The sequence below is a fragment of the Papaver somniferum genome, chromosome 3 (assembly GCF_003573695.1).
Source record: "Papaver somniferum cultivar HN1 chromosome 3, ASM357369v1, whole genome shotgun sequence".
Taxonomy (NCBI): domain Eukaryota; kingdom Viridiplantae; phylum Streptophyta; class Magnoliopsida; order Ranunculales; family Papaveraceae; genus Papaver; species Papaver somniferum.
The window spans coordinates 84,879,252-84,951,340 of NC_039360.1; the positions used below are offsets into that span (position 1 = coordinate 84,879,252).

The 72,089-nt window shown below is 37.3% G+C and overlaps 1 protein-coding gene across 1 annotated transcript; it reads right to left on the reverse strand.

The window, feature by feature from the left end:
• Window positions 1-38,600: 38,600 nt before the first annotated feature.
• On the reverse strand, window positions 38,601-49,208 carry LOC113356711 (pre-mRNA-processing protein 40A-like). The gene is made up of 30 exons (XM_026599924.1): window positions 49,042-49,208; window positions 47,894-47,949; window positions 47,733-47,801; window positions 47,325-47,645; window positions 47,057-47,236; window positions 46,806-46,882; window positions 46,521-46,590; window positions 45,227-45,279; window positions 45,017-45,074; window positions 44,596-44,924; window positions 44,454-44,511; window positions 44,082-44,180; window positions 43,930-43,998; window positions 43,776-43,853; window positions 43,588-43,674; window positions 43,472-43,506; window positions 43,286-43,391; window positions 42,803-42,883; window positions 42,612-42,704; window positions 42,486-42,539; window positions 42,281-42,397; window positions 42,058-42,156; window positions 41,485-41,532; window positions 41,317-41,403; window positions 40,974-41,081; window positions 40,817-40,881; window positions 40,628-40,730; window positions 39,925-40,221; window positions 39,690-39,823; window positions 38,601-38,960 (listed from the first exon to the last, which is right to left on the reverse strand). The coding sequence occupies exons 2-30, from the start codon at window positions 47,924-47,926 to the stop codon at window positions 38,939-38,941; spliced, it is 3,030 nt and encodes a 1,009-aa protein (XP_026455709.1). The 5' UTR covers window positions 47,927-47,949; window positions 49,042-49,208; the 3' UTR covers window positions 38,601-38,938.
• Between the last annotated feature and the right edge of the window lie 22,881 nt (window positions 49,209-72,089).

The following is a 72,089-nucleotide window of genomic DNA, read 5'->3' on the forward strand; positions in this document are numbered from 1 at the left end:
CGGAGTCTTACAGATTGGTCTCTCGAGCTCAAAATAGTCCCGTTCAGTGCATCTGTTTGAGGTTAGGCAGTTTGCTCGGTTGAGGAGTCTCTGTTAGAGCATTGCTCGGTCGAACTCGCATGCGTTGCTATCTCAAGCATGTTTGTCAATGTTAGTGATCAAAACTATAAGTCTTGATTTCTAGTCTAGTATAGATAAGTCTCGGACTAGGATAAAAAGTGTAGTTGAGTTCAAGGACTTCATGGAGATTCATCATACAAGTAGAAGAACTACTCAAGGAACCGGTGGAACTTCTCGACAAAAAGGTATGTGAAGACTTGAACTTATCTGTCACTCAAAAGTCTATCTACTCTATCTCCTACTTCTTGAGACAAAAAGTCGTATGTTATATATATAGACTTAGATTATACACATTTGGTATTTCGAACCGAGTATACCTCACCTATCTATATCTCGAAATATGTGTTGGTAAGCTTTTCGCTTAGACCAAGTTTATCTTTACCTAGTGACGAAAGTCATGATATGTTTCAATCATCTTGAAAATTGCTTTGACGAGAAATGGTGTAACAACTATATAACGTCCTCTAAGAATGTTTCAATGATTGGAATAAGAGTTTAGATTACATAACCAATGATGGACATAAGCATTGTTGTGGAAACAAATTTATGTATAAGTCATATTCCTTGAACCAAAGTTTACGAACTTTGTTGATCAAGAGAAACCGGAAGAATGGCTTGTTGCCAAGTCCGCGAACTCAGTCCGCGAACTGCCGAAGTTCTCAAACCCGAGAATTTCTGCCGGAGTTGACAAACTACTTGCGTGAGCTAAGACCGCGAACCCAGTCCGCGAACCGGCGGAAGGTCTCTTGCTGAGATTTTCTGCTGGAGTTTGTAAACTCTGCCGGTTGCTTAAGTCCGCGAACCTAGTGTGCGAACTTAAGAAGGTTATAAATCTGAAGATGATTTCTGAACTTAAACTTTAAAAAGACTAAGGAATACAGTTTGCAAACCGTGGCTATAAAAGTTCATGAACCGATTCAAGTGAATCAAATCATCTTTTCTTCAATTGTGTCTTGTGTAGTTACATAAGATTTCCTTGCAATTGAACAACTCTCTAACTAGTTCATTTGAGTCATTTGAACTAGTTATGGTGAAGAAGAACATGGTTGATATGAAATGTTCATATGGCTAACTTTTTGGTTAACTATTGTTGAACCAACAATGTACACGTTTGGGTACGGTTAATAAACCTAGAAGCGTGCAGTTCATTTGTGTATAACAAGCTACGTTTTCGATCTAACGGTTGAGAAATATTAGCTTGAATCTAAATCAGGTTTTCATCTAACGGTGAATATTGATTGCTTTGTTACCAAGGAAAAACCCTGATTTGAAAGACTATATAAAGGAGACATCTAGTATTGTGCAAAACTAATCCCCACACCTTATGTGTGATACTAGTTTGCGTACTAGAGTCGGTTCTCCTTTTAACCTTTGGTTTTCTTCTTCTAAAACCAGGTTAACGACTTAAAGACTTCATTGGGATTGTGAATCCAGACCGATACTACTTTTATCATAGTTGTGTGATCTGATATTGCATCTTCTATCATACGAGTACAAGCAGATTGATTGGCTTGATATTTGATATCTCCGATAGGCAAGATATAAAAAGTAATCACAAACATCTTCGTCTCATTGTTTGTGATTCCACAACATCTTGTTTCGCTACCATACGATTAAGATTGTTGTGAGGTGATTGATTAATCTAGGCCGTTCTTCGGGAATATAAGACTGGATTATCAATTGGTTCATGTTCACCTTGATTATTATCAAAATATGGAACAAAAACTTTAAGGTTTTTCTGTGGGAGAAAGATTGATCCTTTTATAGACTTGTCTGTGTGAGACATATTTGTTTATTGTCAAAGCCTACGATTTTGGGTTGTAGCAACTCTTAGTTGTGGGTGAGAACAGCTAAGGGAATCAAGTGCGCAGTATCCTGCTGGGATCAGAGGCGTAGGGAGTACAACTGTACCTTGGATCGGTGGGAGACTGATTGGGGTTCAACTACAGTCATATCCGAAGTTAGCTTGGAGTAGGCTAGTGTCTGCAGCGGCTTAATACAGTGTGTGTTCAATCTGGACTAGGTCCCGGAGTTTTTCTGCATTTGCGGTTTCCTCGTTAACAAAATTTCTGGTGTCAGTGTTATTTCAATTTCCGCATTATATTGTTTTATCTTTATAATTGAAATAATACAGGTTGTGCGTTAGATCAATCAATTGGAGAATCCGACCTAACGGTTGTTGATTGATATTGATTGACACTTGGATATTGGTCTTTGGTACCATCCAAGTTATTCCTTGTATTTGATTAGTACACGCAGTTTCTGTTTGAGGAAATCAAATCAAGAGAGACATATAAACTCGTTGATATGCTTTTAATTAATTGAGTCTTGTTGATTATCTTAAAAGTATATTCGAGTTTGTCCATACAGATTGTTAAGCGAAATATTGGGTGGTGTTGTTAGACCCCCGCTTTTTCAATTGGTGTCAGAGCAGGCAAACATGTTTAAGACCTTAAAAGTCTGTGTTTGTAGCGATCTGACTCTATGGACAGAGGTGCTATCTCTATTAACATACCACCAGTCTTCGATGGATCTAATTACTTATGGTGAAAAATTTATATGCGATCTTTTCTTCAAGCACGTGATTTTCAATCATGGGTATATGTTGTTAATGGCTATGATGCTCCCGTTGTGGGAGTTGGAGATGTAAATGTTCCCAAACCTATTGGTGAATACACCCCTGCTGAGATAAATGTTGCAAAGCAAAACTCCGACGGTTTGAATGCTATCATACATGCCAGTACCCCAAATCTTCAGCACCATGTATCTAATTGCACTCGGTCTAAATATACGTGGGATATCTTAGAAACCGTATTCAAAGGTAACTTCAGTGAAAAGGAAGTTAGGCTTCAAAACCTTAATTCTGATTGGGAGAACCTTCGTATGGCAGATGAGAATACAATTGATGAGTTCAATCACAGAGTGTCTGAAATTGTTAATGCATCTTTTGCATTGGGTAAGACTATTCCTGAAAAGGACATTGTGATGAAAATTCTCAGGTCGCTGCCATCTACATACGAGTCTAAGAAGCATGCCATCGTTGAGGGAAATAACCCTGATACACTTTCCAGGACGACACTTATTGGAAAGTTAAGAATTCTTGATCAAGAGATAGGGAGAACGTTCGCATTCAACGCTTTGAACAAAACTGAGATGTCTTCCTCTCACCTATCCTGGGCTGATGAATGTGATCATTCACTAATAGTCAATAAGGTCAAGAGTTTAATAAAAAAGGAAGAATAGATTTGAAGGTTCTTCATCTTCTCTGGTTGCTGATTCAACAGAAGACAATACTTCTCAATATAACTCAGTTGAGTCTAAGTGGGGCAATGGATTTACTGCCCTTACTTCAAATTCTCTTTCAACTTCAAATTCTGATTCAGAACTTGAATTTGACACTGAGCTGGTTGATCTCCTGAATAAAGAGATTCTTCAAGAGAACCTTCGTCTTAAAGCCTCCTTGAGGAATGTTAAATCATCACTCCAAACGAAAAATATTGAGATAGAGCATCTTAATATTAAATTCGTCAAAACCATGTCTCTAAAGGAAGAAGAGATTAATTCTCTCAGAGATGACCTGCAAAGGCTGTCTGGAAGCTCTGACAAAGTTGCAGCAATGTTGTTTGGTCAAAGATCCTTTGGAAACTATCATGGTTTAGGGTTCAATAGCAAAACAGCAAAAGTGATGGGTTCTGCAAATCAGGAAACAATGGTTGAGCGTTGTGTTAAAGAGGAGAAGTTACATGTAGACGAAAAATCCACATTGATCTGCTACTTCTGTGGACACTCAAGACATGTTAAAGATACCTGTTGGAGATTCAAGAAAAGCGACAATAGAGTCACCAAACTTCAAAAGAACATGCAAAGAGTGAGTCTGGATAAAGACAAACAGAGTAAATATTCCAGAAGAAGTAAGAAATTTGTTAGCTCAGCCACCAGTGACAAGCCACGGAAAAACAAGGGAAGTGGGCATTCGGCCCGTCCGATCACCAACTGAATGGTGACTTTTACCTTCTTATCCTTAACTTGGGAAAGATGAGAAGTGTCTAGAAGTGGCTCAAGTCAATGTTCGTAAGTTTCCATTTTTATTTGTGTATTTCTTTCTGTTTGGAAGACCGTGTCAAGAATATCTAGGGTTGGACACTTATAAATCTCCTGGTGTTGTTTTCCTTCTCCTTCCTTCTTTCACGTTCTCATGGCTCCTGTAACTAAAGGTACGTCCAAAAGAGATGCAGTAAAAGCATTCAATGTACATCTGAGCAAAGGAATCACTTCCTCGAGGATGATAAAGAAGAAGTCAACAACCATTGGATAAGGTTCTTCCTCTAAGCGTCTCTTTTCTGTGTGTCATAGTAATCATTTTAGAGACATGATGAAAGCTTTCATCAACAAGCGAAATGATTTAAAATCTCAAATCATTTCATATTTGGAAGAAATAACTCACTATGAACAAAGGTTGTCTCTAACCAAGAATACTCTGCGTGATCTAAAAAGAGAACTTAGTGAGTTAACTGATATTTCTGAAGATCTAGAGGAATTGAACGATCCCATAATCAATGGGTTTTTCGATAATGAGAAGGAGTTTTATGTAGATGCTTTGAGAAAGATCTACAATGCCTAGTAAGTCTTCGAATGAGAATCCTGTTTCTTGTTTTTATTAGGAGAATAACTAGTGCTTGAATAACAATGATTGTGACTACACATAGCTATTATTTTTCATCTTCTTGTATTATTTTTTAGGTTTTTGGTTTAAAAATTCTAAAAATATTTGGAGGATGATGTTTTTGCAGTATTAATCTTTATGATTTGTGATATTGCAACTTGTTATGGGATATGTATGTTTGCGTCCGTGAACTTGAAGGTCCCATACTTTGTCAAAAGTAAAGTCGTTCGTGTTCGGTATTCACGTACTGGAAAAAGGATGAATGGACTTTTGATAAATAAAAAAGTTAAGCATATATTGTCAATTATATTGACGGAAGATAGGTTAAAATATTTTGTTTTCAAGGATTATGTCTATTATTGTTGTTATGCAAATAATGATTGAAGATAGAATGAATCCTTGTGTATTCCGCAGTATTGATCATCCCTGATCCATATTCGTACGTATTACTGTGAGGCTCTGTAATGTGTCTTATGTTGAGCACGATACAACCAAGTTGATTATTTTTTATTAGCTTTGTTCGTTGTTCTGTAAGGTACTTTATGTTGAGCATTTTGAACTAAATTAATCATCATGTTTGGTTATTTAGTTATTGCTCCGTAAGTTCTCTTATGTCGAGAAAAACAATTGACAATTGACGTAATTTTTAAGTGGTAGTAAAGTTCGTTCAACTCGGATTGTGTAGACTCGATTTTAGACTCAAATTAAAATAGAAAACTTAAAAAGAAATTGTTATCAAGATTATAAAAAGCACTGAGACTCAGGATTCCACCAATCTCCAATTTTTATGTGATGTAATCTATTCAATAATTATGCAACTCTTTACGTTTGAAGTGATTCTAATATTCGCCTAGACAAGTAGATTCTCAAAACAATAGCTGTAAATCGAAAGCATGGACCATCAAAAGACTTAACCTAAGCATGACCCATAAATTGAGAACACAACCACTTAATCAGAATCATAAATTCAATTTCAGTTCAGTGCAAATAATCATAAAAGAATTACAAAAATTAAATTAAATAGAATTTACCACATAATATTTGGAAAAATGGCTTCCTCCGTCGCCTCAGCAATGGGGTTTAGCTCCTCATATTAATCACTTGCTCAAAATATTTGTTCTTAGCCCAAAAGTTGATTAAAAGAATGGAAAACTATAAAACTGATTGTTTGCAACGGTGTAATGGCGTTGCAAAACAAAGGACTGACTGTTACAAAGAAGTTACTGTAGCAGCGTTACAAATTTGAGATGTTGTTCTTATTTGCAACGTTTGTTCTTCAGAAGCAGCAGCAGAAACTCGGGTTTTCATGCAACTTGATCAATTCAGCTCTGTAGTGCTACAAACTCCTCTGCGACTGCTCCAATAACTTCGTAACCTTCCCTGGGACTCGAACACACCTTTTTATACTGCTCAGAAATTTAAAATAACGATTAATTCTCTCTTTTTCTTTTCGTGCAAGCCACGGCAATAATCTTCTCTGCCAACTTCCTTACGCGTTTCTAAGACTTCCAAATCATCCGGAACTCTTCCTTAGATAGAATCTCACCTTAGGAAACAATATCACGCCTTTAGTCTCCCTGAAATTCCTAAAATAATTCCACAAAGTTTCCGTACAAAACTCAAACTCTGTTTCCTTTTTCTGGATTATCCAGCCCAATTTGATCGATTCCAGCGCACATTTCAGCAATTGAATCTCTCCAGCGATTGAATCTCTCTAAAACACCTTCGAAATCCAACCCATTGGTTCTTTGCTGGATATTTTTCCCGCCAAAATTTCATTCGAATTTGAGAAGAAAGTGACCTCCCCCTATCCTGTGCTGGTCTCCCTTTAGCAGATGCCTGGAAATGGGTCACCCCTTAGTAATTAGGTTACCCCTTATACAAAGCGAGAGTCCGTATGGTAATTTTCTCCCACGAGCGCAAAAACCACTTTTTTAGCCAATTTCGCCGCAAAAGCTTATTTCTCCAAAAATACCTACAGGGACATAAAAAGCCATAATAAATATAAAATCGAGCACTAATAATATATATAATTGATATTGTATAAGACACAAAAATGTGCCTATCAAATACCCCCAAACTTATTATTTGTTAGTCCTCGAGCAAATCAAATAGAAAATAAAATCCTAACTCATTGTAGCAGGCATCGTCGATTGCATTTAGCGTATGCAATAAGCCTTTAAACCCCTAGGTGGCCCTAGTGGCGGAGTGTTGTCTCCGGAGGGCTTACAGGAGGTATACCCACAAAACCTTTACTCCATACCTTAGCTATCTACTGATGAGTGCTAAAAAGTGCATATTTCTATATCTTTTTCTTGGCAATTAACTCATCTTTTGTGCTCTAATTCTCCATTTTAACCCATGTTCTGTATTTTCATTGTTTTCAAGAATAAATACTTTTCTTAATTAATTTTGCATTTTTAGGTTCTAAATAAAGCTTGGATGGAATTGCGGAGCGAAAAGAGCAGAAAAGTGGTGGAAAGTCGATAGGGATCCCGCAAGAAGGCCGCGAAGAATGTTGTGCACAAGACTCAAAGGCTAGAAATGGGCTTGGAAGGAAGAATTTGTTCTTAAAGAAGAAGTGGGCTCAGAATTGTCTAAGCCCAAACTCTAACCTAAGTCCAAGACCAAGCCCAAAGCCTTCCTAAGCTCGTCGCCGTCAGATTGGATCCACAGATGCATCCAATGGTCGCTTTATCACAGTGCATCAAACTCTGAAGCTCCTGTCAAACATCATAACACCTAACTCTCATCTGGATCGTCAGAATTGTTGTATCAAGAATCTAACGGTCGCTCAAGATCTGCCTCCGTCTCGCCGTTAGATCGATCCATCATCTTCGCATCCAACGTCTCATCCTTGTTGTTCATCAACATTTTCTACACCCGCTCAACACTCGAGTACCAAACACCTATACCCCGCACCAAACAACCCCTTCTCCTATTCTCCATCGAACCCATCTTCTTCTCCGTATGCAACTCCACTGCCTCTTCTCAACCACCACCACAACCACCATCTCTTCGTCGCCAACCACCACCAAAAGCCATCATGGCTATCACCTACTAATGCCTACCTATTTCCCCCTTCTTTCTAGACAGCTATCATACCAATTTCTCTCCTAGGATTTCAGAGACAGGAAAGAAGAGAAATTGATAAAATAGATCGAGCTAGAGGAGCAGTTGGAACAGGAGATGGAGAAGGAAGAGCAGAGGAAGTATGGGTCGAAGACATGGGAACGAATCATCCCATCAAATTAGGTAAATCAGTAACCCTAATTTCTGCTGATTTGGGGATTTGGGGAAAAACATTGTATGAACCCTAATTGGGATTTTGGGTATAAATAGAATGTGGGTGTGATGTTGTGGGTATGCCTGGGCTAGCCAGTGATTCACCCAAGAGGACTGGAATAGCCAGTGCCTCAAGGGTTAGTTCTTAGTTTAAATTGTTTTGTAAATTTCAGTTCATTTTAGAATTTAATTTCAGTTCGTGTTCTAAATTAATCTGCTAGGGTTTAGATGAAACCCTTAATCACATGTTAAGATAATTCAAGTTCATATTATTGTTCTTATAATGCTTCATAGATTTAGGGATGCTAGTTAGCTACATTGATCAAATGAACCTGTGATAAGTTGTACTGTAAGAAGACAGTTTATGCTAGGGGGGAATTAGTGAAGTTGGTTGATAAGTTATCCATTTGAGATCCCACCATAGAATAAGAACTGTGCTTAATTGACAAAGGAATGAGAGTTAGCTAATTGAACCAGCTGTAAGAAGACAGCCTATGCTAGGGGTGAGTTAGGAAGATTAACTGATAAATCATTCTTTGTAGTTTTCTCTGGAAAGGAACAAGAACATAATTTGAATAAATATTGCCTTAGCATAGGATTAAGAAGGTGGATTCAAGACCCTAGTAGTGTTACCACAACTGTTTACTTTGATCTTCTTTGCTTCTTTTATTCAATGCACTCTTTCCATCACTGCCACTGTTTTACTTTGTTTCTTTGGTTCTTTACTTCACTGCCTTGCACTTAGAGAGTAGCTTAGGAGAATTTCAATACACACCCTAGTCCCTGTGGATTCGACCCGTATTTGCACACTCACTACAACAGACCATGTGCACTTGCAGGTATCATTTCTGTGACTCTTTTAGAGAGCCACCAAGTTTTTGGCGCCGCTGCCGGGGACTGGCGCTGTGTAGTTGAAAAAAAAATTGCTCTTGCTTTTCTGTTTTCAACCTGCTGTAACTTAGTGTAGATTAGTATAGCTGTAGTTTTGTATCTTAGTACCACCTGTAGTGTAACTTAGTGTAGCTTTAATGTTGTTGTTTTAGTGTAGCTGTAATTTTGTATCTTTAGCTGTAACTTAGTTTGCATCTTCATCTTCATATTTGCATCATCTTGCATTGCATTTGCATCTTGCACTGCATATTCATTATTGCATTCTTCCTTTGCTTCTGCCTCACTTTTCTTCAAAGAGACTGATCATCTCTGTTGAGTGCAGGTACCATTGGGCTTGCCACCCTGCTGCTGGCCTGTTGCTGCCTGACTTGCTGCTTGTGCTCTCTGCTAGTGCTGCTGCTGTTTGTCTTCTGTTGCTGTGGAGTTGCTGCTGCTGGTGCTGAGCCTCTGGTGCTCTTGCTGTTGTTACTGCAGCTGTGCTGCTACTCTTTCTTCTTCTTTCTGTTGCTGCTGCACTGAACTACTTGCTGCTGGTGCTACTTGCTGTTTGCTGTGGCTGAACTGATGCTGCTGCTGCTGTCAACTCCTGCTTTTGCTACATCCAGCCTCTGGTGCTGCTGCTGTTTGCCTCTTGATGCTGCTGGTGCTGCTATGCTGCTGCTGCTCTGTGCTGCTGGAAAAGAACCAAGCCCAACTGGGCTGTGCAACTGCAATTACTGAGCAGCTGGGCTGTGCTAACTAGTAAGCCTAAACCCATCAGTAAACCCAATTTTTGGGCTTGTAATTTTAAGACTGAATGCTGGGCTTGTAGTTTAACTAAACTGTGGGCCTGTATTTAAGCTGAACTGTGGGCTTATTTTGTTTCTGAACTGTGGGTTTCAACCCTGAAATTTGAATTTCTGAATTCTGGGCTTGACCCAATTGGAAAAACAATTTTTAAGCCCAACTGGGCCTCGAATTTTGGCTATTCTGTTAGCCCAAAACCCAACTGAAACTTAACTTCTGGGCTTGGTTTACTGAACAGCTGGGCCTCGTACTCAAACTATAAGTTGTCAGCTGGGCCTTTTTCCCTAAAAACCAAAATTTTCTTTTTCCCTAAGAATCAAAATTTTCTCTTTCCCATCAAAAACCAAATTTTCATGTATAGAATCTAGTAGATAGTTTCTTAGTTAAATCTTTTGTTTCTTTTGTACATATTTTGTTAATCCAATGTGACTCTTAACTAAAAAATGTTGGATTTTTGCCTTGAATAACAGAGTTCTAATCTTGCTTTCGCCGTCAAATTGGGTAATCTCTTTCCTTTTTCTCTACTCAGCATGATCCTCTTCGTATGTTGTATTACAATTCTTTTCATCTTTTGAAACATTGAGGACAATGTTTAGTTTAGGTTTGGGGGTATGGAGTAGATACCACGATCACATGTTATAATTGAAAACAAGAACTCCTTCTTTTTGAAAAAAATTAAAAAATTGAAAAAAAAAAAAAAAAACATAAAAATGGAGCTCATTTACCTTGAAATGTTGACTCTTGTGCATGTATGTAAACATAAGGATTCTTAGTCTAGATATTTAGGCACCCTGATTCTAGCACAATTCACATAGTGATAAGAAACTTGCATGCGCACGATCTACCAATACATGTATAGCCTCGATCTTCAAGGTGTTTGATAGGAAGTTAGATTGCCAATCACTTTAGAATACTGAATGAGACTTGACTAGCTTGTTCTTTGGTTGGCTGGGATAGAAGTTGGAGGATACGTTAAGAAAAGCAACCATAGAATTTGACCGATGCATTCGATAAGGGCCACCTCTTGCTAAGAGTCATGTAATTATGTTTTTCTTTTTGTTCATGTATCAAAAGTGTCACTATGTTGTAAAGATCAAAGTTATTTCTTAAAAAAAAAAAAAAAAAAATTCAGAAAAATCAAAAAAAAAAAAAAATCAAAAAAAGTTCAAAAAAAAAAATCAAGTATTTATTTATTCCATGTTTTGTCATGTTAAAGACAATAGTTCTCTCTTGTTCCAAAAATAAAAGAGAGTAATCAATGTAAATAAGAGTCATGTAAAGAGTCATCTTTTATTGTTTTATTGAGCAAGGAGGGTGCAGCCATCGATGTATAACGCGGGTAAACTGAAATATCACCAACTCATTGGGTGAACATTCACAATTCTCGTAAAGCCGGACAGCTAGCTTGGCTTAGAATTCGGTTCTTAGCCTAAAAACTATCTCTTGGTGATTAGTAGTCATAACTTCAGGTCATTCTAGACAGATGTGTAGATACACTTAACACTCTTATCACATGTCTTTATTTGTTATCAGTGCTAGGATTGTGCCTTTGATAGCTAGATTGACATCTCCATTTTGCTGTGAGCTTCTACTGTCTTGCACATGTCACATTTCATGGAATATGAGCTTATATTTTGTCCTAGAACTTTGTAGGTACGTTCTAAGCAAACCTTCACGAGACTTCACTCGTCCACTAGGGATACTTAGTGGTTTAAAAGGCTTAGTGCATACGCTAAATGCATTCGAGAGACCAGCGACAGTGGTATAGGTAGGATTTCCTTAGTTTTGTTTTACTTGAGGACAAGTAAAATTCAGGTTTGGGGGTATTTGATGAGTGCTAAAAAGTGCATATTTCTATATCTTTTTCTTGGCAATTAACTCATCTTTTGTGCTCTAATTCTCCATTTTAACCCATATTCTGTATTTTCATTGTTTTCAAGAATAAATACTTTTCTTAATTAATTTTGCATTTTTAGGTTCTAAATAAAGCTTGGATGGAATTGCGGAGCGAAAAGAGCAGAAAAGTGGTGGAAAGTCGATAGGAATCCCGCAAGAAGGCCGCGAAGAATGTTGTGCACAAGACTCAAAGGCTAGAAATGGGCTTGGAAGGAAGAATTTGTTCTTAAAGAAGAAGTGGGCTCAGAATTGTCTAAGCCCAAACTCTAACCTAAGTCCAAGACCAAGCCCAAATCCTTCTTAAGCTCGTAGCCGTCAGATTGGATCCACAGATGCATCCAACGGTCGCTTTATCACAGTGCATCAAACTCTGAAGCTCCTGTCAAACATCATAGCACCTAACTCTCATATGGATCGTCAGAATTGTTGTATCAAGAATCTAACGGTCGCTCAAGATCTGCCTCCGTCTCGCCGTTAGATCGATCCATCATCTTCGCATCCAACGTCTCATCCTTGCTGTTCATCAACATTTTCTACACCCGCTCAACACTCGAGTACCAAACACCTATACCCCGCACCAAACAACCCCTTCTCCTATTCTCCATCGAACCCATCTTCTTCTCCGTCTGCAACTCCACTGCCTCTTCTCAACCACCACCACAACCACCATCTCTTCGTCGCCAACCACCACCAAAAGCCATCATGGCTATCACCTACTAATGCCTACCTATTTCCCCCTTCTTTCTAGCCAGCTATCATACCAATTTCTCTCCTAGGGTTTTAGAGACAGGAAAAAAGAGAAATTGATAAAATAGCTCGAGCTAGAGGAGCAGTTGGAACAGGAGATGGAGAAGGAAGAGCAGAGGAAGGATGGGTCGAAGACATGGGAACGAATCATCCCATCAAATTACAGTGCGACTGAATTTCTTTGTGTGTTATCATTTTTCTTCATTATCTACATTATACGACTTGATGATATGTTGGTTGTGGTTTCATTTTCAGAGACTATGCCGACACGAAGATGTGGTTTATTCAGCCAGACTGCATGTTTAGACATCATGCGCAACAGAGAGGATAACTGCCAATTCATGACCCCCAAGAAAGGATTTGACACAATAAACGCATTAACCTTACTGGTCTTGCCTTTAGTAACCTCTTGTAAAACTCTAGAATCACCTTTCTGAACCTCCAAATTCTCAGTGTCAACTATTATTGGAACAATCTCACTCTCAAGTGCCACAGGAGTAGTAGTTCCAAGATCCATTTTACTTTTTCCAGATTTATAAATCTATTCATATTCATCCATAGTGGTGGTAGTTTTAATTTGGACCCATTTTTGAAGAAATCTTTGAATTGGTTTAACTCTTTTAGGACAATGAGTTATGACATGCCCAACACACAACACACCCACTGCATTTTGGGGGTCTCTAAGAGTAATCCATTTTGATTTCAGCTTTGTCCTTTCCATCCAAGTAAAAGTAAAAGACTCAGGAAATTTAAAACCAACACCTACTTCCATACAGATACTATCATAGATCATTCTAGATTTATTCAAAGTTTGGGTATCCATCATAAGTGGTTTCCCTAGATAACTAGCAATAATACTCAATCCCTTTTTGTTCCACATGAATAAAGGAACATTTCTAAAATTCATCCAAACTGATTTCAATCCAGTAACTTCCTGCTCAACCTTCCTCGACCATGGTTTAACAATAAACAATCTATTTGAAATAAACATGGACTAAAGCACGAGTTTTATCTTCAACAAAAGTGACATCAAAGATAAACATGCTATCCCCATGAGACGTCATCTGATAGGTTTCCAAGCACAATTAACTACACTACGAACCATGTTAAAAGGAAGTATTCTTCCTATAAAATCCCCAATAACCTTCTTTCACATTGACGAATATCCTCATCAAAAACAGCATAAGGAATATTCGTATTCCTTTTTTTTTTATCAATCATAGGATACGAACAAAATTCCATATCAGCATTGAGAACAACCTCCTTCTTATCAAACAACAAAGACCATGCAGCATGAGAAACAAAAGAATTCGAAGGGGGAATAAAGGGATTTTCTATCAAATTGTGACCAGAAGACCTAGTATTAACCGAACCCACCATAGAAAAGACGAGGATAACCAGAGAAACGAAAACTCATACCCTGAATCGCCTCAAAATTACCTTTGACCAAGTCAGCTGTGACAGATCAGAGAATTTTTGCTCTCAACGGGTTGGATTACGACCCGCTTGGCAAGTTCCGACTCTATGATACGCCACTCAAGTAAAAAATTTCATTCATAATCCTGCACACGGTAGAAATTGCACTAGTCTCAAGGTTAGAATTCTATTAGCATATGTCCCATACCATAATACTCATAGAATTTCACAAGGGTTCCAATTTCCAAAAATAAGATTCGGCCAATTGCCAAAATAAGAGACGACCAATTGTCGAAAATAAAATATCTCCAGTTTCTAAAATCAGAGACGGCCAGTTGCCAAAGATAATAGGCGGCCATTTTCCGAAAATAACAGAGGGCCAATTGCCCAAGATGACAGACGTCCAATTTCCGCAAAAAACAGAGGGCTAATTTTCCAAAATAACATACAACTAATTGCCGAAAGTAACAGAGGACCAATTGCCCAAAATAACAGATGGACAATTGTCGAAAAATAAGAAACAGACAGTTGCCGATTCCAACATTTTTTACGGCCAATTGCCAAAAATGGGAGATGGCCAATTGCCAACTCTAATAATTTACACGACCAGTTGCCTAACATGAGAGATGATTACAATCATCTCTCACTAGGTAGATTGAGCAGATAATACTGCAACTACCTCTTACCAACGATATATTATGCCAAAGTTGCAACCATCTCCGAATAGGTGGTGTGAACTGTGAAGTAGCAACCAACCATTTTCAGATGATATGAACAACCTTGTGGATTTGTGCTGAACCGCATAGCGGCTTCCTACGTACCCTCTCTGTTGCTCGAAAGGATCAAGCACGACCGTAGTTCATCATTTTTTTATTTAAATTATATGAACCACCCTCAACTGGTAGTAATATCTCTTCAAAATATCAAGTAAACATATTATATATACTTGAAGTGCACATAATGAATTAGAGTAGAAAACTATCTCAAGTAATCTAAAGATACCCAAGACAGCCTATGTGTCTTTTCCAGGTTGTTCATGATTCTTATATTACAGAACTAGTAGTATCTCACAAATACATATTATGTGTATAATAAAACAAGGAAAGCAATATCAATAAAATTCTAAGGAATCAATAAGACACCATACATAAAATCCTATAAGAGTAAACATCAATCCAATGGTACTCCAAGGAAATCCCATCTCCCAAAGAACTACAACACTTACAATATACAAGTCCATACCAAAATCAAGTAGTTGATGAAGTATTCCTTAGAAACAAAGTATGAAATTAAATTAAGTAAAAAGTATGCGAACATGGAGGGGAAATGAATATGTTATTCATCTCCGTGTTCGTATGTTAAAATCCAAAGGGGCTCCAAGTACTAAAATGAATATCTACATCAAGTACTAAAATGAATATCAAAGTCCACAAAATAAAACTAAACTCGAATATTAGTTTAAGTACAAAACCAGCAGGCTTACGAGCACTTCTTGGTAAACATAGAAACTCTATTTTATCGTCACTCCTACTTCTCTTTACTAAGTATCTGCACCTTCCCGTTAGTTACACACTAAAACCGACTAAATAAAGCCCTTCCATTAAAAGAAAATTAAGTGTGACTTAGGTTCACACCCAAGAGAAACAAGTAATCAAACAACCTTAATTTAGTTCAAGACGTAGTTAGTACACAGGCATCCACAGATTAAATTTGAGGAAACAAAAATATATCCAAGAGTAGTACAAGGAGCTATAAGCAACAAAGACAACTTACAGTGAGATTACAGGTGAATCTAAGTTGCTCCACGATAAGAGAAAATGCTGGACTAGCAAGCTATCCATTATCAGTGGCGACAAAAAGTATAAGTACATCAAAGAAGGAAACCTCAAAGCAGGACTCCCGCTGCGATGTGCAATTACAATCCATATATTGTTCTTTGCTTGAAAACCAATAACATCAACTCCTTTCACGATTCTCCAACTAACCCCTAGTCTCACCAATCTCTCGAAAGGTTTACCCAAGATTTTGGTTTGAGAAAGATGAATCAAAAACCATTCGAGAGAAAAAGAGAATATAGGAGAAGAAAAGTTTCATATTCATACAACTCTTCATGTTATAATTTCATAACCATTCCAATCTCTCCTATTCTCTAGTTCTAAGGTTTCTCTTCTTTGTAAGAGAAAGGATTAGCAGTCCTGGAGAAAATGAAGAAGAAAACAAGGTTTTTCTATTTTCTAACATTTGGTTAGACAAATGACCAGTTCACCCTTGACTCATTCAAAATAATTTGACACATGTATAGTGACGTGGAAGGTTGCATGCCTATATACTTTGGCATCCTTACATATGGTTGAGGCTATAAATAGTCTTATAAAAACCCTATTTTGTAACTTGGGCAGACTCAGAGTGTTAAAAACACTCCAACTTAGGCTCCTTGAGTTATTTTTAAGTGCAATATTTATGATTTCTAACTCCAGCGGGTTGAATTAAACCGAAGAAAAACTTTGGGACCTTACATCATCAACCCCTTAAAATAACTTCGTCTCGAAGTTCAAATTAAAACAAGAAGTAAAAGAACTTACCTGTAGTCACTGCACGAGTAGAAGGATGATAAGTTCCGCATGCACAGTCCCGAGTGAACCGGAACTGCTCTGATACCTACTGTTACGGATCAGAGAATTTTTGCTCCCAACGGGTTGGGTTACGACCCGCTTGGCAATCTCCGGCTCTTTGATATGCCACTCAAGTAAAAAATTTCATTCATAATCCTGCACACGGTATAAATTGTATTAGTCTCAAGGTTAGAATTTTATGAGCATGTGTCCCATACCATAATACTCATAGAATTTCACAAGGGTTTCAATTTCCAAAAATATGAGCCGGCTAGTTGCCAAAATAAGAGACGGCCAATTGTCGAAAATAAAATATAGCCAGTTGCTAAAATCAGAGACGGCCAGTTGTCAATGATAACAGACGGCCATTTTCCGAGAATAACAAAGGGCCAATTGCCCAAGATGACAGACGACCAATTGCCAAAAATAACAGAGGACCAATTGTCCAAAATAACATATGTCCAATTGCCGAAAAATAAGAAACGGCCAGTTGCCGATTCCAACATTTTATATGGCCAATTGCCAAAAATGGGAAATGGCCAGTTGCCAACTCTAATAATTTACACGGCTAATTGCCTAACATGAGAGATGATAACAATCATCTCTCACTAGGTAGTCTGAGCAGATAATACTGCAACTACCTTTTACCAACGATATATTATGTCAAAGTTGTAATCATCTCCGAATAGGTGGTGTGAACTGCGAAGCAGCAACCAACCCTTTTCAGATGATATGAACAACCTTGTGGATTTGTATTGAACCGCATAGCGGATGTCTACGTACCCTCTCTATTTCTCCAAGGGATCAAGCACGACCGTAGTTCGTCATTATTTTATGTAGATAATATGAACCACCCTCAATTGGTAGCAATTATCTCTTCAAAATATCAAGTAAACATATTATACTTGCAGTGCACATAATGAATTAGAGTAGAAAACTATCTCGAGTAATCTAAAGATACCCAAGACAGCTTATGTGTCGTCTCCAGGTTGTTCATGATTCTTATATTACATAACCAATAGTATCTCACAAATACAGACTATGTGTATAATAAAACCAGGAAAGCAATATCAATAAAATTCTAATGAATCGATAAGACACCATACATAGAATCCTATCTAAGAGTAAACATCAATCCAGTGGTACTCCAAGGAAATCCTATCTCCCAAAGAACTACAACACTTACAATATACAAGTCCAAAATCAAGTAGCTAACGAAGTATTCTGTAGCAGCAAAGTATGAAATTAGATTCAGTAACAAGTATGCGAACATGGAGGGGAAATGAATATGTTATTCATATCCGTGTCCGTACGTTAAAATCCAAAGGGGATCCAACTCTCTACATCAAGTACTAAAATGAATATCAAAGTCCACAAAAGAAAACTAAACTCGAATATTAGTTTGAGTACAAAATCAGCAAGCTTACGAGCATTTCTTGGTAAACATAGCAATTCTATTTTATCGCCACTCCTACTTCACTTTACTAAGTATCTGCACCTTCCTATTAGATACACACTAAAACCGAATATATAAATCCCTTCCATTAAAGAAAATTAAGTTTGACTTAGGTTCACACCCATGAGAAACAAGTAATGAGCAACCTTAATTTAGTTCAAGACGTAGTTAGTACACAGGCATCCATAGATTAAATTCGAGGAAACAAAAATATATCCAAGAGTAGTACAAGGAGCTATGAGCAACAAAGACAACTTACAGTGAGCTTGCAGGTGAATCTAAGTTGCTACACGATAAGAGGAATTGCTGCACTAGCAAGCTATCCATTATCAGTGGCGATAAAAAGTATAAGTACAACAAAGAAGGAAACCTCAAAGCAGGACTCCCGCTGCAATGTGCAATTACAATCCATCCATTTTTCTTTGCTTGAAAACCAATGACATCAACTCCTTTCACGGTTCTCCAACTAACCCCTAGTCTCACCAATCTCTCGAAAGGTTTACCCACGATTTTGGTTTGAGAAAGATGAATCAAAACCCATTCGAGAGAAAAGAAGAATAGAGGAAAGGAGAAGTTTCATATTCATACAACTCTTCATATTATAATTTCATAACCATTCCAAGCTCTCCTCTTCTCTAGTTCTAAGGTTTCTCTTCTTTTTAAGTGAAAGGATTAGCAGTCCTGGAGAAAATGAAGAAGAAAACAAGGGTTTTCTATTTTCTAACATTTGGTTAGACGAATGACCAGTTCAGCCTTGATTCATTCAAAATAATTTGACACATGTATAGTGACGTGGAAGGCTGCATGCCCATCTATTTTTGGCACCCTTACATATGGTTGAGGCTATAAATAGTCTTATAAACACCCTATTTTGTAACTTGGGCAGACTCAGAGTGTTAAAAACACTCCAACTTAGTCTCCTTGAGTTATTTTAATTGCAATATTTATGATTTCTAAGTCTAGCGTGTTAAATTAAATCGGAGAAAAACTTTGGGCCTTGACATCAGCGTTCAACAGCCTCACCCAAGACACAGTTTTTATGTTTGTTTTTGTTCCGGATGATCTTGGACGAAAATTTAATTCTCATTTACTTAAATATTTTCGATCGATGAAAAATTATTGTTCTTATTATTATACTGGCCAAATTGTGGAAGACCATATCAATTACAATATAATAGATTCACTAACAAAAATTTATGGGTGTGCAGAAGTTGGTTTAACCACAAATGAAACTAGATCTATGATCGGATGCCTTTATTATTACTTTTAAATTAATATTGCATGATTAATGAATTATTTAGAAATTAGAAAATAAAAAATCAGTTTTGTTTTATAGTTAGACCTGAATCTAGTGAACATAATGCTTGATTAACAAAGGAGTTAGGACAAAGCATGTGTGAACCACAACTGCAAAATACTTTGAAATTGTTTTTTTTCTTTTTTTTAAGGATTAATTAGCTAAATCAACTTCAGTTGATTAAGCAGTTATACAACTTTTCAAGGGGAATAAATCTGGGTGGTCCTTTCGGCTAACTCGTTAATATGGGGGTGCATTACCGTTTCAAATTATCATAACACAATATGGATTGATTCCATGGTCACCTGGTAACAAATTGTTAAGTAATCTTATTGGTGTCCTAATCCGGTATATATTACTAAAAGAAGCGGAAGAAAAAGGTTACGGGAATCTAACCTTAATTAACTAACTTGTCCGAATCATAATAAGTTAAAGCCGTTTCGAATAAAGTTTGTTGCAATTTGCATCTGGTCCAAGTCTGGTTTCACATGGAAATCATTTCCGGACGAGTTGATAAAGGTTGTCTAATTTGGTCTCCATATGGCACACAACATTGTAGCCAACAGGTTTAGTTGTATTTTCTACTCCAAGTCCATATTCAGAAAATTTTCATGTTATATCAGAAACGGAAAATAGGTCATTTGTCCAAATATTTTTAAAACATGGTTCAAATGGACGAGTAAAAATTATTATGGGTGAAATGGACACCAAAAAAATAGCAAGGATGAAACTGGATTCATCCTGACTTAAACTTAAAAAATAGCAAGGATGAAACCGGATGCATCCAGATGTAAATTAAAAATAAGAAAAAGTATTTGAAAATGGGTAGGATGAAACTGTTTACATCCTGATTATTTTTACATTTTTGTCCATTTAAACATTATCAAAATCTAAATGTTTTTTTTCACCCAGAAATTGTTGATTTTGGTTTTTTTAACCAATTTTGTGTATCAAAAAAAGTAAAGAGGGAGTGTGAGAGACTGTCATCTTCACATCCTTAAAGGAGATCTTCTAGTTTCAGAAGGTCTGTTAGAGGACCGTGAAGATCACAGTTCTTTACCTAATTTCAACTAGTTATTTTTGGTTTTACTTCCATTTTGCTGCATCATAGTGCGACAAACACTAATCTTTTGTGTCATAAAAAAATCGGAAAATGGGTCATTTGTCCAAATATTTTTAAATCACGGTTCAAATAGACGAGTAAAAAATAGTTTGGGTGAAATGGCCAAAAAAAAAATAGCAAGGATGAAATTGGATTCATCCTAGCTTAAATTTAAAAAATAGTAAGGATGAAACTGGATACATCCTGTGTAAATTAAAAATAAGAAAAAATATTTGAAAATGGGCACGATGAAACTGGTTACATCCTGCCTATTTTTACATTTTTGTCCATTTAAACAGTATCAAAATCTAACTGTCCATTTCACCCAAGAATTATTGATTTTGGTCTTTTTAACCAATTTTGTGTAAAAAAATTAGATGGAGGTACAACTAAAGAGCTCAAACTAGGTAACATGCATGTATTGCTGGTGTAGTTGTTCGTAGCTGGGTAAAACAGTCGCGCCCATGCAAGGAGCACCACCATGCCATTACTCTTTATAGGTACACTCCTAGATCCACAATTTGTCGCTCTGACAATGATCTCTTTCTCTGATTAGCACATTGGCAATGACTAGTGAGCATGGCGCCTAGTGGCACGAACAAAACCACAACTTGGATGACACCAAAAAGATAGTTACACTGCTACGTACCTGGACCATCTCCAACTAGCAACTCTAGAATCCACAAGTCAAGTCGAACCATAGATTCCGATAATCCAACATCACTAGTCCGAAGCTGAACACCTTATTAGATGACACTCAATTTGAGCAGTTCAGTTAACCAAATGCGTTCTATAGGCTCTTCGATACAGATTCCATAAACCATGTCGACTAAAAAGGAAACACACAAAAAAAGAAAAAAAAAAGAAAGAAAAAGTAAATACCTCCTAGTACATAAAAAATGACATCCACCACCACTACTGCTGTGTCAAACGCTCTTTCTTACTTTTTATCCTCAACATGTAACTTTTAGTACCATAAATATCATCACTCAAAATCACAAAATTTACCTCTAGCAATCTCTCTGCTTTTGCAAGGCATAAAGAAACCAGCCGTAGCTGTGATTATCACTACGTCGTCATTCGTCAATGGATTTTTATGTGGTTTTACACTACGTCAGCAGAGAGTTAGAAGTGGATGTTGTTATCACCTACATACATACATTTGTCCAAAGCAGTATGTAGACAGATGCATCTGATGATGTTTATGTGAGAATAATTCATCCCTTATCATTGCGAAGAAAGTTATTTACATAACATTACATATATAACTAGCAAGAAAACTACTTTTATGTGGCCGCGCAAACTAAGAAACAATTTTTACAAGATACTTGTAATTCTTTTCTTTATATTTAAGAAACCTTTTCTTCCTTCAATAAGTTTTAACATGGAGAAATATGTCTTTTATCCAGGAATGGTATGAGTTTGTCTGAATGGAGAAAAGAAAATGCAGGGACAAAATCAATGTATTTGGACAAAATAACAAAACTAGTCAAATAAAACCAAGGTGACCAAACATGTGGTACAAAAAATCCAGCCATATTATTTTTAATAAATGAAAACCATTTAACTAAAAAGTGACACAAAAACTCCAAGTCAAATAATAATGTGCAAATTTAGTTTTTATTACTTTAAAAAAGCCAAACATACCCTTTTTACCTTGTCTTCTTCTTCTTCTCTCCTTTCTTTTTTCTATTTATGCGGTCTTCATCTCCCCACCACCATTAACACCAGCAGCAACAAATATGTCTCCATGAACACCATCGCAACACCTCCGTCATCACCAACAACAACACCTCCGTCACCACCAGCAGCAACACCTTCGTCTCCTCCACGAAACCTTCGTCTCTTTTTCTTCTATTTCTATTCAGATCTATCACCAACAGTAGCTCCGCCACCATCAAACCAACCGATGTGTCCAGATCCGCCACCAACAGAACCTCCGTCTCCTCCATTAACACCATCATCACCTCCTTCTCCTCCATTAACACCATCATCACCTTCTTCTTCTCCGTCTACAGATTTTCCATCAACAACACCGCCTCCTCTTATTTTTGTTTTTCCCACCAGTACATCAGATCCGCCACCAACGCTACTTCTACCTCCTCCTTTTATCATCTAAAACCACCACCAATACCTTCAAATCGGCCACCAACAACACCTCATCTACAATCAACACCAGTACCTGCAGGTCCGCTCCCAACATCACCTCCGCCTCCTCGTTCAATCCTCTACAATCACCACCACCACCTTATGATGTTTTCATCACCAGCAAATGATGATACATCTTCAAAGTCGAAATCAATATTGTATTGGGAAATGACAGATTTATGATGAAACCAAAATTGGTTTCATCAAATTCTGACAGTTTTGGTTGGTGAAAACAGTAAACTAATGATGAAACCAAATTTGGTTTCATCATAAACTTGCCTATTTTCTGTCATGAAACCAAAGATTTTAATGATGAAAATTAAGTTTATGATGAAACCAAATTTTGGTTTCACCTGATTTTTGTCTAGTTTATTCGGTCTGACTTGGAAGACGGCATGTTTGGTTTCATCATTGAAGTTATGTTGGTGAAATGACAATATGTGGTTTCGATTGTATGTACAATGGAAGGTTTTGATTATATGTGTGTATGAATTGGGAGAATGTGTATAGAAGGGTCTGGTACTGGTACTCCAGGTAGTGATGAAGAAGTTTTGTTGGTAGTGGTGGCCTTAACTGAAGTTATGGAAGTGATAAAGAATGGATTAACTGAGTAAGGGTGGTGATAATGCAATGAGAGTTGTAGTTGAGCTTCAGGTGTTGCATAAAGGACTGGTATGGGTTACAATTAAATAGGTGTATGTCTGCATTGTTAAAAGTGTAATGAATTGGCTGAAGTTGATGAAACCTAATTAGGTTTCATCGTATTTTTTTCATTTTGTTGAATATTAATATCTGTGAAGCCAATTTTTGATGGTGGGATACAGGTGGATTATTTTTTGTTGAAACTGGTTGTAGTTGAGGGGGTAATGGTAGTGGTGGTTGTGGTGCTGGTGGTTGTGGTTGTGGCAGCGATGGGGGTGGTGCAGTTGACGGTGGTGGTAGGTTTCATCTTATTATGGATTGTTTTTTGTTGAAAGTAGTCTTAGTTAAGGAGGTAATGGTAGTGGTGGTTGTGGTGATTATGGTTGTGGTGGCGATGGGGGCGGTGCAGTTGACGGTGGTGGAAGGTTTCATCTTATTATGTTTCATTTTTTCTTCTTCTTCTTTCTCCTTTCTTTTATGATGAAACCAAAATTTGGTTTCATCTTATTTTGGTGAAACCAATTTTTGGTTTCATCATTTTTCTGGTGGTGGCGCGGTGGTGGTCGGTGGAGCCGGCGAAGGTTGTCGGTGGCGGCGGCGACGAAGGTGGTCGCGGTGGTGGTGTTGCTGGTGGTGGGTTGTTGTTCGTGGTGATAATATAATAAAATTTAAAGGTTGGGTTGATTTTTGTTTTTGTTGGGGTGATTTAAATAATAAAAAGGTAATGTAGACAGTTTATGTTAAATGGGGTTTTTGTGAACATTTTGTTTTGGTGGAGTTTTTGTGCATGGATGTGACACCTTTGGGGTTATAACTCGCGGACCGGCAAAATAAAGTTATTAAGAAAAGAAAACAATTTAAGGAAACTTCAGAATACCCCTATCTTACTCAGGCGATGAGATTACAAACAATGAAACATTTGGGCTTTGACATCAGTGGATTTATTAGCACAGCTAGAGCATTTCATCATGTACTCTGTATCTTCATTTCAAGCAATGTGAACAATGGAGACAAAGTACGCTTCTGTTGCAAATCTCAGTGGATCAATAAATGGACATGTGCAAACAGCCAACTAACAAACTGTCCTTCAATCACATTTTTTTTCACTGCCCTTTTGCTATAAGTCTGGTCCAATTTGCTCCGGAAGGTAGGGGTGGTCCTGCTGGGTAATGCCACAGGCAGTACTACAACTCTTGTATTAATGGGAATCTGAGCACTTTAAGGACATTGCTAAGCAATTTGGACTTTGATGCTTCTGGCAATCTATTACTCCATATGAAAAAAATGGAACAAAGGGTTTTCGCAAGGAAAATTAACTGCCGACAATGTTACTATAGCCACAAAGACACTAATTTTCTCGTGGGTCAATATTCATCCCTCCAATGAAGTTGTAATTTTGATTTTTAGCTAATTCATAGTTGTACTGCTATGTTCATCTAGGATCCTTCATGAATAACTGTACTGTTTTATTGGAAGAGAAGTGTTTGTCCTTCTTCTTTCAAGCCTCTGTAACTTGGGTACATATTTTTTTTTCCTTTCTATATAACGACTCGCAGAGATAAAAGTGTGTAAGAAATATTTACTGCTTAAACCCGGGGGATTAATTAATGGGAGATTATTCTCTGCATGCCCCTCACATAACCTTATATATATCATTATGCAGTTCGAGCGTAGCATGTCATCAACCAGGATATATACTAAAGATCGTGATGATGACGATTAATAATTAACTCCTCTAGAAAAAAAAAAAAAAAAAGATTGATGATAAGAACTGAGTAAACCTATCTTACTCGTTGAATAGGTATTGGGGTCGAACTTGAACATTTTTTCGCTTCAAAAAAAAGCAGAAGAAAAGAGTGCTTTGCTTAAGAATAATTAAGATGCACCATGCACCAACTTTGGGGAAATAATAAACAACAGAGACGAGAGCGCCTTCTAGACAGAGTTATTGCGGTTAATATATATTTATGTTTATAACACAGTGTAGATCAACATACGTATATATATATCAAATGGATGGGTTCTTGTGCATGAAGTTACGTGAGGATGATAATCAGTATATTCCTTAATATTCTAATACCATTCTGGATTAATGCATGTGTCTCATTCAACTTCCAAATCCAACCTCTTTAATCTGTCGCAAGAAAAAAAAAAAAGCAAGAAAAAGTAGTGTATACCATGAGAAAGACAGAGATACAGGGAAATTAGAAGAATGGGATCAGATGGGAAGGAGAAAGTTAAAGTATGCATGCAGTTTATAAACAATCAGGAGCTTTTGCTTTCTTTACCAAAGTTTATCATTGCATACCATAATGAATTAAGGAATTTAATCAAGTATTTGTTTTTGGTACACTGTCGGCCTCATGATACCCATTTCATTCCAATCTCGAAACTTTCTTGAGAGCCAATCTTTTGTTGGCTAGTAATATCATATGTTAAGGCATACAATACGTGTGTTCATGCACCAACAATTTCTCATAATCTCCTGTCTATTTCTCGGTTTACTACTGATAATAATGTCTTATTTGAATTTCATCCAACATTTTGTCTTGTGAAGGATCGATGTATCGGGAAGGTTCTTCTTCGTGGCAGTAGGAGGGGTGGTCTCTATCAACTTGATAATTCGTCTCAGTCTTCTAAAGCCTACATAGGAGAGCGGTTTCTAGTCAGATTTTTAAGTTTTGTTCCTCTTGCCATGAACATCGGAGTCATAAACTCCCTTTTCCTTCTAGTAAAACTACTTATTTGCATCCATTAGATTTAATTGTTTTTGATGTTTGGGGACCTTCTCATATTCTATCTAATGAAGGATATAAATACTATGTCATCTTTATTGATGCCTTTAGTCGCTTTACTTGGATGTTTCCTATGTCTCAGAAATCTGATGTCTTTTCAATATTCTTTTTGTTTCAAAAGCATGTTGAAAATCTCTTCAATTGAAAAATCAAAATCTTCCAATCTGACAACGCACTGGAGTATCGAAAACTTACTCCGCATCTTCAACAACTGGGTATTTTTCATCGATTTTCATGTCCACATACTTCTGAACAAAATGGTTTAGTCGAACGACGTCATCGTCATATTCGTGAAACTGGTCTTACAATCCTAAACATGGATTCTGTACCATCCTCATATTGGTACGACTCTTTTTACACCGCTTGTTTTCTAATGAATCGTGTTCCGTCTACTTCCATTCATAACTCCTCCCCGTATGAACGTCTTTTTGGTCTTTCACCAGATTACACTTTACTTCGGGTGTTTGGTTGCTTGTACTATCCATACTTATGTCCATATAGATCTCATAAAATGGAGCCTCTTTCTTCTCCTTGTGTTTTTATTGGTTATAGTCCTTCTCAAAAAGGCTATAAGTGTCTTCATATTCCTACAGGTCGGATTTATGTTAGTCGTCATGTTGTTTTTAATGAGACCACTTTTCCTTTTGCCGCCACAGCACAGCCTTCTCCGGCGTCGACGAATTCACATGTACCTTTTTCTACTCCCTTTTCTTCTCCCATAAATCTTTCTCTGCCTTCTCTTCTGTCTACTGCTTCTGTGCCGTCTTCTTCCCAAGACCAATCATTAGCCACCAGTCATCATCAGCCGTCAGTAATCATTAGCCGCCAGCAATCATCAACTATCAGTAATCATCAACCGTCAGCAATCATTAATCGCCAGCAGTTCTCCGCCGTCAGCAATCATCAGCCACATCCAGCAATCATTAGCCAACATCGTCAATCATTAGCCGACAGTAATGATGATCCTTAGCTGCAACTGCCGCCAACACCAATGATTAGCCAACAAAACCAATCATCAGCTGTCAGCCATAATGTTTCTGAGCCGTCACAGCCGCCGACTACCCCCAAACTTATTATTTGCTAGTCCCGAGCAAATCAAAACTACAAAATAAAATCCTAACTCACTTTCGCAGGCATCATCGATTGCATTTAGCGTATGCAATAAGACTTTAAACCCCTAGGTGGCCCTAGTGTCCGAGTTATAGTCTCGGGAGGGCTTACCAGAGATATACCCACAAAATCTTTACTCCAGACCCTAGCTATCTACGCAGAATCTCGGAAAGCACTAAAGAACCTCCTTGGTTGGCATACTTATTGATTATTGGAGGAAGTACCCTGATGCGAAATTCAAATTGATGTACACGAGTTTGCACTCAAGCATACTAAAATTCATATAAAGTGACAGAGATCTACTCAGATAGTCGCACTATGGACATCAATATCCGGAGTCAAAACTAATCACATGGATAGATCAACAAGATGGATATAGAGAAAAACATAGATGGTTCTGATGTTTACTAAGTGAATGGTGTTTCCCGTATCTGTTTGAAGGCCTCCGCCAAAATGAACCTATCCTAATGGATTGAGATACTAGTCTGACTAATATCAACACAACTGGCATATACAAGGGAACCAGTAATTGATAATCCTAACTCTAGGTCAACACAACTGGCATACACAAGGGTACCAGTGGTCGACTTTATTGAATTTATTCCTTTTGGTCAAATGGTCTGGTCTCAATTTTTTTTTTTTTTTTTTGGTATCTCAATCACTCTAATTCACCCTAGCATTGGTAACAACTTGAATCGTGAGCCCCACCTAATCACTTAGAGTAACATAGTTTAAAAACAAAATAAAATAAAAATAGAAGTGAAAAGAACTCAACGATATATGGTGAAACTATCATGTTATTTCTAACACCTGAGCTCTGTGCTTTATGAATAGACTCTTCTAGATGTTTCCATCTAATCAGATTGGTTCCTCAACTCCTACAACCAAAATGCTTCCATCCACTTAGGTTGGTTAGTGTTATCCTTAATATGCATAAATTTCTAGGCTCTGGAGTTTATTTAAAACAAAAAGTTTCTCCCCCACCCCCAAACTTAAATCTAACATTGTCCTCAATGTTCTAAAGATGAAATTAAAAGCATGAACAAGGAGAAACGGTTACTATTTGAAGAAAAAGAGTTAAGGAAGGATATTACCGTGTTGCATGAGATTGGGTTACCTCCCAAGAAGTACTAAGTTTAAAGTCTTCAGCCAGACATAGAAAAGGTTTAGTCAACTCGAACCGTATAACAGTAGCCGGAATAACTGTGGGTCTTTAAAACCAAAAAGAGCTGACAAAAGGAAACTGCCGTGAACCAAGAAAATGTACAAGACTAGCATGCCCTTACCTAGTTTCTGGATAACTATCGCCAATTGCGGTTCAGGTTCAGGTTCTATTAAGGGGTCTAAATAGACTATTTTCCTCGGATGCATTTCCTCATAGGTAGGATCCAAATTATTAGGTCCTAGAGTCTGGAAAAACTCAGATAAGAACCTGGAATCACAAAATAACCTAAATAATTTAGGATCCTCTAAGTCAATTAGGTATGACTTACATAGTTGACCACAGTCAGAGTAGTGGTCATTCTGAAGCAAATGTGTCGATTCTAATTTCCTAAAGTACTTAGGCTTAATCTCAGAACTTAATAAGTGACACATTTGAAATCTATACATTCCCACAATTGGAAGAAAACTATTTGGTGGGAAAACAAAGTCAATCTGGGTATCATAGCCTGGGCAAACCATTTTGTTGTAGTATTTCGATTGCGGTAAATAAGGATTCGTTGCTCGGACTTGAAAAGATTTTTAAAACAAAAATATATACAAAATTTGTCACAGGATCAAGAGATACTAGGACTCAGGATTCCACCAATTCTTATACTCATGCGAATCAACTATTAATTCTAGACAATTATAGCTTATAATGATAACAAATATCGACTCTTTTCTTTGCGAAAATAGATTTTGTAAATTATTAGATGTAAATCATAAGCATGATGCATCAACAGTTCCTAGACTAAGCATACATCATCAGATAAAATCACAAATAATCAAGAAAATCATAAATCAACTCATAATAGTGCAAACAGTCATAAAAGAATTAAATAGAATTACTCACGCATAAAGAATGGTTTCCTCCATCATCCCAGTAATGGGGTTTATCTATTCATAATAATCATGTTCTAAAAATATATATTTGATGCTCAAAATATGATTAAAAGAGTCAAAAGTTATAAAACAATGATTCTAAGACTCACAGAAGGCGTCCAGAAAGAAACGATAGAACTAAACTGCTGTAAAATAACGATAGAACATGAGCGTTGTAAACAACGACACTTCCTTTCCGCTGCTGGAACTGTTGAAGAACGACTGTTTTTAAGTGTCTGTTCTTCGTGTTCTTGAAGATTTTTAATGGCGGCAGCAGCAGCAGCAGCAGGTGAACATTGCTGCTGGTTCCATTTTCTCGCTCCCCCTAGCTCTGGATCGACCCCAAACTCTTGATATCCTTTTCTAAGACTCGTAACAACTTATTTATACACCACATCTCGAGAAAATCTTGAGAAAATCTTTTCTTTTTTTCTTCGCTTCCAAACTTTCCTCCACGGCTGCTGGAACTTTTCAATCTCTTCGTACGCGTCATCAGAGCTGTTAAATTGCCACCAAACTCTCCTATGATATAGCAACAATCAAAGAGAATATATTCTCTACCCAACTGGCCATGTAACTTCCACAGTTTGAACCAAACAGAACCCGTGAAATATCACGACTCTGTCTTCTTTTTCCGTCTTGTCTAGCCCAATACGTTCGATCAAAACACATGTACATGGTCTTTTATCCTCTATGAAGTCCAGCCCAGTTGATTCCCATGATTTAATCTCCCTAAAAACAGCCCAATGATTCGAACTCTTCGTTGTTCTTCACTGCAGCAACATTTCCCGCCAATTTTTCTTTTAAATTGTGAAGAAGGTGTCCCCCTTATCCAATCCTGATGTCCCCTTAGTACGTGCCCTGAAATGGGTGCCCTTTATCCAACTTAGGGGTGCCTTTAGCAATTCTTCTGGGATGTTTTCCGCACTTTTTCGGGGTTCCTCCGGGGTATTTCTGGGGTGCTTCTGGTAGTTATCAACGGAGATCCAAATGCCGCATTTTTAGCCAATTTCGCCACAAAGCCTTATTCTTCCAAAAACACCTACAAATAAATAAAATAACCAAATAAGTACGATATCGAGCACTAACAATATATACAAATGATCTATATTAGACACATAAATGCGTCTATCACCGACAGTTCCCATTATTATGTCTGATTCAGCCGCCACAGCCGCCACTGATTTTTCTTCCCCAGTTCTTCGTCTGCAGTCTCCGTCTTCTGTCTCTGACACTCATCCAATGGTGACAAGGTCTAAATCTGGTGTTTTTAAACCAAATTCCAAATATGCATTGGTATATGATTCTCTTCTCGAACCTACTTGTATTTCACAGGCTCATAAAGATCCCCAGTGGCGTATGTCTTCCGATGATGAGATTAATGCGCTACTTCGGAATGGTACGTGGTCGTTAGTACCATATAATTCTTCTATGAACGTTATTGGATGTAAATGGGTGTTTCGCATTAAACGCAATCCAGATGGTACGATTGCACGTCCAAAATCACGATTAGTTGCAAAAGGCTATAATCAGCAAGAGGGTATTGACTATTCTGAAACATTTAGTCCGGTTGTTAAACCATGTACTATTCGTCTTATTCTTACATTGGCTTTGTCTTCCAATTGGCCAATTCATCAACTTGATGTGCAAAATGCCTTTTTACATGGAGAACTTCAAGAAGAGGTGTATATGAAACAGCCATCGGGCTACGTAGATTCTCGTTTTCCTACGCATGTCTGCAAGTTGCATCGTTCTCTTTATGGTCTCATACAAGCTCCCCGTGCGTGGTCTCACAGGCTTAGTACCTTTTTGTTGCAAATTGGTTTTGTCACTTCGAAGTGTGACTTGTCCTTATTTCTCTATAACGGCTCTCTTGGTACTATCTATTTACTAGTCTATGTGGATGATATTATTGTTACAGGTTCTAACTCTACAAGTATTAAGTCTATCATTGATCGTCTACAACAAGAATTCGCAATCAAAGATCTTGGCTTCTTGTCTTACTTTCTTGGCATTGAAGCAGTTCGTACATCCTCTGGTTTGTTTCTCTCTCAACAAAGGTATGCTCATGATCTCCTTATTCGTGCGAAAATGGATGGTGTTAAGCCTATTCACACTCCACTTAGTACTTCTGGGGACATGTCTTCTGATCACAGTACCTTGTTGACTGATGCTACTGAATATCGTAGTATTGTTGGAGCTTCACAATATTTGACTTTTACTTGTCCGGATCTAGCATATGTTGATAATAAGGTTTGTCAATTTATGCATGCACCCACTGAGTTTCACTGGGGCTTAGTAAAGCGTATACTTCGTTATCTTAAAGAAACATCTACGTTTGGTATTCTTCTTCGGCCGTCTTCTTCTCTACAGTTATCCTTTAGCGCATATACTGATTCCGATTGGGCTGGTTCTCTTGAAGATCGACGTTCAACCAGTGTTTATTGTGTATTCTTGGGTGGTAATATTATATCTTGGAGTGCTCGTAAACAGAAAACCGTGTCACGTTCTAGTACTGAAGAAGAATATAGAGGTCTTGCTATTGCTACTGCTGAAATTATGTGGATTCAATCACTTCTATCCGAACTTCATGTTTCTACTCAATCACCTCCAGTTCTATGGTGTGATAATCTTGGTGCCACATATCTTACTGTTATTCCTATATTTCATGCAAGGACGAAACACATTGAGATTGATTATCATTTTGTGCGTGATCAGGTTGCTTTGAAACTTCTTGACGTTCGGTTTATATCTTCTAAGGATCAAATTGCCGACATTTTTACAAAAGCTTTGTCTAAAGATCGGTTTTCTCTATTAAGGTTCAAGTTAACGGTTCAAGATCACCCGTTACGCTTGCGGGAGGGTGTTAAGGCATACAATACGTGTGTGTTGCCTAACACACGTATATCTTGTTAAGGAAGTCTTTTGTATTTTTAGGAAACTATTCTAGATTTGGAAGTCTTTTGTATTTTAGGAAATTGTTCTAGTTTTGGAATTCATCCTATCTTGGAGTTCAAGGAAGAGTTAGTATATATATATGTATCTTGTAAAGATCACTTGTACACACAAGTTATATCAATAGAACGTCTTCTATTCAAGTTCGTGTTCTCCTCTTATAGTTGTGTTCTCTCCCAAACAATACGTGTTCTAGCTTCATACTGGAACAACATAAACTAATAAGTACTCCCCTAACTTTGTTCTAATTGAGTCTCGGGAAAGCTACCAGATTCCAAGTTGTTTGCAAACAAAAAATTAGTTTCATCATTTCGTCCCGCCAATGTCTAGCTACATGACTCAAGCTGAACATTAACTTAATAATGCGAATAACTTATAACTTGACGTTATTCTTTACATCTAATTAAGTGAATATTAGGTTAGGGTTAAGCCGTACGTCACCCCTTACACATATACTCAGTATTCACTTGCAAGTAGATCGCCTCTGATATACAAGGAACTCATGCACTATAAATGATTTTCTTTAGTTATACTTGCTAAGTGACATGATCCTAATTGATGAAAATAATAACCACTGATTTATATGGACCAAAGTCTAAAACATAATTAGTGATTCATGCATCATATTAGCTTAATCATTAATTTTAATCACATCACCAATCAAACTCTAGCCAGTAGCTAAAAGGGTCTTACAAAAAAGTAGAGACGTCACCATAGACCATTAACAAACATTTCTTTTTTCTTTCCAATTTTTTGACATTTACTTGTCTGGCCAGATATAATCCAGCTTGGTGCGTTTATGAATTCCATTAGTGCTTGGTTCAGAACAACCCATTTCCATTACCCGCAACCACTTCAACACGTGTCAGCATATAATTCCTTGATCAATGGGAATCCAAACCTACCCTGATTTTGTAAATTTTGGGAAACGCGTTGATCCAGGGTATACAGTAAAACTAAGACAAAGTAGCCATGCAAGCTAATTATAAACTTCAAAACCCTATGTAGATTTCCAAGTCCTAGGAGAGACATCGGCCACTAGCTATAACTAACAATCTCCTGCCATTTTCATTACACTCCTCAGGATTGAGTGTTGCAATCAACTGGAAAACTCCAACTTCATTCACGCCCATAACACAAAGGCTCAAGCCTGCACTTCTCATAAAATTACCTTGTATGATTGTACCGGTGATTTGGCTCGGCCAAATGATTAGGATTAGTTTCAAGATGCAAACTAATATATCTTAAAACCTATTTATATAACCATGGTTATAATGACATAATCTTGACATTTTGGCGTCATTTTCTCTACCAAACCTAACCGGCAATGAATTTGAAACTAATTTTTTTATGACATGTTCTTCTTATAAGTTTTTACACTCCCACCAAAAATGAGAGCATTCCGAGATGTATAAGATCACTATCTACCATTTTAAATATCAACCGTTGAAGATTAACGGTTGAAATTAAAATTTGTGGATGGTGAAGTTTCGTTTTTCGGAATACTCTCATTTTTGGTGGGAATGTAAAGGTTTATATGAGGAACATGTCACCAAAATCTTAACTTCAAATTCATTGCCAGTGGGGTTTAGTAAGGAAAATGGTGTCAAAATGTCAACATTATGTCATTATAACCATGTCAACGGATTCTTCCCCTTTATATAATATTGATGCCTTGGAAGATTAAAACATTCCATATTTATAATGGACAATGATTAAGTGGGGATAAACTCGGTTCTGTAGTTAGGGCGTCCGGAGGTCCCTCCACCTTCAAGATTCAAAAGGTTTTAGGGAGGGAGGGAGGTGCAAAAGTTTAATGAGCTAGACGTTAACTATCCCAGAGTCGAGACTAAAGATCCTTCAGCTCTAAGCTAATCTTTTAACGGTCCCATCAAATTTTAGAAAGCAAACCGTAAATAACCCACCACAACTTTAGTGCCACATGACTCGAAAAAAGTTTTCTACGCAAAAATACTCCGTATATTTCTACGGTTTTAATACATCATCAAACTTTTAGTGGGTCCCATCAACTAACTTTTCAACGTCCATAAATACCAAACCCTTGCAACTCAATTCTTCCCTTTTCCTTCCCTTCTTTCTCTTTTACTTCTTTCTCTTTTACTTAGTTATCATTTCGTAATAGCGGTTTTGCGAAAACCATGTTTCTGTCTGAGGAAATGTTCGGAATACCATATCCGATTATCGGAAATGGTTTTACACCATGTGATAATCAGGATGATGGTGTTGAAATAACTAACTTTTTTCTTTCTCTTTTATCATCATCACCTGAAACCACCACTACTACAAATTCTGTGCTGTCGACAAACTCAAGTTTATCTAACGATACAATTCGGGCGGTATCTGAAGAAGAGCAACAAGAAAGAAAAAAGAGACGAATGATCTCGAACCGTGAGTCCGCAAGAAGATCTCGCATGAGAAAACAGAAACATCTCGAAGATTTAAGAGTTCAGTTAAACAAAATGAAATTCGAAAACCGAGAGATGAAAAACCGTTTGAGCTGCGTTGTCCAAAACACTCAACTCTTTCGGAGAGATAATGATAAGCTTCGGTTCGAATCAGAAATTCTTAGACGAAAACTATCCGATATTCGCCGTATCTTAATCTTACGAAAGCTTCATCAACAGTTCTCATCAATGAACGGACCACTGAACTAAAACTTGGCCATAAATATAAAACTTTAAGTACGTGCGCAAAATATATGAAGATGGATTATATATCTATCTTTCTCTTCTTTCTCTCTCAGTCTCTCTAGCTAGAATGAACTAGCGAGTGACCATATGTTGGAGCATGTTTTTGGCTCTACCATGAGGATCTAAAAATGTAGAGGCTTCTTCGGTGGGTATAATAGCATCATTTTGTAAAGAATTGTGGGGGTTAATTTAGTCTAATTAAAGGCTTTTTCGTTTGAATATTTTGTCTTTTAATTCATTTTGGAGTAGTAGCTACTGTATATAAAGGCAATACGTCTTCGCTCTCTCTGTTTGCACTTTGGAAACTTTCTCTTTAGGCCTCCAGAGATTTCATTTACTATATTACTGTCATATCCACGCACTCATAAATATAATAATATAAACAGCATTGCGTGATGTAATACGTCGCAATGCTGGATAAATATTGGTAATTGGTATGATCACAAGCGTCGTCTAATTAATCAAAAGTTTAGCTGAGGTCGATTTTCCACAATAAATTTCTTTGACATGGAGATATGTACTAATTTCTCGACTGCACGCGCGTACGTACTAGATGTGTATAATATTAGGATCGGCATCAATTGATCTGTTATGAAAACCCCAACTGAGTCTTTCGTCCATCAGTTAACGGCTTAAAATGAACTCTACCTTCCTAACAAGAAACATCATGAAAATCTAACCCGATGGAATTATGCTTCAGACTGTATTTACGGTACACCTCGCAACACCGAAGTACCAACGGAAGGTAATTTTTGGGAGATGCTATATAAGTTATAACGGAACATCTCCTCATAAAATGTATATATGAATGATAACATCCTTATATGATACAATCGAGGGTGCATGAAAATCCTTGGCTAGGATTTCTACAGGTGACATAAACAAGCATACTCAAATATTTACTCATATATTCTATATTCCCTGCTGGAATTGGTAGAACTAATCCAATAATCATATTTCTTTAATTAGTTGACGATGAATCGACTTCTATTCAAGTTACTTGCAAAAGTAACTTAATGCATAAATGGCTGAAGAACAGCAAAGTGTAATAATAAAACAAACTATTTCCCTCAAAATATATATAGGCGCCGCTTTAGCATAATACTAAAACGGATATACTAGAAAAAAGAAAGAAAAAAAACGGATACAGCAGCGGAAGCTTTACAAATTACAATGACGAGCATCCTCACCTAAAATTATATTATTCAAAAAAGGAATTGGCATCAACTAGCTAGGCCGCCTGTCATGATTAGTGTTGTTTTGTTACGTTGCAAGGGTTATTTCTAGACTAGTCTTTACTTTTTTTTCCTTTTCTCTTGTTTAGAGTTTAGCAACAGACCCCGAGTCTTCTGGCTAGCTTTTAAGCCCTATCTTATCCATTTACGCAATTTATAGTTCTATAAAGAAGTACGCTAACTTGCTTCTATATTACATGTATGTACTTACAATTCCGTCAAGCGTATGTATGATCGTATTCCATATTATCATATGTTAGTCGTACGTACACTTCTGCAAAGAAATTCGTTTCTACTTCTGCAAACCCTTCGCCTTCTGCAGAAAAAGATGAAGAGAAGTTTGACATCAACTTCCTAATAGTAATATAGGGTGCGTGTGGCCAAATGCATACTGGTCGTACCTAATGATAATTTGAGGTCCACAGATAGCAAATACATATTTTGCTTATCGTTCTGTGATAATGAATTATGCAAAAGCGACGGCATAAAATAGATTAGACGGATTAGGTGCCTGGTCAAAATATAAACAGTATATATTACTATTGAACTAATCAGTCTCTTAGTGCACAAATTAACTAATAACTCTTATAAGACAACATTGAATTTAGACAACGAGAGAGAATAATGCTTTGCTCAAATGTGCTTTCTTATGGTTGGGGGTGATAAAGAAGTAGGTGAGTGCAGATCTGTAGGGTACGAGAAATCAAAATCAGTCCATGGAAATAGAGAAAAAGGTTATTGTTCTCTCCATGAACGTGTTGAAGACTTAATTGACGTCAACTTTTGTTATTTACTTCGTTCTTAAGTTCTTTCAAATTGCCACACCTATGACAATACTAAAGAGATAAAGTTGCTCATTTCCTTTTCTCACCCTTGATAGTTGAAACATTTAACCTGAGATCATGATTGATTTTTGGTGTCTTCATATGCATACAGTAAAAGATTGGATTTGATACATAGCTGCACTTATAGAAAAAGTCGAAACATATGTCTTTGTGCTTTATAATATGCATGTTTCTCATCACTTTCATTCAAAGTATAAGCTGTTGCTTTCTAGCATTTGAACAAAGACCAAATGTTCAGTGTAGTTGAAAGTGATGTCTAGGTATAGAGCTCACCATAATGCATTTGTCACCATAATGCATTTGTCAAGGCAATGGTTGTCTGTAGGTAATCATATAAATACTAGATGATATAATCTGACAAGGATAGGAATGCAGTACTGCACATATAATCTGACAAGGATCGGAATGCAGTATTACAAATCCAAGTTCATAGGCACATAGAAAGTTAGAAACAAGGACAAGTATTAACCAGGGAAAGGTAGTCAAGTACTTAGTATTAGAAACAATGCCATGCTGCTTCACCACCTGACAGAAATGGTGGAGAAAACTAAAGGTGTTGGGCGCAAAATTTCCAGTGGAAACATATTCTAATGACCTCTAGAAAGCCCTCCTAGACCCATAATACCATTAACATCTATGAGTCACATAACACACAAGAACAGCAGAAACTGGAGATTCTCTACGGTTTACATGTTACCCAGATACAACAGATGATTCATGAAAGCTTGGGAAACATGAGCACTGCCTACAGTAGCAAACATTCACAGGGACGGACCAATGAATCTGCCTAACAAATTCTCATTTCATATATCTAAGAAATAACAGATCATCCATGAAGATCTCAGTAAAATATTTGCATTGAGCAAAATAACTCCTTTTCTGATAGAAGTGATCTACTTGATGTGAATACTGAATCATGCCAAATCAACGTCTTAACCCCTCCATGCTTTCATTTTTCCAATCGACTAGTAAACTCTCGTTCTACACATTGTATTTCTCCAGCAACGAATAGGTCCCATTCGTGTCTTCGTCACAAAGAAAATCTATTTTCGTGCTTATAAGTATCCAATGCAAGAAAACTCCTGATGTTCTTAAGAGTAAGTTTCAAAAATTAAGGGCAGCAGAGACAGGCGTAGCACACAATGAATGGCAATGCTGGACCTGTTTTCATCTGACATGCCATTAGCAATATCAAAAGAATATCCAGTACCCGCAACCACCATCCATTACTACCTATATGGCACATTACTGAGAAAAATGACAATTCAGGATCAGAATTGACTAATTTCAAGAGGATCCTTAGCCCAAAAAGAACTATACAGTGACAGGATCATTCAGAACAATAATTCCGAGAAGTGCCATATATTGCTCCAGGACTTCTTAAAATCCATAGAAAATGACGAGTTTCACCATCCTCCATAAAATTCTCATCTTTCGTTGGCTCGGACCTTTTACTATACAAGGATTTAGGTCACTTGTGGCATTGCCCTAATAAATAAAAATACATGTTTGTTTCACTCTTAAGCCAAGGTGTCGCTGAAGTCACTTAGCTAAATGACGGTTCATTGTTTGAGCCGACAGACATGTGTTTGAGCTGACAGGCATGCGTTTCATGCCTTTCCCCTCAGACTGTCAAATGCTTCACTTTTGACTCCAAAGTCTAGGAATGACTTAGAGATGCTTACCTAGTGTGCATATCACAGTTTTCAATGACTTTCTAGGTTAGCTATTCTCACAGGAAGCCTACTTCTAAATAGACATCCAAATGTAGTGGACAAATTACTAAAATAAATAAAAAAAACAAGTAAAAGCAATTTAATGTATCTTATTTATTTGTAAATGTTAGCCATGTAGGTGAACCATACGAAAGTCGAAGCTAACCTTCCAACTCCAAAACATCCGACATATTTCCGAATCTCAAAGTTCACAAAATCACTATCAAAGATATCCTCCTTTTGGTATGAGAGATCAGCTAAGATAACCATTTTAAGCATTATCATCGACATCTCCAAGGCATCTCGCTAAAATCCATTTTTACATCATACCTGGTAAGCTATTCCATGCAGCTGAATTTGATAAGATGCTCCGGATATAACTTTCTTGAACAAAAAGGCACTGCTCAAGCAGGATTCTTTGCACACTCAGGGTTGGGCTTTGTTGGCACTGCAGATAAATAGCCATGATGTTAGCTTACAAAACAGCAACAGAATCCCTTTTTCAACACCTTTTGAAAAAATTAAAGCAAAACACAAGACTACGGATGCGGAATTCATGCGTGTTTTACTGTAAATGAATAGAACCAAGCATAATTCTAGGACAAAGTATACAATCAACCTAAAACGGCATTTATTGAGTTAGAAAGCTTGAATGCACAGATAATAAAACCTCGAAAAGATAACTAGACATCTTATCCTGGAGGAAGTGGAACTAAAAAATGCTGCTTAAAATACACATTATAAAACTATCAACAGACATCCTCTACCAAGCCACCTCCACAGATATTCTATAAAAAAAAGTTTCTTTATGAATCCCCCAAGATTGTGCAAGATCTGGTACCTTTACGTATTTATTGCGTCAAATACGACAGCACATTTAGTCAAGCAAGTAAGTGCATATTACAACCAAAAAATACTTTCTATAATCATACGACGGCACATTTAGTCATACGACGGCACATTATATGACATTATTCCTATAATCCTATGGGCTATCCATCTAAGGAATTTCAATGGACAAAGACTCACAGAATCAAGAATGAAGGATACTTTCTAGTTTGACAACAGCAACATTAACTGAGACATAGATGCGTGCCAGACTATAGTCATTTACAAATTTCTAATCAGCTCAAAATGAATGAGAACAAAAAAGTAGGGCAGGGCAAAGAAGAACTACCGTATCTCCCCATCCTCTCCAAGTTCCCCATCTTCAAGCTCCTCATTAGTGCCATTTCTGCGGGAGCCATCTCTATGATCTTTCCGATGTCTCTTGTGCCCACCTTCACTATCCGAATCAGGCGTGTATGCATGCTGCCCAGATGCAAAATGGGGAAAAAAATATTTTTAACATGCTATGATGCCGGGAATCAAGGAACAAATCAAAACATGGACGCATGATACTATTACGTTACCTTTCTTGATTTTTTCCTAGAACTACTATGTCTTCGTGATTTCTTTGAATCATCTTTCTCCTCCTTCTCAGAACTCATGTCATCTGCCCCACTTTGATGTCGCTTTCGGTGTTTCCTATCCTTATCCTTGTCCCTTTTTCTCTCCTCCTTCACATCAGATGCATCAACAGTGTCGCTCTCTGTATCATCCTTCTTAGAGCGTTCCCTCTCCTTATCCCTATCGCGTTCTCTCTCCTTCTCCTTTCTGTCTTTCTCTTTCCTTTTCTCTTTATCATCTCTTTCTTTTTCTTTCTTTGCCTGTGATCAATAGATATGGACAATTTAAGTAAAACATACTCCACCCAATGGCCAAAGATATTGTAGACCGTTTTTCCGATTTCTACCCTCGTAAAAATAAAGACGGACTATTATCCTGGAACTCATGGTATCACATGCCTAACATCGTGTTTTGTCCCAGGAAACACATAATTAGCACAACTGAACGTTACATAATAATGAAGTCTATTCTATAAGAAAATCACATCCAGAACTTGTCTTGATTCCTAACATGCTGCAAGCATAAAATGCAGAAATTGAATTTCTCAGGAATTAAATAAAACGCATCATACTTTACCAATTTCCCATATTAAAATCTAATTAACAGTACACTTAAAATGAAGAGGATATTAATACATGAGCTGAAACCATATGTTGACATGCATACCTTCTCTTCGTCGCGTTTCCGTTCCTTCTCTTTAGCCTTTTCTTGCAAAAGTCTAATGTAGTCCTCAAATAGCTCCTTCTTATCGCTCTCTTCTGCAATGGATCTGGCCAAGCATAAAAACTAATTAGGATATCGTAAATAGAGGGGTTTGACAGTTGTTTATACAAATAAAGTTGAAAGTCGCAATACCTATACTCTTGGCTGTCTTCAAATAGTGGCTTGCAATCCTCCCAATTTGAAGATGTTGTTATATCCTAAGGTGAGAGAATATATTAGTATGCATGTTTGTGAAGACTATCATCTTATGAAATACTGCAGAATAAGGAAATAAAAATCATTGATATACCTTAATTGAGTGTAATAGATCAGAGAAGTCATCAGCCAGACGTTGACGCTTTTTAGCCTCCTTCTCTTCCTTCTCCTTGATCCTTTCCTGCAGCTCTTCAAATACAAGCTGCAAAACATGTTAGACGTCAGTCTAGACTCGCAACCATGTCGTACACAAACAACACGGACAGAAGAAAAAGAAAGAAAAAAAATAAGCAGGACCATGTCCACGAGTTTTTTTCACTCTATGTAGCGAACAGACCAAGTTCGATTCTCTTTTAAGAACTAGAAACTTACGTTGATAGAGAAGAGGAAAGTTACTACATTATTTTAAATAGGTATACTCTGGGACTTATAGTTACCTGCAAGTTAATATCTGATACAGAGTTCAGATCCTCCGCAATAGCAGCCTTGAACTCTTCATAAGTCAAAGCAGACGACATAGTAATCTGTAAACAAACCAACATATGATATCACAAACAAAACCAAAATTTGCAATCACACGATTTCTGGGAATAAAATGAAATTACCTTTCCCAACTTCAGAGCATCTTTCACCCGAGTTTTATCATCTCGGTACTGTAAGGAAAATAATGAAGTGTTACATAGCAGAAAAAGGAGGAACATTTAATGGACAGTTAACACAAAGTAACTAAATTGTCAACCTTCGAAATAAAAGATGTCCATCCTATCTTACTATACAGATGAGTATGTGAAACATTCGTGAAAAACATAAAAACCAAAGAATATTACATCCAGCAAGATGTGTGAACCTTCTTCCAATAAACTCCTACTAACAACTAAAACCTAATTCCTTCAAATAGCAAACGACTAGTTTGCATCAGTGGTAACAATAATAAATGCCCAAGATTTTAAATGCTTAGCCCGCGGAATCAGGATTTAAACACTTAAATGTGTATTATATAAAACATGCAGTTGATTCCACAGCTAAAGATATCAGAAAATAAATGCATTGACTAGGCCTAGATCCAGAAATTCAGAATAGTTTAGTTTTGAGCATATAATGTAATTCGTAAAAATAAGGGTTGCAAATATATTATAAAGTAAAAATCAGAAGGTTCGTAAACTTGATATGATGACAACCTGTTTCTCCAGCTCTTCGGCAACATCTTCAAACAAATCCTTTGGTGTTGAACCAGACGTGTTCGATGATACAGCCATATAAGCTGGTAAATCCTTTACCTGAAACCAAAAATGGTAATAAACAGCTTAAAGAAAACTAATATAAAACCAGATTAAAATGAATAACATCAATTGTGGACAGCATACCCACAGATAAACCTGGGAAACCAGTAGACAACAGTACCTTCATGCAATAGGTGCGCCAGTGAGTTTTAGCTGTGAGATCGCCAGCAGCAACATGCTCCTCCATCAACTTGCGGAACTCATCGCGGTTTTTACGCTCAGCACGTCTCAATTGCTCCTGAAATTACAATTAAAACCAATAATAAGAAGATAACTTTGAAGTCCATAAAAGTCGCATTAAGAAACATATTATTCTCCTGACCAACCTTCTGAATCCTCCTCTGCTCTTCCTCCTCTTTCTCTAATTCCCGTATATATTCCTACAATGGGTCATAAAACTCAGCACAGAGTTTTCGGGAACAGAACAACTAGTAAACTGGTTCAAGAATCACCTGAAAGATGTCTAAGCGGTCAATTTTTTCAAGCCGTGAGCACCTTTCATCATCCTCTAGGCGATCCTGAACTTTCCGCCATTGGCTGCTGGGCTGCAGTCACAATAGGATAAGTAAATACAAGATCTGCAACAGTATTGAATGTACCAAAAATATACGATACCAAGAGGATACAACTTCGAGTGACATACTTTAATAAAATCACAAGATTCCAGGAATTGTTTGTACTCCGTTATATTCTTCTTGTGCTCCTCCTGTGCTTTTGCCTTTTCCTGTATGAGACCAAAACATGAGTCTAAACACATGCACTTTGTAAACTGTCTAACGGCTATTAAGAATATATCAACAGAAAGTGAGTCCTGTAAGAATGCAGGATGGGAAAGATACAATCATAAATCATAATCAAATATTGACCATGGAAAAAACGACCATAAATAAACAGATCATGGAAAGGAACAAGCTTCACTGAGCGCAGGAAGACCACCACATTGCAACCAGAACATCAGTTCAATATAACATTCTCAACTATCTCGCAAGCACACAAACCTAGTTTCCAAAATACATGATGCGTAGATTTGTGATTTGCACATTAGATTTTCACTATGTAATGGCAGCTCGGCCCTGACATACAATAAAATAAGATGCATAACCATAAAAAATGAAACAATGCATACCTTCTTCTGTAGGTCCAGCGTAAAATTTTCAAAAATATCTTCACGGTCTCTGGCTCGGTCAACAGCTTTATACCGCTCATCATCCTCAAACATTATCATAGCTTTGCTGCATCATAGAGCAAACAGCTTAGCATGTTGAGAAAGATAATATATTCTACTGATCAAGTGAGGGAAAGAGAGACTCACGGCCATCTTGTGGATGATGTAAGCTCTTTTGATTCCTGAAAAATGTTTGGGTAAATGCATCAGAAAATGTTATATAGGAGAGATCACAATAGATTTTTCAAAGAAGCATATCTTACTTCCAACATTTTGGCAAATTCCTCCCGAGCCTTTTTTTGTCTAACACGCCTTTCCTCAGCCTCTTGCTTTTTCCTCTGACCCAAGTACTGGAAAGAAATGACGGCCGACTTAAAAAGTTAGAATACTGACAAGAGATAGCTTAGTTAAAAACACTTATCACAATACAGAAATCTACTTGAAGGTTTACCTCATTAAACGCTTGCTTCCGCTCCCCAAGTGTTTTTAAGGCGCCATATCTTTTGTCATTTATTATTACTCTCATAGCCTAGAATTTCCCTTGAATATCAATATTTCATCCACTTAGAGAAATACATAAAAGAGAGTAAAAATTACTAAGTTACCTGCTCCCAGTTCCAGTCAGATTCCACATTTGCAGATTCCAAGAGCGCTTTAAATGCAATTTTAGCTTCCTGAAGTATGCAAAGTAGATTCAAAAGTTACATCATGCATGATTAAACAAACACATGTATGTCAAGGATAGATTTCCAAGCACCTGTTTATTTGCATAAACCAAGGTTTCTTCTTCAACTGCCTTCTCCTTGGATAGGGTAACATTAATTTTCCCAGCAACTGCCATTCCTTTTCTTGCTTCCTATCAAGATATCGCACCAAATCATATTAAAAACTCTTGAAGAAGCTATAATAGATAAATAGTACTCACAATATGTGAGAAACAATGTAACCAAGAAGGAGGTAAAGAGGAGCAAGAAATGGGCAGACGGCCAAACAGATACAGGCAGAGTCATGATGACCTTTTACTAATTACTAGTTGAATTTCAGGAACCAAAACCTTGACATAATAATCGCTAGCATCAAAAGCAGTTGTTGACAAAGAGCGTAAAGACCATGACACAAACTAGATTACCTCTAAATCTTGGACAGAAGCTCCACCATCTAAAGAATTTGCAATATCTGAAGTACTCCTGTGATCATAAAGAAGGGAAGGAATGATCAGCGCATATTAGACCCATAATCAAATCTTTCATGTAGGAGAAGTATGGACATACGTAGCTGGTGTAGTGGCAACTGGAACTCCACCATCTCTGGAAGTAGAATTAGATAAGGTAGTGACAGCTGCAACTGGAGATTGAACTCCAGCAGCATTTGCTGACAGAACAGGAAGGGATGGTGATCCAGAAGCTGCAATAGTGGGTTGATTTGCAACGGCAACAATTGGTGCAACAGAAACAGGGCTTGTTGTTGTCCCAGATGGTACAGATGATGGTATAGATGCTTCGGGCAACGGAATAGTGAGAGACTCTTGGGGTTGAGAAAGCGAAGCACTTTCTGACTGAGCCCCTTGACTGGCTTCTCTCTCTGCTTGCTCGCGAGCCAACTAGAAGAAATTGCAAAAGGAAACATTAAAAGGAAGAATACAAAGGTGGAGAGACTTAATTAAAGTTTTCTTAAACCACTTCTTATATTCACCTTCAATTCTTCAGGTATTGTCCATTTAGATAGCTTGGTAACCTTATTGTAATAATACCTGCAAATGTTTGAGTATAATTAAAGAGTGAAAATTATTTACAAACAAAAGAAAAACAGCAAACAGGATAAAAAATACATTTTTCAGATTACAAACGTGAAAATAAAATGACTCCGAGAAGTAAAAAAAGTAGAATATAAAGGGGCACCCACTTCCTTCCATCTGAATTAGTGAACTCCTTCCAATCAGTGGATGCATCAGCTCTCTGCACAACACAAAGTTAAACCATTAAATCCTTTGTGAAAGATACGAAATTATAAAAAGGATTATGGGACATTGGCAGACAGTTTGAATCATAGATATCTAATGATCGAATAGATAATAGATAATAACAAGGTGTATCAGGTTAGGTATAAGACTTTTGACAAAGAAACGCATAATGCCAAAGAGTGTGAAGAGACAATGCAGTCTAAAGACGGCTATTTTAAGTAAATCACTGGCTGTTATAATAAGTACCTTGGTATAATGTGAGAACAAATTGAGATGAAAATGAATATCTATTGTTTGAAACTTAAAACATGTAAGAGAATAGGGTCAAAATTTGACAGGTAATGTCAGAGCGAACAACCATGTTACGAACTTGTATAAATCTGCACTGCATGAGATTAATTCAGATGCTGGCAGACATGTTACAACCAAGTACACTAGCATCGAAGATAAGTAGGGGATACAGGGAATACAGACCCGGTAGCAATTCATACCTCTCAGACGGGTAGCACAAGATGCACCTGTGAGCATCATTTTAAAGCTATAGAAGACCAACAAATAGTAAATCATAACCAACTTCACACTTCTCATCGCGAAATTTACAGTTATTGAATATATATGATAAAAAAGAGCACAGAAATACAACTCAAAATGTTTAAGAAACAGCTCACACATATCAACTCAACCTGACCAAGCAGTTACCAGCTTCAAATCGTTTAGAAACATGAACCCCGTAACAGGCATGACAAAGGACATACGATAAGGGTGTATCTAGCAAGTAACATATTTTGTGCAGTAGCATAAACAAGGATCACCTAACATTGACACACTTAAAGGTGGCGTAAAGACTAATTAGATCCAAGAAACTACTAATTGCTTCCCAATTTTAATTTCACACATCAACCAGTTCAAGTCTCTCATGCGATAATAAAAAAAATAAATAGCAATAATTGCCTGCCTTGAGAAAGAGAACCACGCCTTCATAAGTGAGCTTATAGACCAGTCGTTATTTTTCTCCCGACTTCCCAAGACATCTACAAACCCGTAGAAGGACATGCAAAGAAACAGAGAATTCGCATAAACCTATTTTGATCCAGTTAAATATGGTACTATTGTCAACATCCACAAGGAGCAATCACTTTCTACCATTACAAAGCCATTCAGCAGAATGCACAAAACAATCCATCAGGGACAACTACTCAATCATGAGAGAAACAATCACCTAATAACATCACTCACCTCAATTGGTGTCATTAGTTCAACAGGCTTTTCCCAACTAGACTGCTTTGTCTTCTTGTTATAATAATACCTGACAAACAGAAGCACTTGCAATATTCAGAATATAATCCCAAAAAGATAGAAATTAGATAACCAAGTTATGAAATGTGGGGAGCCTAAACGTGAATGCTTGATCACAAAGAGCACTCGAAGAGATCAAACATTTTTAGAGCTTTCTCCAAAGCGAAACAAAAGGGAACACTTCACAGGTCAATATTTCAGTCAAGTGAACACTAAATCACATACCTTCTGCCATCAGTAGACGTGTGTTCTTGCCAATCTGATGATAACTGAATGGAGGGATTTGGTTGAAGATTTGTTGCCTGAAATTTCAAGACAAGGCGAGCAGATATTAGAAGCGGAACATATTCAGAAACTATGAAGATTACGGACATGAAAGAATCTCAATATTCAACATGAGATAAATATAAGACCCCCGCACTACTGAACAATTAAAACATAAGAACATTTTTCAGCAGAATAAATAAGATATTAACTGGAACTGCAGCAGGTGTAGCAGATGATTGCTGGCCCTGCATTGCTGTGGCAACAGGTCCAGATGGCAACCAAGTTTGTCCACTAGCAGGTGCAACCCCTGTATGCATTTGAGAGATTGGCTGGTAATGTGATGATGCGTTAATGTTATTTTGAGACTGGCCATAGGGAGATGGTGCGAACTGCATAACACCAGACAAAACCAAATCAGGGATAACAATTAATGATAACTACCAACAGTATTTCTAATACCGTTAGAAAAACTCTTACAGTATATGAGGAAGGAGGCATCCCACTGCCACCTACACCTGGCATATGCTGGTTGTTTTGGTGAGGCTGAGGCGACTCTGATGTAATAGGCCGGTTTTGCTGCATGAATGGCATCTGAATTGCTTGTGATGGCTGTGGACCATGACCTGGCTGACCAGGTCTTTGATGTAACTGATGCATTGATGGAGGAAAAGGGAGCTGCTGATTCTGAGGAGACGGTCCAACATTTGGTACAGGCATTCCCTGACCAACAGGCCGAAACTGTTCAGACCCTGGAGGAATAAAAGGCTGTCCTTGTTGTTGAGAACCAACGGGCCGAAACTGTAAGACCATGAGAATGTAAACCAACTTGCACGAAACTACTAAAAGAATATAAGAGGACGTAAAACAATGCTCAGGTACACATACCTGCATAGACATGGGTGGGCCAAAGTTCTGAGGAGGACCAGCTGATCCAACAATCGGAGGCCAAAGCGGCTTAACAAAAAATAAAACAGTTATAATCAGTCACTGATTCAAAGTAAGAAAACAGAACTAGATTACATGCAAATGGAAACTTTAAATGCTACCTGGGTCCCAGACGATTGTGAATTACTGGTCATGTCTTCAAAGCTACAAGCCTCTCCTAAACACCAACAAAAATATCAAATTGAAGAAAAAGAAGACGAAACAGAACACTTGAAACATTATATTGAGCTTATGAACACACACACACACACAGGGAGAGAGAGAATAATTTCATATTCATGTTACAGGTGTGCCCTGGTGTATCCACTAATGGCAATTGTTGGGATTTAACAAGTATAACGACGGTATCAGAGAATATAATTCAAACAGAAGACATGTATAGGTAATGAGCTGTGCCTCTGCTTAACTGGTTAGAATGGATACCAATCAATCTTTTCCAAATATTGTAAGAAGTTCCATCTTTAAACCATCTGATGTTCCTAGTATCTCCTACTGTCTTTCACAAACACGTCGAACACCTCCAAAATCAAAACATACTAAACTGTAAGCTGTTAAATGCTTTGCAAAGGGAAAAGCTTCAGAGGTAGATCAAGCCTAGAAATCCGCCAACTCGGACAACCAGCCTAAGTCACTGATGAGAAAGGGCAACACAGCTAGATAACCAATTGCAGTCAGGAATCGTTCATATGTATCAGGCATAATTTTGCTTCGCCTGAGATCACTTCTTATCACTGAACTATAGTTGTTTCTATTTCAGCAAAAAGCCCAAATAGTAATACCCAAGAGAGAATATTTCCAAATAGTAATACCCAAGAGAGAATATTTCCAAGGAGTATGCAATGAAAAATGCAAACATCTCTAATCTTTTAAAGCTAGCACAATATTTCCCAGGAGAGAAGGTTAGAACTAGATCAGCAAGCATATGTCCCCATAATAATTGCTTCTAGGCATAATCAATACAAGGAAACAACAACAAATCCTTAACTCACAGAAACTCAAAATCTCAAACCCTAACCCTAATAGTGAAATCGCCAAACAAAAAACTCAACTTAAATTCCATTTTAAATTAACCTAAAACCCTAACTTTGTTATCTCCAACAACATAATCTAAATTTTATTTTATACATTGTTACTAACGAGGTATGAATATTCCAGCATCAAGAGGGAAGCAAACATGATGATTAAACAAGATCAAACAGAAAAGAAAACTTCAAGAGATAAGAACAGAAAAAGGTTACACAAATCATACCAGTTTCAGGAAATTCACAGAGACCTCGTTTCTGGTTTACAGAAAATCTCTCTCTAGTCTTTATCCCTCTCGTTGGAATAACCCCTGATTCGCAAAAACCTGTCTGAGAATTCAACCCCTGGAAGTCCTGAATTTTATTACTCTCTACACACTCTCTTCAAAACTTATTCGTGTTATATATCCCCACTGGTAAAAAAAGAGCGATTTTTTGGGACCATGGTTTTTTTTTTGGGACCATGGTTTTTTTTTTAGGTAAAGGCATTAGAAGTAATTCTAGATCATCCCATATCTAGTTATTTATTTAATATCTAATTTATCCTTTTAATTAATTTTAGGTTATGATTAGTGCATGATTAGCTAAAAACAATTAGTGAGATTAAATTAAAAGACGGGTTTATTATTAGTTGAGTAGAATTATTGAGAAGAGTTAGAGAAGATGAAGGAGAAAAACATGGAAAATAAATTTTTTTTCCAATTCACTAAGTTTGAGTATTCAAATGATGAAAACTCATCTGATTCTTCATTTCCATCCTCTCCTAGAATATTTGTAATCTTCAAAATGATCCGGATTTGAACTGGATTTTGAACAGTTCGGTTACTTTATATGAAGAACAAGTAACCGAACTCATCTGAAGCTGTAGTTCGGTTGCCCCGTGAGATGAACAAGTAACCGAACTCATCTGAAAGTGTAGTTCGGTTACTTGTTCCAAACACGCAGGTTACCGAACTCTCTAATAATTTCTAGGAGTTACAGCGTTCTGTTCGGTTGGCTCTCAACTAACCGAACTTTGGTGTACAAAGTTCGGTTGGTTCGCAAACTGCATGCACTTTTGATCTAACCGAACTTTACGTAATATAAGAGTATATAAGTTTACAAAGTTCGATTCTTTCGCAAACTTGAACCTAACAACTAACCAACCGAACTCTGAGTTCGGTTTTTGCGACAAAATTGTGAAGTTACCGAACTTAACAAACAAACAAAAATGTGAAGTTCCAGCATCTATTGGCTAAGTTCGGTTACTTTGTAGTTTTAAAATTTTTTGCGAACAAACCGAACTCTATTGGCTAAGTTCGGTTATTTTGGAACTCAACATAGTGGCCACAACAACACAGTTCGGTTAGACTGGATTTGTTTTTTTTCGGTTCTAAGGGTGGAGTTCGGTTACTTTGTAATTTTAAATTTTTTTGCGAAACAACCGAACAGAGAGTTCGGTGACTTAGTTTTAAATCCAATAGAACCGAACTGTTCTTCGTGTTCTTCATTTTCAATAAGTTCGGTTAATAAACTAGGGTTTTTTGGAAAATCGACCTAACCGAACATGGCTCTGTAACTCCTATTAAAACCCTATTTTGATGATTTCTATTCGATTGAAGCAATCAAAATCAAATTAAAGCTAAGGGTTTGTTGGAAAATACCTCCGGAGTGGTCCCATGGCAGAATCAGGTTGCGGCTGGCGTCTTTTATACTCGATAAAATTATTATGTAACCGAACTTAATTGTGATTGCATTGATGTTGTTACATTTCTTAAATAGGCGGTGGTGGTGGTGGTGGGAGGAGGTGGTGGTAATCGGTGGTTGGTGGTGGTGATAATTGGAGGTGGTGGTGGTGGTAATCGGCGGTGGTGGGTGATGGTGGTGGGAGGAGGTGGTGGTTATATATATATAAGTGGTTATTAGGTTGGTTTTAAATTAAATTAGGTTAAGGGTAGGTTAGTCATTTCAACGTTTTAGGACACCCCTTATCACTATAGGGAAGGTGGCCTAATAAAACCATGGTCCCCTCAAAAAAACCTTGGTCCCTAAAAAATCATTCTGAAAAAAGCCTACTTAATAATATAAGGTCCAGGTCCAGCACATGGTACGTCGGATCGGCAGCTACCGACCCAATACGAAACAAATGGATGATCCACTGCAAAGGCACGGGGGTAGTGGATCAACCAATCCATACCAAAACCGGATTTGGCCGTTCAATCCGACTCTCCTTTTTCAAGTTTTATTTTTCCATATACAAATGGCGCTCTGGGCGTCGATAGGTGCCAGATTACCCGGAACCATATACCAAAAACCGAGTGCTTCGATCTTAGTTTCAAATCCTAAATTTGGACTCACTGTCCACTTTACCAATGATGGGTGTTGAAAACAATAAACTTTCAGATCATAAACGTTTTTATCCATTGGGTATCCTTTATTTTGTTTTGATAACACTTCAGAAGTTACTTTCCGACAGCTGAAATTAAAAAAATCAAAATTTAATTTGAAAACAAAATTTCATATTGACTTCTAGAAACAAAAAATTTAGCATTTTGTTCTAGCACGTTTGGATACCAGGAGCAGGAGTGTTTATTTTTCTTCAGGAGCAAAAGTCAGAAGCATAGATATTTTGTTTCACAAAAAGTTGACTTTTTTGCTTATAGAAGCCGAAATTTTATACCCAAACTAACTTCTTGCTTTTTGACTTCTATAAGTTGAAAAGATGTGTATCCAGATGCGCTTAGGGCTGTCAATGGGTCCGGGTCCTCCCCGGTATCACTGAACCCGGACCCTACTTATAAAGTTCGGGTCCGGTTCCTAACGATTTCAGGTCTGGTTCCTAAACTTGTGGACCCAGAACCGGACCCGTTTAAAGTCCCGGGTACCCGTTGGGTATTAAAAAAACTATAAAGAAAATCTTAAAAATGTTGTAGTATGATAACAGGGAAAGGTAAAGAGACAGATAGTTTCTATTCATAACAGTAATAGGGTTACATGGATACAATGACATATATATACATGGAAAGGCAAACCCTAGTTGGGCCGCACACCTATGGGACGTAGGCTCTACAACACTCCACCTTGTGCGGTCCAACAGAACTTCACATGCAGTGCTTCACATATAGTGTTTCGAATGTAGTTCTTCAAATGTCGTTCTTTCCTTGATGACTTGTGCCGAAGTCAATTGCCTCATTAAAACTTTGACAAGGAAAAACCCATTGGGACAAAACCTTGGTACAACTCTTCACATGTTGTTTCGTATTTTACATGTAGTTCATCACATGCAATACAATCTTCAAAGATCGACGCGTCTAAGTTAATTGCCTCGTTAAAACTTCGTCAGGGAAACCCAAAAGGACAAAACCTGAACTAAAGAAAAAGAGTACAATACTAATTAAACTTAGAACATAGTTGGATGCGTATACGTTGCCTCACTAAAACCTTGACAAGGAAAACCCGGTGGTATAAAACCTTGACGAAGGGAAAAGAGTACAACGTGACAGATGCAAGTAAAGGTAATTTGTTGCAGATGATCACTTTGCTCCGTTGAAGTTGACTAGTTGCTTCACAACTTCTAAGGCAGAAAATCCTCGTGGGAAAGACAATAGCTTTAGCTAGGAAATTACATTCCCGGTGTTTGTTGTTGTCTCATTAAGAACCTTGCCAGGCAACAAAACCCTGTGGGAAAAAGTAACCTCGGTGAAGGAAAAGAGTTCAACAAACCATTAGATGCTCCCCCTGATGTCAGACAATTTTCATTAGTCTAATGCAGTCAAAAGTGAAAAGTGGGGGTACAACAACCACACTCAATATTTCGCTTAGCAATCTGTATGGACAAACTCCAATATACTTTCTAGAGAATCAACTAGACAGTCATACTCAATCTAGATAAAAAATATATCAAAGAGTTTATATCTCAATCTCTCGATTTGATATATACTCAAGCAAATAAAAATCTGCGAGTCTTTATCAAATACTAGAGAGATAACTTGGATGGTACCAAAGACCAACATCCAAGTGTCAATCAATTTAAATCAACAACCAAAAGGTCGGATATTCTAATTGTTTGAACAACGCACAATCTGTGATATTTCAATTATATAACAAAATATAATGCGGAAAAGAAATAACACAGACACCTGAATTTTGTTAACGAGGAAACCGCAAATGCAAAAAAAAAACCCGGGACCTAGTCCAGATTGAATACACACTGTATTAAGCCGCTACAGACACTAGCCTGCTCCAAATTAACTTCGGTCTGGACTGTAGTTGAACCCCAATCAATCTCACATTGATCCAAGACACAGTTATGCTCCTACGTCTTTGATCCCAGCAGGATACTACGTACTTGATTCTCTTAGATGATCTCACCCACAACTAAGAGTTGCTACGACCCAAAGTCGAAGACTTTAATAAACAAATCTGTATCACACAGAAAAGTCTACGTTAATAGATAAATCCGTCTCCCATGAATATACCTACGACTTTTGTTCCGTCTTTTGATAAATCAAGGTGAACATGAACCAATTGATAAACCGGACTTATATTCCTGAAGAACAGCCTAATATTATCAATCACCTCACAATAATCCTAATCGACGCAGCGAAAAAAGATATTGTGGAATCACAAACGATAAGACGAAGTGTTTGTGATTTCTTTTATATCTTGCCTATCGGAGATATCAATCTCAAGCCAATTATTACAATTGTACTCGTACGACAGAAACATCAAGATCAGATCACACAACTACAAGAAAGTAGTATCGGTCTGGCTTCACAATCATAATGAAGTCTTTAAGTCGTTAACCTGGTTTAGAAGAAGAAACCAAAGCTTAAAGGAGAATCGACTCTAGCTTAGCAAAACTAGTATCACATAGAAGGTGTGGGGATTAAGTTTCCCAGTTGCTAGAGTTCTCCCTTATATAGTCTTTCAAATCAGGGTTTGCAATCAATGTTAGCTTGATAACAAAGCATTCAATACTCACCGTTAGATGAAAACCTGATTTAGATTCAAGCTAATATCTTTCAACCGTTAGATCGAAAACTAAATTGTTACACGCAAATGAAATGCACGTTTCTAGGCTTGTGTAATCGTACCCAAACTTGTACATTTGTTGGTTCAACAATAGTCAACCAAATGGTTAGCCATATGATCACTTTCATATCAACCATATTCTTCTTCACCATAACTAGTTCAAATGACTCAAATGAACTAGTTAGAGAGTTGTTCAATTGCAAGGAAATCTTATGTAACTACACAAGACACAATCGAAGCAAAAACGATTTGATTCACTCGAATAGGTTCACGAACTATAGCCATGGTTTGTAATTTGCATTCCTTAGTTTATATAAGAATAATTCACAAACATCGTTTTTAGATATAACCTACTCAAGTTCGCGGACTGGGTAACCTATTCAGCTAATGAAATATGTGTCAAACTATCATGTAGACAACAATTTAGGATCAAAATATAGAATCTAACCATACGAATTTGATTGAATAAAGGAAAGAAAAAAAAGGTAAGTGTATTGACTTGGTAAATTTCTTGTTGCCATTAATGTTGATGTCTAGGGCATGACCTTCTCCAAGAATATAGTGTGTTTGTTTTCCTTTAAACTTCCTATATCTCTTGTAGTTGACTACTAATACATGATACTTACATTACAACGCTTGTATCATTCTCAGTAAAATGCTTAAACCAATATTTGCAACTCTCTTTGGTATGAGTCAGAATTGCATCTTTGTCCCATTATAGGTAGATACATTTACTTTGTATCATTATTACTGGAGCCAGAATTACATCTCTGACTCATGAAAACTTTTGTGAGTTTGTTTCCACAAAACGTGAGGTGCGCTTTTAATTACAGTATATCATTGTCAAAGTTATTGACTCATTATAGTCTAACAAGTGGATAACATACCACTGAACATTCAAGTTTGGGGGAAAATGAATGTTTCGACAAACTTCCTTCAAAGCATTACATCGTCTGAAGTTAATATGTCGCCTTGGAAATGTTGAAGGTATGGCTTCCTCTTTAAAAGGTGTATCTTTACAAGTTGAATATTTTTATGACGAAAGTATTTTACTTTTGCACACAAACTTCCACATCATAGACTCTTTAATAGTGCTCAAGTACTTCTGAGTTCAAAAGGTCAAATTAGAGTCGAATTGGTTTAGTCAAAGTATCGTCAACTATTTGGTCAAGACCCGGTCCATTGGGTTGACAAGGTCATGGTTAATGAATATAAACATATATGGTCTATTATATATGAAATATTCAGGCCAATTGATAATAAGTTTGAAACTATTAGCATATGAGCCCAAAACATATCGTTAACCCTAAAAATTGACAAAATTCTTCTTTCAACTGTTCTGATTGGAAGATAAATGCATCATCGTCCGATCATGATGCAATTTGTACCGTAGATTAATCATAATATTAAGACAAACATATTAAAATTTCAAAGACATCCAACGGCTATATAAAAAGATATCTATGACGCCGTATGATTGTTTCCGATTCACGTTTCTGTGGACGCAACTGGAAATATCACGTACTTTGGATTACTTTCCATGGTTGGATCTTTATGAAATTTTTACAGTATCTATATGAGGATTAACATATGCCACATATAAAAATTACAGAATAATCCAACAGTTAAAATTATATGAAACCTAGGTTTTTCGACGCTGTTATAATTAGGATTTTCTGAACGAAGATAGTTCTACTAAAATCAGAATTTGAAGATTGCATCATATTCCAATTTGATTGAAATTTTAAAAAAGTAAATAAAGACTAATTGGGTTGAACATACAAAAGTTTCATGAAAATCTAATGGTGAAATCTCTATGTTTGATAATCATGCTTTCGTGGAACCCTAATATATACTATGAAACGAAATTTCTTTGTTCAAAAGAAATACCTGGTAACGTATCCATGGAAAAAAAATCAACCGATCTAATCTAGCTCTGCGGTATAGCTTCGTGCATGATAACGTGTTGTAGTAGGATAATATGGAAAGGTAAAGAGACAGAGAGTTTCTATTCATAACAGTAATAGGGTTACACGGATACAATGACATATATATACATGGAAAGACAAACCCTAGTTGGGCCGCACATCTATGGGACGTAGGCCCTACACCAAAAAACTTAATTTCTTTCTCTTTTTAACTCGAATCTAAATCATTTTTATAAAAATTTATTATTATTTCTTTATTAATGTACTAAATAAAGATTAAATATAAGGAAAAAATGAAAAATGAAAAAAAAATCAAAGCCGAAACTAGCAAAATATCTATAATTTTTCTAAAAAGATGAGTAAAAGGATAAATAATCGGGTACCCATTAACCGCGGTACCCGCCGGGTATTACCCGTCGGGTCCTAAGTTGCTAATGGTCCAACTCTAGGACCCATAACCAGACCCGAATTTAGCGGGTTCGGCTCCGGTTCCGGGTAATGGGTACCCATTGACAACCCTAAACGCGCTGGAAGCAAATTGTTTTCGTTTTTGACTCTGAGATTGACTTATGTTTATGGTATCCAAATGGGTTATTCTAGTTATCAATGTATAGGTATTGAAAATGGGAAGGCGCTAAAGTTTTAGTTTTAACCTAATAGAAAATTCCTTGTGTGATCTTTTATTCAAAGATATTTAAATAAGGGATGTCCTTGGATAATCATTATTTAAGATTCTTGAATCACAAGGACGATTAGCATACCATTTTCTTGTACTCAACTATAGTGGAACAATCGATGATCAAAAAAAAAACTATAGTGGAACATTAACATAATATAGAAAATAAATAAAGCAAGCCACCGCAGTTGTAGAAAAGACTTAGACCTCGTCCATTTTGAATATTATATTAATTCGCTCCAAGCACTAGCCTACTATCAGACTTCAGATATGGAATAAGATAGAATCAAATCCTGAAACTATCTTATTAAAGTAATTGTACCCCTAGTTGATGTCCTTTACAGGCGTATGAGTTGCTCCATAGTCCTTCATGAACACTAGCACCACCCCTCCAGCATGACGCCTATTGATTTTCTTCCAGATGTAAAATCAATACGACAAATATTTTTTCCTCAAACTTTGACGAATATAAATCAAATATTAGGGTTTGTATACTTCAAAACTTATAGAGATACTTAATCAATCTATCTCACATGAATATCGATCTTAAACTAGTTTTATATGAATTATACAGAATCTTCAAATCTGGATTTTATTAGATAAACGTTATCTACAATCAAGATTGAAGTTCTATCAAATCTTGTATTTGATCAGTAATTTTTGAACGACCTTATAACATCACATCATAACCTTTGGAATTCACGAGATTACACAACATAATAAAATCAAAATACATGTTCCGAAACTATCAAGATGGTAATTCAAATTGTGGTTCTCGAACCCCGAGTGAAGTCATCAAAGTATTAATTTTTTTTTTTTGAAGAACCTTCGGCGTTGGAGGGCAAGGTGGGAGTGAATATGATTGAGATCATGTGTTACATGATGTTTCTAATAAATAATAATCATTGAAGGCTAGCTTGTTTTAGATGTAAGCAATGAATTTCTTGAAACCTAAATAATTTTTTAAGTTATTAAATTCAAATTCTTTCCTTATATGTATCTTTAGTTAAAATTGAACTTGCATCGAAGTTATTTTCACGGTTCACGGTATTGAAACAATTAAACATCAAATAATTACCAAAAGTAAGTTGCTTCCATATACAACTTCAAACTACTTAGTTAGGCGTGTGGACATGAAGTTTCAACTGCCTGAAGTTTGCATTCTACTGAGCTGTCATCTCATCCAATTAATATTCTTTGCAGATTTGTGGATGTTGGAAGTGGAACTAAGAAGTTGGTTTAATCATTGTATTGTTTTATTGTACTAATTGAAATGTAAATTTGAAATAAAATGTTGATAAAGATGATTAGTGAATTCTTATGCATTAATTCATGTTTCATAAAGCTTCAATTATGTTTGATATAAAAAAAATATAGTAAGAGAAATATACGCATAAATCTCTTTCCGACCCGTAACACTTCGAGTTCGGATGTCCATATGGGTTTGACCCTGGTCCGTAACTCGGGGTGTTGCACAACCTCTTCTCACTACAAAATTTACTTCTTGATCTACAAGAACAAATCCATCAGTAGGTACACCATATTCAGAAGCATCATCAAAAATGTTATCATTGCCACTGCATTTTCAGCGAACAACACCTTATTCACTCATTCTCCTTTGTGACAGTTATCGGCTTTGTGTCCAGATTCTCCATACTTATCACATCGGCCTCTAAAAGTATTAACCGGAGTTTTATTTGGTGCAGACACAAAATTAGGTTTACTAATTGTACCTGGTGTTGAAGTACTACAGTTACTTATTGGATATGCTGCCACATTGGTACCCCAGTTTGAGCTTCTACACCCCGCTTGCTTCTCTATCTGCCTTGCTCTATGACGTGCATCCGAAATAGAAGTACAATCAAACATGTTGAGTATAATCTGATATTATTGAAGAGACCACCTACATAACGAGCGACTGTTTTCACATCCGTCTTCGATAGGTCGTCAAGAGTAAGTAGTCGGTAAATCTCCTTGGTGTACTCATCCCTTACGACTACGTTTCATTTTGTGTTGTTGCCGCCATGAATTAGCTTTCCCAAAAACGTAGTTTCCACCAACGAAACTCGTTTATTATTTGAAACATCTTAAAATTCAAAGACTTCCTCAACCATATTCAACCAAGAAAGAAGTTATTATGGTTTTAAACCACCATAAAATTATGGAATCTCTACTTTTATTCCTACCTTCCAGCAATCAGAATCTATTCGTTGGATTATTTTATTACCAAAAGGGTTGTAATTAGCCTTTTCTGTTTCGTCTTCTTCTCCTTCTTCTTCTTCACGCAATATGTTATGTCGAACCAACATACCTTCGATACCTACTATTATTTGTTCTTTTAATGCATTAAAATCTTCTGGAGCACCACTCGACCTCGACAGACTTGTAGTCTTGGTGGCATCGTACCAACCCTAGAATCGACTTTACTCTAATACCAAACTAGTGCAGCGGATATATTAAAAAGAAAGAAAATGGATAGTTTGTTCATACCTGGAACTATTCCCAGGAATAACGTCTATGAACAAAATAATTATTTAGACCTCGACATCCCGACTATAAATAAAAATCAAAATTTAACTTGAACAAGTTCAATAAAAATAAATTTTATTAGTCAACCAACTATATCCCAATAATGACTAAAAGACTCTTAAATATACTCGAGAAAAAACTCTAACTTGTACGACAAGAGAGGATGAAAACAACTCAAAACTGACTCAAGATCAAAATTTGAGATTTTTGGAAATTTTGATATTTTCCTAAATAATGAAAGTACTTATGAAAATGAACCACATGACCAAACGATGACTCAAACATACTCCTAAAAAATAAGTTACTAGCAAACTGAAACTTTCCTAAAACAGAAAAAACAACCTTTTCAAGCCTAAATAATGTAGTTTGGCTAAATTCTGAAGACCACGCAACGAAGTGGCATGTATTGATTATTGGCCCATTTCCCATCAGAATAGACCCGTATTGAGCTAAATTACGACACTCGGGTTTTGGAGCCTCCAAATAGGCTATAGATAGCCCATCTACATCAATTGTCTTTGAAACAAAGACAAAAATTCAGGTGTTCTTTACTAACGCAAAGATTCTATAAAGTTTAAACCCTTGTTTAGTAGAATTCGTTACTTAGCTTTTCGACTGCCTGATATTCAACAAGTGACTATAAAACTTTATGTTTATGAAAACCATATGTCATATGTCATATTCAATGTCCTTCACACAAATAAATAAGCTTGAAAGTACATTTAAAGTTTGACGTGGATGTATTTTTCTTATACACGGTTCTATAACGTGAACAAAATTTATTCTGAGTGACCTTTGTGCTTGGGTCTCTCGAGAAAATCATTTGAAACTTTTATTCACTTCTATTATTATAGCCTCGGAAAAATGTGTTATCGAGTTTATAGCAATATTGTATTTCACTTTTATTCTAATTTCTTGTGCCCAAGATTTTGTAGGTATTCAACTTTCAAAAATGTGCATGCTTCCAAATTGGGACTTTGAAAAGTTCACAATTAATATATTCATATGGTATCAACATATTAATCTAAGTTGATCCTTAGCCTATCTTTTTAGCTAGTGAAATTATGATGGGAAATATTTGCTTGTAGTCGAACCAAGGGATAATTCTAGCTTTTGGTAATCCACACAATCAATTTACAACATATAATGTTATCACGTAAACAATTATAAATACAAAGAAAATATACAGAAGTTGTTGACTATTATGGGTTACATCGGGCAAGAAATGTTAGAGATCTCTGGCCATGTATTCCAGACCAAGGGATGGCTTTATTGTAGGGTGGTGTAGTTATAACAACCTTGATTTGGCAGTAGTTGGTCAAATATAGTAAGTAATTACATATATTATAGTTGGTTATAAAACCGAGGGGTTTTCAACATAGTTGACTTCAGAGTTGGAAAAAAATTGTGTATCAGATATGGGTGACCTCTTGTAAATCTGTTGTTGGATGATACAACTATCCCCGTTGAAAATCTCATACCATTGGATAAACGAAGTGTCTAAGTAGGGACAATATCAATGGAGGGTCTAGTCATTACAAATAGCGTCAGAGTCGATGACGAGTCACTTGTTGAGGGTGGAAGGGTACGCTAGATGGGTTAGAAAAGATGCTTGTCTCACGAGGGGCAGAGAACATTGGAGATCTTGACTTATATACTCCGAAGCTGGGGATGACTCTAGTTATAGTCGCCAAAAATCTAACCACACACCCCAAGTAGGGATAAACTCACTATTAAGATAAAAACATAAGCAAAAAAATACTATTGAGAGAACTTACACTTCGTTTATAAAATCTAATTCAAGCTGGGGTTTGGGGATATTGATAAATCTAAGAATGGGTACTTAAATATGAGACCAAGATTATATATTTTTAAGCTTGGTGGGGAACTTCCTCAATGATCTGGTACTCCAAGGGGTACGTTATCTAAGCTACATACATTCTAGAGTATTCATAACATAATACTAGCCATTTGGGATTCAAAGGAGATATGTAATATGTTGTTCATATTCTTTCTTTTTTTCATTACCTTAAAGAGGGTGATAATCTTCTGTGACTTCTCTTGCAAATGGTCTTATGTCTTGTCTGAATCTTGGTGCGCTTCTGATGTCTTCGGAGAGTAAGTTGGTGTACGCGTTATTTTGGAGTGTGTGCATTTGTTCAGATGCTGGGATTGTGTTGCATAATATTAGATGTTGTTAAGTGTGGTGTTAATTCGGAAGCTGGGGGAAGACATATCTTTTGTAGTTTTTGTACTATAAATACTTTTTAAGTTTTCATTTGGTCTGTCGCACTTTATCCTACCACTTTTTATTTGATCCTCTTAAAATGGCTAGTAGTCGTCCTTGTAAACCTTTTATGGTCATGGGCAGAGCTTGTAGGTCTTCTGTCGTTTGGTATTCCTCTATTTTTTCTTTGTGTATATGGTGTTTACGGATCTTCCATATTTCTTTTCAGGGGGTCATCAAAATATTTTTCCAATGGTTAGCGATGCCTTTCAGAAAGATATTTCTGGTCGTGTTCGTGGAACTTTAGCTTTTGTTCATGATGGGGCTCTTGTCGATGATGTTGCTTCTCGAGCACCCTGTTGCAGTTCCTGTTATGATATTTGTGGTTCTTTATATCCTTCAGAGAATCTTGGTGATTAGCTGGTGTGTTTTTGTTCAGGTTCTCTTTCCTTTGTTGTATTTTCGGAGGTATTTTACGTTTACCCTTTATTGGTTTTCTTTTTCTTGGGCTTCTTGCAACAGTTCAATTTTCTATAGGAGCTTGAGGATTGTCTCGCGGTGGATGTTCAGAAGAGGTTTTGATTGTTAAGGAGGAAATCCGCTTTATTTAAGGATGCATATAGGCGTGAGTTAGGGTGGGAGATTGATGTTGGGGAGGAACTTCATTCCGCTGCAGACACTTTTGCGGAGACCGACGGTGGTGGTCAATTTTCGGTGTTAGCTGAAAATACCTAGTATTCATATGTTGAGGAAGTTATGATAAAGGTGAATCAGGATTTCGCTGATGTTATTCGTGAATCTCGTATCTTTCATTCTCGATGGCTGGGGATGTTTTGTCTCTGCATCGCTCTTCGGGAGCTTCATTAATTGTTGTTTTTGCTTTTTGATATCCTAACTGAATGAGGTTTTTTGTTACCTCTTTCATGCTACGTTGTTTTCTTTGTGCGTTGATCTCAGAAGGCACTTGCCCATTGAGTAACCTTCATATTTTTTCGTCCATTTTTGTTTATCCTACTTCATTCAGTATGGAAGGAGCTAACTTTCCTCTACATGACATCCATAAGATACTCTAAAAATGGAATCTGTTACAAACATATATGCCATGGTTCCTTACTTCGGCAAATGGTTCTATTGGGTCTACAAAGACATAGATTTCGCCTAAACGGATGACTAGAATTGGTTTCTCAAATAGCTATGGTCCTTCTGAACTCAATAGGAACGGCTTCGACCACAATAGGCATGAATGAAATTTGATCTCTGGACAGCAGCGTTATTGTGGTAAAGGTCGTAATGCCAGAGGCATCATTACCGCAAGGCATAGAGGGGGAGGTCATAAGCGTCTATACCGTAAGCCTCATTTTTGACCATTTTTCTATTTCATGTAGAACTTAGGACCTTCGTCCCCTTATTGCTAGTTAGGAGGTATTCAGTTAAGCAACTTTATACTAACTTCTGACGCTCGTGCTCCAATTGTCCGACTGGTGTGTAAATAAGAAGCACACAAAACACTTGCAAGTATACAAGGTCAAGATTTATAATATAGTGATGAGTGGGGGTTTGTCCACAGGGAGAGGAGCATACAAGAAGTCTTCCTAGCTAACAATGGTGACAATGCACTATGGCAGTGAGCAAAGCAAGGTAAATGGCATGAACCAAGGATGCAAGGTAAAGCAGTAAAGAAACAGCTAAGAAAACAGCAAGGTAAATCAGCAAAGAACCAAGGCTTGGAAGCCAAGGGCAAGGTGAGGATTGTGCACTGATTTCAGTGCACAGTAGGCTTCAAAGTGCAAGAAAAAAAAGGCAAGAAAATAACTGATCAGGAAACAAAATAGAACTGAATAGAAGTGACTGCAAAGGGATTGGTGGTTAAGCCAAGGCTTAGGATCCACCTTGTGTCCTAATCAAATGACATGTTTCTAGGTTGTGTTTGTTCCTATGCATACATCTAGAAATAGAAGAATACTAAATTGCTCACTAGTTTGCCCCTAGCATTGGCTGTCTTTTGACAGTACAGCCAATCACAGGCTCTATGAGCATTGGTATCTCCCATTTGCTCAAGCAAAACAGGGCAACAGGAGAACTATCCTAGCAACCTGTCAAATGACAGTACACAAGGCTTCAACTGAGCCTTAGCTTAGTGCTATTTAGCTCATGCTAAACATGGATAAAGCAATAACATTCATCATATGTGATAATTCAAACACAACTAGCAACATTTGAGATAACTAAAAACATATGCAATTTTCAACTGTTAACTGATAAGCACTGAAATTGAAATTCATTAAAATTTTGTGGCAAATTCTCTACTGGCTAGTCTAGAGAGATACACAGTGTCTTTCACACACTCCACATAACACCAATTTATACCCCCCCTATCAGAATTAGGGTTCACAGCCCCTTTTCCCCAAAATCAGAAAATCAGGTGAAATTGATTTACCTAATGTTGATGAGATACTCGCTCCATCTCGTGCTCCAATTGCTGCTCTAACATCAACTTATATCTTCAATTTCTCACCTAGGGTTTCAGTCAGCAGAGATGAGAAATTGAGGAGATTAGTTGATGAAAAAGAGGTAAAACGTGATAGTGATGATGGGTTTAGGTGTGGTGGTGATAGAGTGATTTGGGGAGAAGATAGTGGAGTGATTTGGGGGAAGGTAGTGGTGATGGAGACGGACATGGTGGTACTGTTGCAGAGAGGGGGGGGAAAGATGGTTTCGATGGATTTGGGAGAAGGGTGTGTTTGGCTAATGGGTGTAGGGTTCGGGTACTAGGGTGTTGAGCAGGTGTAGAGGATTTTGATGTTTCGCGAAGCTGGACCGATGGATGGGAAGATGGTAGGTGGATCTGACGGCGATGCGGAGGCAGGCGATGAGCGACCGTCGGATGAAGAGATACGACGAAACGAACGGTACTTGATGGAGTTAGGTACTGTAGTGTAAGGCGGAGATATCAAACTTCGATGCACAGCAAGGGAGCGACCGTCGGATGCTTCTGAGAACTGATCTGACGGCTGAAGACGCAAGCGGGTATGGATTTGGGTTTTAGGCTTTTGGGTATAGAATATGGGTTTGGGAAATGAGTTTGGGCTTGGAAAACCTTGAGCCCACTTCTTCTTTAAGAACAACTTTCTTCTTCTTGAGCCCACTTCCATCTTTTTGGACGTGCGCTCCATTCTTTGCGGCTTCCTTGCGTAATTCCTCCCGGCTTTTCACTACTTTTCTGCTCTATTCCGCTCCGTAATTCATCCAGACTTTATTTATTACCTAAAAATGCAAAATTAAGTAAGAAAAATATTTATTCTTGAAAACAATGAAAATACAGAATATGGGATAAAATGTAGAATTAATGCACAAAAGATGAGTTAAAATGCCAACAAAAAGGGATAAATATATACATTATTTGGCACTCATCAAATACCCCCAAACCTGAATTTTACTTGTCCTCAAGTAAAACAAAACTAAGGAAATCCTAACTATACCACTGTCGCTGGTCTCTCGAATGCATTTAGCGTATGCACTAAGCCTTTTAAACCACTAAGTGTCCCTAGTGGACGAGTTGAAGTCTCGTGAAGGTTTGCTTAGAACGTACCTACAAAGTTCTAGGTCAAAATATAAGCTCAGATTCCATCAAATGTGACATGTGCAAAACAGTTTAAGCTCACAGCAAAATGGAGATGTCAATCTAGCTATCGAAGGCACAATCCTAGCACTGATAACAAAAAAGACATGTGATAAGAGTGTAAAGTGTATCTACACATGTGTAAAGAAAGATCTGAAGTTATGACTACTAATCACCAAGAGATAGTTTCTCAGGCTAAGAACTGAGGTCGAAATCTAGCTAGCTGTCCGGACTTTACGAGAATTGTGAATGAGTTGGAGGTATTTCACAATTACTCGCGTTGTACATCAATGGCATACACCCTCCTTGCTTATTACAATAAAACACAAAAGATGACTATTTACATGACTCTTATTTACATTGACTACTCTTTTTATTTTTGGAACAAGAGATGATGGAATTGATAAATACTTGATTTTTTTGTATTTTTCTGATATTTTTTTTCTTTTTTTTTTTTTTTTGAATATATACATCGTTTTTTTTTTTTTTTTTTTTTTTTTTTTTTTTTTTATAAAACTTTTGATACATACAAAAGGAAACAAAATTACATGACACTTTGCAAGAGGTAGCCCTTTTTGATGCACCCAGTTAAATTCGATGGTTGTCTTTCTTAATGTAACCTCCACCTTCTATCCCAACCAACCAAAGAACAAGCTAGTCAAGTTTCGTTCAGTATTCTAAAGTGATTGGCAATCGTAACTTCCTATCAAACACCTTGAAGATCGAGGCCATACATGTATTGGTAGATCGTGCGCGTGCAAATTTCTTATCACTATGTGAATTGTGCTAGAATCAGGGTGCCTAAATATCTAGACTAAGACTCCTAATAATACATATTTGCACAAGAGTCAACATTTCAAGGTAAATGAGCTCCATTTTTGATTTTTATTTTTTAATTTTTTTTTTAATTTTGATTTTTCAATTTTTTTTTTTTGGAATTTTTCAATTTTTTCAAAAAAGAAGGAGTTCGTTTTCAATTATGGCAAATTATCATGGTATCTACTCTATACCCCCAAACCTAAACTAAACATTGTCCTCAATGTTTCAAAATATGGAAAGAATTATAAAACAATATATGAAGAGGAACATGCTGAGTAGAGTAAAAGGAGAGAGACCCGATTGTACGGCGAGCTCGATTAAAACTCCGTTATTCAAGGCAAAAATCCATCATATTAGGAGTCACAATGGATGAGCACAAAATATCACAAAAGGAAATTTAACTAACACATTATCTACAAGAAAATTTGGTTTTTAATGGGATTGGACTTTTTGGAAAAAATTTGGTTTTGTTGGGAAACATTTGGTTTTGATGGGAAAAAAAAATTTTGGTTTTTAGGGAAAGATTTGGAAAACTTTTTGGTTATTTAGGGAAAGAGTGGACCAGTTTAGTCCACATAGACTGGGTCCTCCAGGTTGGTTGTTTCAATGTCGGGTGGAAATGGCTCAAGGAATGGCTTTAATCTCTGCCCGTTGACTTTGAAAACGTTCTTGTTGGAGACATCCTCCAGCTCTACAGCTCCATGAGGAAAAACTGTGCGTACTAGGTACGGACCCTTCCATCTGGAACGCAGTTTTCCTGGAAAAAGATGTAATCGGGAGTCATACAGCAAGACTTTCTGACCAGGAGTGAAGGATTTGCGCAGAATACGCTTATCATGAAATATCTTCATCTTTTGCTTGTACAGCTTGGCACTGTCATAAGCCTCATTTCTCAATTCTTCCAACTCGTTGAGTTGAAGTTTCCTTTGAATTCCAGCTTCGTCCAGAGAAAGTTCAGCTCTTTGATTGCCCAGTAGGCACGATGTTCTAATTCCACAGGTAGATGGCACGGCTTTCCATACACTAGACGATAGGGGGACATGCCAATTGGTGTCATATAAGCTGTTCTATAGGCCCACAAAGCATCATTCAATCTCAATGACCAATCTTTCCTGGACGGGTTGACCGTCTTCTCCAGAATGTGCTTAATTTCCCTATTAGACACTTCCACTTGTCCACTAGTCTGAGGGTGGTACGGAGTAGCAACCTTGTGAGTTATGCCATACTTGCGTACTAAAGACTCAAAGTACTTGTTACGAAAATGTGAACCGCCGTCACTGATGATAGCTCTAGGGGTACCAAAACGTGAAATATGTTCTCCTTTAGAAATGAAAGTACCACCTTGTGGTCATTTGTTCTGGTTGCTATGGCTTCTACCCACTTAGAAACGTAATCAACTGCGACTAGGATGTACAACTTGCTGTCAGACATGGGAAATGGACCCATGAAGTCTATCCCCCAAACATCAAAAATCTCCACAATCAAAATGGGGTTCAATGGCATCATGTTTCTCCTCGAAATGCTTCCTAGCTTTTGACAGCGTTCACAAGCAACACAATAATCATGGCAATCCTTGAACAATGATGGCCAATAGAATCCACACTGCAAGATCTTTGCAGCGGTTTTCTTGGCACTGAAATGGCCTCCACATGCTTGGTCATGACAGAAAGATATCACATCTTTCTGTTCAGTGTTGGGGACACATCTCCTAATGATTTGGTCTGGACAGTACTTAAACAAATATGGGTCATCCCAAAGGAAATGTTTGACTTCAGCCAGGAATTTAGAGCGGTCTTGTCTCGACCAACGTGAGGGCATCCTACCTGTAGCGAGGTAGTTAACAATATCAGCAAACCAAGGAAGGTCTGAGATAGACATCAGCTGTTCATCTGGGAATGATTCTCTAATCAGCTCACATTCATCAATAGACTCTAAAGTTAATCTAGACAAATGATCAGCAACCACATTCTCACAACCTTTCTTATCACGGATTTCGAGATCGAATTCCTGTAATAAGAGTATCCATCGAATAAGGCGAGCTTTAGCATCCTTCTTGGAAAGAAGATACTTCAAAGCCGCATGGTCTGTGTATATGATGATCTTAGACCCTATCAGATAAGATCTAAACTTGTCTAATGCGAAAACGACGGCAAGCAATTCCTTCTCGGTAGTTGAATAATTGAGTTGGGCATCATTAAGGGTTTTGCTAGCATAGTATATCACATATGGTAGTCTATCAACTCGCTGTCCTAAAACAGCACCAACAGCATAATCAGAGGCATCACACATAAGTTCGAACGGAAGCTTCCAATCGGGTGGTCGGACTATAGGAGCGGTGGTGAGAAGGGTTTTTAATTCCTCCCATGCCTTCACACAAGCAGCATCGAAATTGAAGGCAACATCTTTGGAGAGAAGACTGCACAGAGGTCTGGAGATTTTGCTGAAATCTTTGATGAATCGCCGGTAAAAACCAGCATGACCTAGAAATGATCTGATCTCCTTCACAGAGCAAGGTTGTGGTAGATGTTGAATGAGGTCAACTTTAGCTTTATCCACTTCAATTCCTTTTTCTGAGATGATGTGTCCTAGAACTATTCCTGAATTCACCATAAAATGGCATTTTTCCCAATTTAGAACAAGGTTCTTTTCTTTACATCTGGATATCACGAGGGCAAGATGCTTCAAACATTCGTCAAACGAGGAACCAAAAACAGAGAAATCATCCATAAAGATCTCGAGAAAACTATCTATCATGTCAGAAAAAATGCTCATCATGCAACGCTGAAAAGTAGCAGGTGCATTACACAACCCGAAGGGCATACGTCTATAAGCAAACGTCCCAAATGGACACGTGAATGTAGTTTTTTCCTGATCTTCCGGAGCAATGTGAATTTGGTTATAACCGGAAAAGCCATCTAGAAAACAGTAGTGACTGTGTCCAGACACACGTTCTAGCATTTGGTCAATGAAAGGGAGCGGGAAGTGATCCTTCCTTGTTACTGTGTTCAACTTCCTGTAGTCGATGCATACTCGCCATCCTGTGGTTGTACGAGTAGGGACTAATTCATTCTTGTCGTTCTGAACACAGTAATGCCTGACTTCTTAGGCACAACTTGAATGGGACTAACCCATTTGCTATCGGGAATTGGGTATATGATACCCGCATCAAGTAGTTTCAGGATCTCTCCTTTGACTACATCTCTCATGTTAGGATTAAGTCTCCTTTGCATTTCCCTCGATGGTTTGGCATTCTCTTCAAGGTTAATGTGGTGCATGCAAATGGTGGGACTAATTCCTTTGAGATCTGAGATGGTCCATCCTAAGGCCTCTTTGTGTTCCTTAAGTACTTCTAAAAGCTTACTTTCCTGTTCCGTGTCTAAACATGATGAAATAATGACAGGTAAAGTATCAGAAGAACCTAGGAATGCGTACTTCAACGTACTAGGCAATGTTTTCAATTCAAGCTTGGGTGGCTCAACAATGGATGGAATAAGCTTGGAATCAGAGAGTAGGGTGGTTCCACTTCATATTTCCTTTCAGTGACGTCCATTTGAGGTACAGATTCGAGCAGAGATAGGACGTCACTACAGTATGCATCATCAGGAATCAGGGTTAAAGTTCTCCATACATGCTTGAAAGGGGTCGACGGATAGAATGTTAGTCAACGAATCTTGCATTAATCCTTCAATCATATTAACTTCATGCACATCATCATCATCAAGATTCACAGGTTGTTGACTAATATCGAACACATTCAATTCTACCCGTATGTACCAAAAGACAGTTTTAACACTCCATTCCGACAGTTGATGATCGCGTTGGACGTAGCCAAGAAAGGACGTCCTAAGATGACAGGAATGTGACAGTCTGGGTTTTGTACAGGTTGAGTGTCTAAGACAATGAAGTCTACGGGAAAATAGAATTTGTCAACCTTGATCAAAACGTCTTCGACCACTCCACGAGGAATCTTGACAGATCGGTCTGCCAGTTGTAGAGTGATAGATGTTGGTTTCAACTCCCCAAGACCTAACTGCTCATAAACAGAATATGGCAGTAGGTTAACACTTGCACCTAGGTCTAATAACGCTTTATTGACCGTGTGTTCTCCTATAGTGCAAGAAATTGTTGGACATCCTGGATCCCTAAACTTGGGTGGAGTTTTGTTCAGAATGATGGAACTCACCTGCTCAGCTAAGAAAGCACGTTTTTGCACATTGAGCTTGCGCTTTTGAGTACACAAGTCTTTGAGGAATTTGGCATAAGCAGGGATTTGCTTGATTGCTTCAAGAAAAGGAATGTTGATGTTGACTCTCTTGAACAGATCTAACATCTCATTGTAATGGGTACTTTTCTGTTGATAGATCAATCTTTGAGGAAATGGGGCAACAGGAAATGAGTTGGCAAAGGGACATTCACAGCAGTAGAATTGTCAGATTTTCCAACTTGCTCAGATTCTTTGGTTTTCTGGGGTTGTGGAGACAGTGTGGAATTTGTATCAGATTCATTAGGTTCGCCCACGTTGTTCTCGATGACTTTACCACTTCGGAGGGTGGTAATGGCATGGATTTGATCAGGTGAGGTTTCAGTGCAGGATGTTGTGCCTGTTTGAAATATCCTCTTTGGATTTTGTTGGGGTTGGCTCGGAAGTTTACCCTTTTCTCTCTCACATATTTGATCCATCTTTTGATCTAGATTTTTCTGACTTTGCATCAAACTCTGGAACATTTCCTCTAGGGTGGATAATCTCTTGTCGGTATTGTGTTGAGGATATGATTGTTGTTGAGAGTTTGATTGTTGTTGAGGGTTTCTCGGGTGTTGATAACCTTGATTGTTCTGATATCCCTGATTGTTTTGATAGCTCTGATTGGGTTGAGATGGTCCTCCTTGAGTGGGTCCTTTTGACCATGAAAAGTTAGGGTGGTTTCTCCATCCTGGATTGTAGGTCTGTGAATAAGGGTTATGCTCTGGTTTTTGAAACATGGCATGTGCCTGTTCAAGCCTAGATCCTGGACTGCAAGCAAATCGGACAATTTTGGAATTGATGGTTGGGGTCGTTACAAGCAGCACAAACAGACGAAGCGACATGTTCTCGGAGAGTAGTGGTGGAAGGTTTTGAATTTTGTAGTTCTAACTCTTCTAATCTCCTAACTATTGATGCCATGTTTGCTCTCCCTCAAAATCCGCTTCAATCCTAAAAGCCTTTGCTTCGGATGTAGTCTTTCTGGTTTCACGGATGGATTCCCACTGTTGCGTCTTTTCAGCTACTTCAATCAAGAAGTCCCAAGACGCGTCAGCAGTTTTATCTACGAATAGACCATTACACATCGACTCAACCGTTGTTCGGGTGGACACATCTAGACCTTCATACAAAATTTGCACAAGTCTCCATTTTTCAAAACCATGATGGGGACATTGGGCATTGGAGCAATAATTCATTGAATCTCTCCAGGTATCTAGCTAAGGTCTCACCTTCTAATTGCACAAAGCTATTCAGACTTTGACGAATTGTCGCAGTCTTGTGGTTCGGGAAAAACTTTTTGAAAAACTCCTTTATGAGGTCATCCCATGTCATGATGGATTGAGGCTGTAAAGCATAGAGCCAGGCCTTTGCCTTATCTTTCAGGGAGAAAGGAAAAAGCCTTAACTTCAGGGTTTCGTCGGTCATTTGAGTGAAACGCAGAGTTCCACAAATTTCCTCGAATTCTCTCACGTGGTGGTACGGGTTTTCATTCTCAACACCTCTAAAAATAGGAAGCATCTGTATTGTGCTTGATTTCAGCTCATAATGGCCATTAGCCTCGGGCAGCAATACAAGAAGGTTGACTGGCTCTAGTTGGGTACATATAATCCTTGAGGGTACGGGGTTCTCCCATTGTTTCTGGTTGATCTGGACTGTCTCCCTCAGAACTTAGAATTTCGATAGGTTCGTCTGGGTTAATTCTAACAAGTCTGTTTGTCTGGTCTCTGTAGGTCACAATCATGTCCTAGTAGGTACCTTAACTAACATGTTGGTCAGACAGAGCAATCGGAAACAATTTGGCCCACAAGGGTTATGAAGATTTGGTTTTGAATGGGTTTTGGTAAAGGGATTTTGTTTTTGGTTTAAAATTGGGCTTTGGAAAAAAATTTTTGAACTAAACCTAGCATAAATTAGCACAACTCATAAAAGAAAATAAAAACAATAATAATAATTAAACAAGCCCATAAAAGAAAAAAAGAAAAATAAAAGAAAAAAAAAAAAAAAAAAAAAAAAAAAAATTACAGTCCCAAATATAAAAAAAAAAAGAAAAAGAAAAGAAATAAATAAAAATTATTACAATCCCAAATAAATAATTAAATTAATTATTACAAGCCCGAATTTGAATTTAAATGAGGCCCAAGTGGGTTAACTCATGGGTTAGGCTTACTTGTTTTTGGAGGGAAGCCCAAAAATAGGCTTTTAGTCCCCTTTTAGTTGCACAGCC

Coding starts and splice junctions, on each gene's coding strand:
- LOC113356711 (XM_026599924.1), bottom strand. CDS start 47,926: ATGACCAGTAATTCACAATCGTCTGGGACCCAG. Junction 43,392..43,471: donor ACATCATCCACAAGATGGCC/GTGAGTCTCTCT, acceptor TCTATGATGCAG/CAAAGCTATGATAATGTTTG. Junction 42,705..42,802: donor AATCTTGTGATTTTATTAAA/GTATGTCACTCG, acceptor TTGTGACTGCAG/CCCAGCAGCCAATGGCGGAA.